Here is a 53,064-nt window from a genome sequence, read left to right on the forward strand (position 1 = left end):
AACTCCTGATTAAGATCTGGCTCATAAATAAATGAAACCTGCTTTTGTTGATTTGAGATATTTCTTCAGCATTCTTACAACTTTACAAGCAGTGTGGTTTTAAGGGGTAGCATATTTTTCTTCTGTATCTCCTTAGGGTTCTGGTCAAAACTCAACTGAAGTGAACGGTCCTCTCTCGGAGGCCTGTTCTGTATGTGCAGGACAATCTTTGCTTAACAACAGCCAAGTATCGCTACCGCCGGTGCTGGAGAAACTTATGCTTGTACTCAGTAATACAAAGTGATGCGCAAAATACGACTCCAAACACGATGAACCGAACTATTGATAAATTTATTTCATTTCTTTACAGCTCTTGCTCACAAATTTGCAAGAACTTCCATTGGCAAAGTGTACATGTATCATGTATGTCTAAAGAATGATCTTTTCTCCTCCTACTCTGATACCGATAAAACATATGTTAATATGTTATACGTCCGAATACAATGAAAAGAAGCATACGTGACTTGAGCACCACTAAGATGACCTCCTACGCTGGCTGCTGCTTCGTATCTGCTTCTCTTGACTTCTATATCAGAGAATACAACCTTGAATTTCTGTAGAAGAGTCGCGCTTTCTGTACATGGGTAAAATGAACCAGATCGTTAACACTGCAGATGATCGATACCCATGAGAATCGTGTAGACTCGCTGATCGTGGGAAATCAAAGTTTGTCCTTTGTCTTTCACAAAAGCAACCTTAGGTTTTCGTTTCCCACTTCACGTTTAAATGCATACACGAATGAACTCTTACTACAGCTTCTCGGTCATTCCAGGAGTGGCATCTGATACGTGTGGCAATGTTTTTCAAACATCGTTATCACTGCTTGCTGCTCACGTTTCAGTTGAAAAAGTATGGAGATTCCAGAACCTCTTGCAAGTCGAAGTCACCTCTTTCTGGGAGGGGAGGGAATGTCAACGCTGGATATGATGCTTGGAAGCTTTCTAGCAACTGGGAACAGGCAGAGTTATTATGAAGTCAATGGAAATAAACATGCAATTTAATTCAGGATGGGCTGCTGAGAGGAAAGTTTCTACTTACATTTTCAAGTATCGGCATGCTATAGAGCTCTATAAACTTTTCCCGAAGTATCTCGTTCATTTGGTCTACGTCACATGCATGAGTCCAGAAGGAGTCATGTACCCCTACAAACATTTTTTTAACATGCATGTGAGAACTTAAACATATTTCAACATGTGAGTGAGAAGTAAACCAGTAGAGTTAAAGACCAGACTACTGAGACAAACCTGCAAAACGCAGGCCCGCGTCCCTGCAGGCAAGTGCAGTCATCATCATGTGTGAACCGTCAAGTGAGTGAACAAAATTTGGAGGAAATGCAGTCCTTTGTTTTCTAACATCTATCTGTAATAGACAAATGTTAACTCTGCAACAATTCATATAACATATAAGGAAAGAGAACATTGAGTAAGCAGCGCTTACCAAGTTACTCTCCCGCTGCAAGGCTAAAACCTGAAGGGATGTTCTTATCTGCAACTCCAAGGAGGGATTAGTTACTAAATTATCACTACAAAATTAATAAATTAAAACTTTAGCCCCATCAGTAGCAACATGGAAAGAAGAAATGATGCATGAATGCAATAGTAGATGCAATCATGCAACATATCCTGACATTCTGTACTAAACAATTTCATCTGAAATGGAATTTTTCCAGATAATGGTTTGCGGTGTTTGCCTGTTGATGTAAATTTAATATTTAACTAAGCTGCCAAACTTACAAGATGTCGTTCATTTTTACAGTAGGGTTGCACAACAGGAAGACCTAGAGGAGTAGTCCAACGCACAGGTTGATTTTCTGAAGCAATCACCTGCAAAAGTTTGATAACACAACTTATCTACCAGGCCTATCATTTAGCGTCCAGAACATGACCCAAGAAAAAAAGTAACCGCACCTTGGCACAATCACCGAGCCAGCCCATTATACCACGTGCAGCTTGGAATATCTCGCCAAGGGCAGCCAAAGTAACCTGTGGAAAATATGAAAAATTAGAAGGTATGATCTAGATACAAAAGTTAATGTTTTTCTTTATAAGAAAGCAGCTTATGTTTTTCTTTAGAACCTAAACTGGCCAAGGAGAATAACATGAGGTAATCATCTTTAAATCTAACATACATATTAAATCGGCAAACCATGCATTGCATTTGCATGTTAATTATCAATTAATTATCCAAATGAGGAAATCAAAGAAACGTATACGGTTAAATCTTGATCCACAAATATTTGGTCGCAGGTACACTAAGGTGGCTATTTGCTTACTTTAGCAGCATAGCAAGCTGCAGTGAAAAGTAGTCTATCGTCTGTAATAAGACCCTTCTCCTCTAATCTTCTTTTTATTTGTTCGCGTGCCCCAACGTAAGTAACTCCATACACTGAAGTCATGACAGTCTGTTTCACCAATTTCCGGTCAATCTGAAAGATTCCAAAACCATAGATTGTTAATTTCATAAATATGCAATTATGCATAGACTTTTATAATCTATAAGCACTATATACATTCTCGCATGCAGAATTACATAACTAAAGAAATCCACATTTAATAAGTAGAAAAACTCATTTAGACAGCATATTGCAACTTTGAACTCCAGAAGAAGCAAGGAAGATCAACCTGATTAACTAAGACTCGGGCTAATAAAGCATTTGGGCTTGTAGTCGGATCCTTATTGCTGTCTCTTTCCATAATCTCATGTACCCTGACAACATATAGATATAGAAGATAAGTGTTAGTCATGTTACCTCTTCATCTAATATTTTTTTCACCTTGTGGCACTATTCTCTCGTATTTTTATGCTTGTCGCACATCTAAAAGGAAGCAAAACCTAATGAGTAAAATGTGGAAATTTAATATACCTTGCAGCAATTTCTGAGTAAACATCGGCAGGTTTCTCTCCAGCGACTAAGTTGACTGCAGCTGCTTCCAACTGAGAATATCACAGCAATTCAAATCAACAACAAAGCAAAACTTTAACATAAAAGTAAGAAAATAAGTTCCTATATTATATTATATATAACAGAACACTGAATATTTCGACCCCAGAACAAATAGTAAATGAGGAAAACTTAAGAAAATCTGCATGTAAAAAGCCCTTTACAATCAAATTTTCTAGATAATGACGACTATAGTTCATTTACTACAAAAGTAGAATAAATAAGCAGAACATATAATGGAGTACAAGAAAATTAGAGTGCAGTAACATGAAGATGTAAACAGAAAACTTATATCAATGAGGATAAAGCCAACTTACACTATCTCTTCCCAAGGCTGCATAGTGCTGTAAGCCATTGCATGAACCATCCTAGAAAATTGAAAGCTCATCAATGAAATATAAATGGAAAAATTAAAAATAAATTATCATTTGACCCACACAAATAAGTTAAAAAATTCTTATCATTTGCATAAACTTTTGAAAATATATGGTTTTGAGTATTAGATAATCCTAAACAAACTTGCATAAACTATGGTATCTCTTTTTGCCACTCTAACGACTAAGAAAGCAATTTACCTGATGGATGGGCAAATGAGAAATGACAGTATGTGGTGATGGGCTATTTAACGCTTCTGACAGATTGATACAAGCCGCTAGGCACTGTAAAGGATCTTCAGCTGTTAACCACCATCGGTTTCCATTTACAGGGTTTGTTGCTGAATCAAATATATCATCAATGTGATGATCCACAAATGCATGCCGTTCCTCATACGAAAGCTTTTCAACACCGCCCGCATAAAGGTTTGCTAAATGAATCTTCAGCCAACGTAAACCAGACTTCCCTAATGGTCGTCCTTCAGCAAATTCAAGGACTCCTCGACAGAGATCAGAACTCAAATGATTTAAATGTGGATGCATTGGGTAAGCTCGGCCTCGAAAATCAAGATTGTGAGGATAATAAAAGCCTTCCTCATCCTTCATCTTGCGAGCAACCTATTTCAGAATCAATTTACTCAATATTATTTCTCACAAAGTGAAATCTAAAGGTGGTGACCATATAAAATAGGAAAATAACACAATAAAATATCATAAACATTTTATCAATAAATAAAATACTATCTAATCAGATGGGGACCTTACAGAGAGCTTAAGTTCTGTGTCACATCGCAGAGAATGCCTTTCTTGGTTAATCTTCTTTGCTTTTCTTACACTCCATTTCCATTCCTGAATTTCTGTTAAACCCTCAAGCGGTGGTTTATCTGGCACTGGAACCTACAATCCCATAAGGATATTTAAGCCAGATGAAATTTAAAAGCAAAATCCAAACAAAATGATGTCAACAAACCCAAAATATGTTGCTATAACGAAAATCCACCAACAAAACCAAGTAAACTCTACTGACAAGGGAAGTAACTACATTATTCTAACTCTAGTTTCTTTCTTTTTCTTGGATCATTGTAGCTCGAGGCAGATATATCAGGACTAATTTGTTATTTGACAGAAATTTATACATCATCCAATTAAGTTACACTAAAATTTTCACAAAAGAGAAACAAGAGCTATCCCACATTGGGGTCCTGGCACCGTATAGGTGCTCATACTTTATACTAATGCTATGGCCGTTAGATTCATAGGTTTATCTCTGGACAACATAGTAACACAAAGGTAGAATACAAACAAGTTCTTAATAAATTCAAGAGATCATTATGTGCTCACATCTTCACGATCAACCAGGCCTGCAATGTTGCCACCTCTAGCCCAGATGCTCTCCACCACGTTAAGTACTTTTTTATTCACCCTCCATTTGGTACTTCCAAGCATATCTAGGGCCTGCACATGCCATCAAAAGTGAATATCATTTTCACATGTGTAAGAGAAAGTACATGTTAAAGAACTAGAATAGATCAAGGTTTGCCTATATGCACAGGGAAAGTTCAGTTCATGATCTATTGTTCCATCACAGATAACTACTAATGGTTGCACCCAGTATTCTCGGTCACTAATCCATCAGAAAGGGGCAGTGACAGGAACAATGAGAATGGAACTCTAATTTAGCATCTCACCAAGTCTTAACTAGATAACTGAGCAAAAGCTCTGGTCTTGACCTATTATACAAGGGAAACATAGAATGGAACTCTAATTTATGTACCTCGAATACTTTCTGCATCTGCTTTCCAGAAATATTCCTCATTGTATCTACCTGCTTCCTAGATCCATGAGTACGCATGACATAAGAAGGTAGGAACAAGTGACCACCCTTATCATACCTGCAAAGATTTAGATTTTATGGGCATCTGAGTGCAGGCTTCTGATTTGTTTGACATTTTACTAGCCAAAAGTCAACTTGAATAAGATTTCGATTATTTCTTAACCGCATTCTTGCTAAAGAAACAAAACGAGAACATGCTAAATGAATTTCATTTACTGTATCTCATACCCTTTCCACTTTCTGGGAGGCACCAACATTGGCACATAAGGAATCAACATATGTTTAGCCTGTAAAGAAACAAAGGCATAAAATAACAGTAAATAGCTGGAGCGCACAGATATGTCCAATGTAAAAATGTAAAGAAACAAGTTGCAAACTGATTTCAAGTGTACGGAACAAGTAAACAGAAACAAAGGAAATATATCTCAACTTACAGTTTTATCAAGCCCAGTAAGAACTAGGGGATCACATTCTATAACTCCATAATTCTTCACAAGTTTCTGCCTATAAGGACCAAAAGAAGTTACATTATAACAAAGGAATAGTGGTAGAGTTTAAGGTATATGAATGGTTATCCTTTATGAAAATACATAGGTGTCCATATCACCATAAAAGTTCTTCATATTCGGATACTTCAACTAGTTGCAGAGGCAAATACCATGATAAAGTCTTACCCTGGAGTTTTTGCTGCAGCCTTAAATCTGTGCCTAAAGGCCGGTCTAACATCAGGTGGACCATCAGCCAACTGGTTAAGTGGAGGTTGTACGTAAGCTGTTTCTGTTAATAATTCTATCAGACGACTTCCCAGCTGCAAAATCACATTGCATAAAAAACCCAAAAATAAAAATGGGCACCCACAATATATTATGTAATCTAAAATATAAAAAACGCTTCCTCAGCCATACTGAGAAAAAAAAATTCTGAAAGCAACAAACCTTAGCCTGTGTATCACGACCCCAGGGTTTAAATTCTTCTTTTACCAAGAGTTTTTGCACCTCTCTGAGTCTTTTTCTTTTAATTAAAACATTAATACGTTTCCGCAGTATCTCCTTCTCCTTAATCAGACTGTCTTCATCAGCACCAGCAGTCTTCTTTCTCTGGAAATTTTTGGTTTTCTCCAAGAAACTGTGAATCCTAACCTGAATTGTACGGTAACAATATATGATATTTCAACTTCAATTCCGTGATATCGTTGACACTGAGTACAAACAAGGAAATTTTGATGAAAAGCTATTGCATGAAATTTGCAAAAGGTTCCCTTTCTCTTAACTGAAGTTCCTCAATGACAAGTCTTAATAAAACAGCCGAGCAAAGTCACTTTCTTTTCAAAACAAATCAATAAATGAGCTAATCAGTATGCTTAATTCCAAAACTTGTCCATACATAAACAAGAAATCCCGATTATCATGGCAACATTTCATGAGTGTAATATCCTTAATGTTTAAACCTTTAGCTTTTATAGTGCACATCATCTCGCATTAACTTAGGGTGCATTTGAAAACCAATACATATCATATCATCATCGAAAATTCGAAACACACACAAAAGATTAGGAATTAGAACTCACCTCCTGCTCAATGGCCATCCCAATATGAACAGCAGCTTGAACAACCTGCACACACCCATCTTGATTCCCCACCATAACCAAGCCCATCATCTTATGCATAACAATCAGCGCCATCTTATCCGGCGGGAGCAAATCAATGTGCGGCGCAAAAGCCGCCTTGTGCTTCTTCGTTTGCTGCACCTGCTGCTCCCTCGCAATCGCCTCCCTCAGCGGCTCAAACCACCCCAAAAACAAGGTCTTCACGTACGGCAAGCTCGGAGCCAGCTTCTTCTCCCGCATTACTCGCTCCAAATCCTTGTACTCCTCCACCATTCTCTCCCACGCCTCCGTCTCCGCCTTTATCTGCCGCCGCCGAAGCAAATTATACTTCCGCCGGTCGATTTCCTTCGACTCCAATTTCAACTCCTGGTTGGCCTTCTTGTACATGCCTTTCAGAAAGAGCGCGGCAATCCACGGAGGGTCCTGGATAAAAATCCTGGGCGCCGATTCCTCGGGCTTAATTAGGTGAAATTCTCTGATGGGTAGCTGTAAATTCATCGAATTTTCAACGAGATTGTCTTGGACGGAGTCTCGGACCAGGTGGGAGAGGACCGGTTCGGGAGGGGGCTTGAGGCTGAGGGGGAAAGGAGTGGAGGAAGAAAGCGAGGGCTTGAAGAAGAGGCGGTTGGAGGCTGAGCTGAAGAGGAACTTGTGGCTCAGCTTCGGCGGTTTCCGCCATGTGGAGCTGTACGTTTGAGCTTGCGGGCTTGGAGAGAAGGAGGCTGTGGAAGCCATTTTTTGAGAGAGAGAGTGAGAGTGAGACGCTGCTCTGGAAGAAGATGAAACCTCGCTTAAACCTTTCTGTTGTCCATTTCGAGATATTTACCCAACAAAACCAAAGTACTTAATATTTTTGGTGGCAAAAAAAAAACAAGAGGGCCCGCCGATACGTTTAGAAGCCCAACAGGCCCAAATACCGCTACTTTGAAAGCTCAAAAGGCCCATATTCCATGCATTAAGGACATGTTTGAGAATTGAAATTACTTATTATTTTTTTTATCAAAGAATTGATATTACTTTAAAAAAACTAAAAGCGTTTTCTGCCACACTACCTGATTAGTGTAGAAGTATTCTAATTAAAACATTTATAACCAAATTACTTATAAGTGTTTTGACAAAACAGTCCCAAGGGTACCTTTGCTTTTTAGTGGTATGGTAGTGGTAAAAGCGACATTATATATTTTCACTATTTGGCCTCGAATATTTGATCAATTTATTCTGAAGTCCCTTGTATTAGATGTCGTCACGTGTAACAGAAAAAACATAAATTTCGGTAAAAACTTATGAAATTTCCCTCGGCCGCCAACCTGACTTTTGGTTGCCGATGTCTCCTCCTAGTTCGATTTTTTCTTGATTAATGTAATTAGTCTTGTTCTCCTCCTGTAGTTTCTGATTGAGTTTTTTTATGGGGTTTGGGAAGCAGTTCATACATTTGTTACTTTTTCCTTAAAGCAGATTAGTTCGAAGTTTCCCACGATTATGGAATACCCTACTTAACCATCTGTACAAAGATTAGTTGAGTAATTAACGTCTTAATCAAATCTGGCTTTGTCTAAAACCAGACCTAACTCCATTAACCAACTTGCTTGTGTGCCAACCACCGAGACAGATTTGATGGTCGTTGCTACTTTGCGATCGGGTAAAGTTTGGAACTCGGGGTACTTGAGTTTCAACCTTGTCTAAAACCTCATACTACAAATGCTTCAAAGAATGTCTTTGATCACTCATAAAATCAGTAGGTCTAGCGACACTCTTCTTCACTTGGTTTGAAGTACAAGATTCGGCTCACATGAATGCAAGGACAATACATACATTAAGTTAGATATTAAGTTGTGGCTTGTTGTGGTTGAATTTTATAAGTACATATCTTTGTATATATTTTGACACAAGAAGAGAGAGATATATATAGACATATTTTTTTTTTTATAAATTTTCAACAAAAAATAAAAAAAAATCACCAAAAAGACATTAGTTAACACAGGTTTTTATTGGCCGTTAAGTGGCGTTTTAGTCAAAATTGGTTAAGGTTGTTTGGACACGTAAATCGAAGACCTACACATGTTTTAGTTAGAAAATGTGATTATGAGACAGAGGTTAAGGCAAAACGGGTAGAGAAAAACCTAGAAAGACTTAAAAAGAGACTTTAAGAAAAAACATAGAATTCTTGGAGCTAACAGAAGATGTGTTGCAAAATCGAACGTGATGGCGTTCTAGGATTCATACAATCGACACCACTTAATGAGAAAAAGCTTGTTGTTGTTGTTGTACTAAAGTTCTGTGGTTCTATCTCTGTATTAATATCATATACCCTTTGATGTCGTCGAACCAAGTGAAAATATGCTTAAACAGGTAATCAGGCGATACTAAATTGTAGATGTAGTTTGTGTACGGCTTCTTGTCTGTTTAGTCTAGTTACCAGGCTGGTTGCATATTTGTAGAAACTTTTGAGTTGTTTATTTGTGTTGGTGGCATCCTGCTGCCTGCGTGTTAAATATGCTGTATAAATACATCGCCCAAACACGTACTTAACACATCAGCTTCCCTTGAGCGTGCTCATTAACCAATATTATCTTCCCCCCACAGCACACAATCCACTAATCCAACAACATAATATATAATTAGTAGACAATTACCTGACCAAATTAAGCATAAAATAATATGGTTAGGCCTACTGCTGCTGACATGGGCTGCATTACTGCTCTAAGCGCGGCTTTAACGTTGCTTACTTGTCACGTTACACGCACGGCATTTGTATGAACGCGATTGGTGGGATCGAAAGTCAAAGATCGCCGGCGCCAAACGTACGTCCACGCCTTCAACGGCAGTTAGGCACAAGGTATTTCAAATTTCCTGGCATTTGCAAATTGCTTACTTATTGGCATTGGACGTGTCCAAGCTTTTACATTATCTTGTTCTTAAGTTCATGCAGCTTGTGCATGCTTCTCTTGATTTGCTCTCTCTGTACTTTCTGATCACTTTGTTTTCGCCAATTTCTTCGAAACTTTTAGCTCGAAGAAGATTGACGTGATCATGATATGTTTTCAAAGATTTTCCGTGTTTAATCTTCTCTGTTTGATCATTTTGTTGGAAGCGGTTTTATCCCAAGAAAATGCTCAAACAATGAGGGACAAGGCATCCTTGCTTTCTTTCAGGGAAGGGATTGTTTCAGACCCCCACCGCACTTTGGAGGACTGGAATTCTTGGGGTGTTCATGTTTGTAATTGGTCAGGCATCAAGTGTAACAAAGCTAGAGACCGCGTCGTGGAGCTTGATCTTAGTGGAAAGGCACTCGGAGGCACCATTTCCCCGTCTCTCGCTAATCTTTCTTCCTTGCACATTCTTGATTTGTCAAGCAACTTTTTTGAAGGTCGCATCCCACCCGAGTTAGGCTCTCTTTCTCTACTTGAACAACTCAGCTTATCTTCTAACCTTCTCGAAGGAAGAATTGCTGCTGAACTTGGTTTTCTTCGCAAAATAGTATATCTTGATTTGGGAAGCAACCGGCTCACTGGTGAAATCCCAATGCCGCTTTTCTGCAATCATTCTTCGTCCTCTCTGCAGTACATAGACCTCTCTAACAATTCTTTAAGCGGCGAAATTCCTTTGAAAGAGGGATGTGAGCTTAAACAGCTGAGGTTTCTTCTGTTGTGGTCCAACCGTCTAGTTGGACAGGTTCCTGCAGCCATGTCGAACTCCTCAAAACTTAAATGGATCGATTTGGAATCTAACATGCTGAGTGGGGAGTTGCCATCAGAGATTATACGAAAACTGCCAAAACTGCAATACCTCTACTTGTCTTACAATCGCTTTATGAGCCATGACGGTAACACTAACCTCGAACCTTTTTTCTCCTCTTTGGTTAATGCCTCTAACTTTCAAGAGCTTGAATTAGCTGGAAATAATCTTGGAGGAGATTTACCTCCTATTATTGGTAATCTTTCTACCAATCTTGTACAGCTCCACTTAGATGCTAATCGCATTTATGGTTCAATTCCTCCTCACATTTCAAATCTTGTCAACCTCACCCTGTTGAATTTGTCTAGTAACCTTCTAAATGGAACCATCCCGCCCAAACTGTGCCGAATGACAATGCTAGAGAGGGTGTTTTTGTCAAACAATTCACTCTCGGGTGAGATTCCATCCGCCTTTGGTGACATTCCCCATCTAGGCCTTCTAGATTTATCGAAAAATAAGCTTTCCGGTTCCATTCCAGATAGTTTTGCAAATCTTTTCCAGTTAAGGAGGCTCTTGCTTTATGAAAACCAACTCTCGGGGACTATACCACCGAGCCTAGGGAAGTGCATCAATTTAGAGATTCTAGACCTTTCTCACAACCAAATTTCTGGAGTGATTCCGAGCGAAGTTGCAGGGCTGAGGAGCTTGAAGTTGTACTTGAACCTGTCTAGCAATCACTTGCATGGATTGTTACCGATGGAGCTGAGCAAAATGGACATGGTGCTAGCAGTGGACCTATCTTCCAACAATCTTTCCGGCACAATCCCATCACAACTTGGGAGCTGCATTGCCCTTGAATACCTCAACCTTTCTGCGAATTCCTTAGAAGGCTCTCTACCGGATTCAATAGGAAAGTTGCCTTATCTTCAAAGTCTTGATGTATCCTCGAACCAACTAAATGGAGAAATACCAGAATCTCTGCAGGAATCATTAACTCTGAAGAAACTCAACTTCTCTTTCAACAACTTCTCTGGGAATGTATCAAGCAATGGGGCCTTTTCTTCGCTGACTATAGACTCTTTCCTCGGAAATCCTGGTCTCTGTGGATCAATAAAGGGCATGTCACACTGCCGGAAGAAGCGTGCTCATCATTTGGCTATTCTGTCAATTATCTTGTCATTACTTATCACCCCCATATTTTGTGTATTCGGGTACCCCCTCATGCATAGGTCGAAATTCCAAAGGCACCAGGCAGTTTTCGATCAAGAGGAATTGGGGGATGATGAAGAAGAAGGGAAGAAAGAACACAAGTACCCGAGAATCTCTTACGAGCAGCTCATTGAAGCCACTGGCGGTTTCAGCCCTTCGAGCCTGATTGGTTCAGGCCGGTTTGGGCATGTCTATAAGGGTGTCCTCCAAGACAACTCAGTAATTGCTGTGAAGGTATTGGATTTGAAAACGGATGAAGAGATCTTAGGAAGCTTCAAAAGGGAATGCAGAGTTCTGAAGAGAACTAGGCACAGAAATTTGATCAGAATCATCACGGCATGTAGTAGGCCGGACTTTAAGGCTCTTGTTCTGCCATTGATGTCAAATGGGAGCCTCGAGAGGCATCTATACTCAAACCATGGACTGAGCGTTCGGTTGAATTTGATTCAGTTGGTAAGCATCTGCAGTGATGTAGCTGAAGGCATGTCCTATTTACATCACCATTCTCCTGTTAGAGTTGTGCACTGTGATCTCAAACCGAGCAACATTCTACTAGATGAGGACATGACGGCGTTGGTAACTGATTTTGGAATTGCGAGATTGGTGAAGGGCGATGATGGGAATGTTCCAACGAATGATTCAGCATCCTTCAGTTCAGCAGATGGCTTGTTATGCGGATCCATTGGCTACATTGCTCCTGGTACGTATTTTCTAATATGTACAAATTTGAAAGTGATTTCCGCACACCTTTTTTAATACGTACTAATTTCCTTCATTTACTTGATGAAATGCAGAGTATGCATTGGGAAAAACCATTTCTACCGAGGGAGACGTGTTCAGCTTCGGGGTCCTTTTGCTAGAAATCGTTACAGGAAGGCGACCAACGGATGTCCTTGCTCACGAAGGTTCAACTCTTCATGAATGGGTGAAAAGGCAGTACCTGCACAGGCTCGATCCAATAGTTCAACAAGCGCTCGATAGGTGCGCTGCTGATTCGATGCCTAAACAGTACAACAAAGTCTGGAGGGATGTTGTTTTGGAACTGATTGAGCTTGGTCTGATGTGCACTCGGTACACTCCTTCATTGAGACCTAATATGCAGGACGTAGCTCACGAAATCGGTCGGTTGAAGGATTACATCTCCAATCCTTCATCGTTTCTGATTGAAGAAATTGATCTTAAAGTTGAAGCACCCTAGTTTTGATCTTTCATCATATGTGATTATTGAAGTCATTTGTTTAAATTTTTTTGGTAAAACGCAGGCGGCAAACGGCAAAAAGATGTGTGCAGAAATCACTTCCTTATTATGAAACAAGCTCTTCTTAGGGGGAATCCCTTTTAACTGAAACGCTCCAGCTATATTTCTTGATATTATTCTCGTTAGAGTAGAGTGGAATTCATATATTTGCAATGTATTAACAACGTATCAACGGCTATATGAATGACATATGTATAGTTGATATATTTTTATATTTTTATTTTGTTCTGAATATGTTGTCGATATGAATCCCGCTCCAAGTGGTGTCATGAGAGTTAGGGTTTAGGCGGAATCCCTTCAACTGAAGCGCTCCAGCTATAGTTGTCAATACAATTCTTGTTAGAGTGGAGTGGAATTCATATGTCAGCAATGTATCATCAACATATCAATATATATATTTTTACAGTTTTGTTTCGTTCTAAATATATTGTCGATATGACTTTCGCTCTAAGCGATGTCATGAGAGTCAGCAAAAAGTAACAATCCGCTAAAGCAAAGCTTCTTTTCACTAGTGAACAAATTAATGATGAGCATCCTAGCTACCTTTTTATTGATGGCTAATCTCTGAAGTGAGAACCAACCAAAGACAGCCTTTGTCGCTTATCACTTTAATGGAGTTTAGTTCATCAAATCAATAATTATGATTGCGTATCATGGATCATAATTCTTTTTTTTTTTTTTTCAAAATATAATCTTCTTCTTGTGGCAACCAACGCAGACAGATTTTGATATCCACAGTCCAAAAAGGCATATCCTTCTCTTTCTCCCTACCCTTCGTATGCAATTTGCCCACTTAACACAAGAGTTTTACTATTTAAACACGGAATTTCATTTATGTTTACCCCGTTACTTGGGAACCACATTTAGAGATGGAGCCATGAAGGGACTATGGTTTCAAGCTCACCTGACATTTTTTCACGCATAAAAGTTTAGTGTTATTCTTATGATGTTCAAGGTTTTTTCTTAAGCTCATGGTTCTAATCTGACGTTTTTAGTTTAATTTCTTTCATCGAGTTTGATTTGAGGTTAGTGGCTCTTATAGAGTTCGAGCGAGTAAGAGAATCAGAGAGGCTTGGGGTTTAGGTTTAAAGAAGAGGATGATGAGGATGACATTAAAGCAGACTCAAACTATAGTGGTCGGTTGCTCATCACACGGCAAAGTAATTTTTGTAAGATTATAAGAGTTTCAAATTGAGACTTTTGGGCTTCTTCTAGCCTAAAATTCTAGCTCCGCCACTGACCACAGCCCGCATGGTAATATTACAATCGGCAACTTCTTGCCGAACAAAAGTTATTAAATCAACCAAACAGGGCCGAATGATTAATTATATTTATCAGTAGCGTTTTCGTTGCTGCATTTTGTCCCTCGAAATGTTACTGATAAAACTATGAACTGATCAGTTATTAATTGAAAACTCAAGATTAACAGCGTTGCATCGAGCATCATCTTGTTCGAGAATTGACCACTCTGCGTTTTCCTTCGATGATCTTCCCCGTCCCAATCGAGAAAAGTTTAGGTAACAGTCCATGAGAGAGCCTACATCATACTCTCATCATCACTTCAAAATATTTCATATATAAAACTTTGCTGGGTCTGAGTCGATATGCACTTCATTTGTGCTCTATTCAATTGTATCACGTACTCTGCGGCACAATTTCTACATAAAATGTACCAGGTAAGGACTTCAATCGTTTTCCTTCGATCAGAACTGCACTAACTTTTCACCTGATTACAGATACTGTTGCGGAAAGCAAGAACTTCAGTCGCTTTCTTTTCGCTAGCTACTCTTTTGGTCGATTTTCGCTAACTAGTTAATAGCTCTATATATTCAAAAGAAGCTTTAGGGGGTAGGGACAAAGGATGATAAAACACAGTGCTCGTTCCACTTGCAATAAAGAATTAAAAGAGGAAGGGCATCAGTATGGTGCTCCAAGATTATGACTTCCATAGCCAAAACCTTACTTCAAGTATCGCTCTGTTTTCGTGTGACATCCAAAGATACCTACCCTCACTATCTGCAAGTGAAACTCCTGTCTATCTTTTAATAACTTAACTCTGCAGTCGCTATAACACTGTTACATTAGAAGTTAAAAATGCATTTTGGACTTAAATATGCAATACGTAATCTAGTACATTGGAACTTAGCGATCGTTCTCTGAAAGAATCGATGTTGCAAAAGAATGTGGAATTCGGACTACCAGTTCTTAATCAAATGATGTAATCTTCAATAAACAAGAACGTGAAATTCTGCACTTATTAGCAAAACTGTGAATCAATATAATGCCAGAGTATGCGTCTTATTCTTCTTTTGACTACTCGTAAACTCGAAAACTCTGCTCCAGAATCCATCTTCCCTAATGTATATACTGCTTCAAACAATAGGAAGTTACGGAGTACTAACTAGTAACTACTATATTAGCAAAGAATTTACATGATATGCCATGCTGCGAGGAGCTATTTCGAATCTTTGCCACGTGATATAATTTAAGGGAAGCCCCTCCCAATTATTAGCAAGAGACCGAATTTAAGGACCCCAAAAATCATGAAATTCAACTTCTAAATCAAATCGTTCTTTGAGATGCTTAACGATTCACGGAGGAACAAGATAACAGACTGGAGTAACCTTTTTCCCTGAGTTCTTGGTCCTCGTGAGAAAGCACCTCCTGCATTAGATTTCTCCAAATATAGTAGATTTAAATACCTTTCGGTCATATTCTTCCACTGTGGATGGGAAATGTCATAAGGTTTATGATAATACAGAAGTTTAATGTAGTTATGCTCAAAATTTTAAAATGTCATATACTTTTCTATATGGACGGAAAATGTAGAACACTGTATGTTTAGAAAGTACTCCTTCCGTATGTATATCACTTACAACCGGCATCTCAATTTCAAAATTATAAATGTACACGAAAGCATTCCGCTTACAATCCTACTAAGATGACAGTTTTTTTTCTTTTTTTGGGTGGTGGGGGGACAAGCTTAACCTTAATGTACAGATTGAAAACTTTACGTTGTGTAAGTTATATGTACTTATGTCAAATCTAAGAATCTATCCACACAAACCACTGGAGAGTCAAGATACCCTTACGGAACAAGTTCATCAGCGTCACTGGATTGCTTGATCAAAGCCAAAAGTGCAGCATTGCCTGTTCAATGAATTTGAGAAATGGAAACAAGTCATCAATCTCTGCAATCAAGGTGAAACAAGGTTCATGCCGAAAGGAAAATGCAAGAAAATCATACCTCCATAACATTGTGCAAGGGCTCATCATCCTGTGGAGAGAGTTTCTTAGGCTTCCAACTACGCATGTCAGACTGTATTAAATTAAGATGCTCATGTATCTCCCGGAACAGCTTCAACTCCTGTTCTCCCGCATGACTAATTTCTTGCCTTATATTATTCCTCTCTCCCTCCAGACGCTCTATCCTCCTCCACAACTGTTGAAATTTTGCTTGCTGAGATTCAGTAACGCCACCACTCACCCCTCTCTCTCTCAGATTCGAGTCAACACTACTTATCCCATCTCTTGGTGTAGGTATTTTGTTCTCCTGCTTCTTGATATGCAACATTTTCTTTACCCTATCTGTTTCATCTCTAACATATGCTTCACTCTTCTCATCCATCACCAGATGCGGCTTACCAAGCCTGTTCTCGACTTCCAGAGTCAATGTATTAAGTTCTTTCTTCTCTCCTTCACCGGCTTTATGATTCTCATAACTTTGTGGGACTTCGAAAACATCATGGACTCTTGAGGAGCATGAAGGGCCATCCCTTCCCGGTAGATTCTCACTCTGCTTAAGTTGATCCAAACTAGCAATCATTTCTTCACTGGCTGGCTCATTTTTTGGGCTTATGCTTATCTTCGGAATTGGAGGCAATGAACAAGTCCTGGATGGAGGACCCTTCCAGAGTGCAGATTTGCCATAATCCTTACAATCGGATATCTCCTTCACTCGTGCGTCTAACTTCTTAATCTGCTCCCAGATAGTATTCATGTTCCCGCCTGCATAATTTGGTGATTTCTTCTCAACATCTACGCTCTGGACATTGACTTCCTGATCCACCTTCTTCTCCTGTTTTTTTGTTGCAGGTTCGGGTTTGGGGATCATTGGTCTGTCTCTTTCTCGTTCTCTTTCTTTATCTCTGTCTTTATCTCTATCTCTTTCCACAGTGCTTTTGAGCAATTCCTTGAGCTCAAGTGGAGGTAGAGAGTTGATTCTTCTAATAGCCTCGCTAACACCCGTTTCCCCATTGCCAAAATCACCTCGAGAGTTGATTCTTCTAATCGTCCCACTAACACCCACTTCCGCACTTCCGAAATCATTTCTTTGAAACAACAAATTCTCCGGATATACATTTTCACCAGCTCCTAGCTCCGTGCTGCAGCCCATGCTTAAAAGCTTGTACCTATAAGCCTGAAGTTGGAACTCAAGCGAAGCAGTTTCCATTTCTTTCTGATAAATGAGGTCTTCGAAAATGGCAAGAGCTTCCTCGGCATGGCAGATCTTTTCCTCCGCCAATCTCTTGTATTGATTTGCTTCCATCTTCATAGCGGACTTTTCTCCTTGCAAACGCAGTATCATGGATAGAGCTTCATCAGCTGCAGTAGATGATGCTTCTCTTTCCTTATCCAGATCAGAGTAAAGCTTTTGCAGTAGTTGTTGTTGCGCTCTAAGCGCTTCGGTTAGCGTTATCATATCAGTTTCAGGCATTCCACAAGGCACACCACCCTCCGCCATCTCGGTTATATGGCAAAATTCGGACTTCTAGAAAGAACAGAGCTATGCAAAATTATCAGTATTTACTTCAAATTCACATATGCAGTAACAAACTTAAACTCCACTTGATATTCCTAATCTAAGAACTTGAAAACCGCAGAAACAACACACACAAAGGAACCAAGAAGCAAAGACGGATTACCTGATGCTGCGCAAAAGGCGAAAACTTGATCTTCACAAAACCCAGTTGAGAAAAATCACTGCGGAAAGATTCAACCATGTCAGAATTTCTTCTTTTACAACGTCAAAAAAGGAAAATAAATAAATAAAATCAAATTAAAACTTACAAGAAACCTGTTTCTGCAGAACAACGAATTAAAATGAAGCCAGAAACGAAGAATTCTCTATGGTTTGACGAAATGACATGAAACCTATCCGCGCTTTTCGTTAAGGAACAAGCGCAGAAACAAATCCACCTTCTTTTACTCTGCAATCAAGGAGAAAACGCGGAACATCAACAAAACGCCGCGAGTGATTAATTCGAATCTTCCCAAGTTCAATTAGGTTCTTCATTCGTCCAGACTAGAAGCATGTACGCGTTTAGGATTGAATGCAAGCACAAAAAAATGGCTAACGTAAAAAAACACCTACCAAAAATCGAATCTTTGTTATTTTCCTTCCTTATAAAGCAGGAGCATCAGCAGCTGAAGCATTCTTTTGGACGTGTTCTGAAACAGAAAGCATTGATTAAGGTTAAACAAAACTGTCGTTACCTTTGTTTCCACGAAGGGTGAATCGTACGACAACATCGGCAAACACAAAATCTATATCCTTTCCTACCAACCAAATAGATCAAACCAGAAACGATGTCGTCTTACCTTCTCTCCCGGCGATTAGAGCTTCCCACCAATTTCGATCACTGTCTCAAAAGACTAGTAATCTAAATCTTAATCCAAATTAATTTCTTCTTAATCATTACGAAGTGGGGCCGCTTCTCTTCCTTTTCTCCCGCTACCGTTATTGAAGGGTCCTTCAATATTTCAAAAGTCGTTAGTAACTGGTTCAACGGCTATAAATTATACAAGATGGCAGCAGGGTCCTAGATATTGCCAGACACACCGACCACCTGAAATATTTATATAGCAACTCGGGACGGGAATTGGGAATCCGGATCCTCGTCGGATCCTCTTTGTGAGGATTCAAGAATCAGATATCATATATGTTCATCGTACATCGTGCAGTCAGAAATCATATTAAATATTTTTATTTAAAATTAAACACAAACAGTACTTGATAAAAAATGACCACACGATGTACGATGAACGAACACGATTCACGAATTCTCATGATCCTCGTTAAAATGATCCGGAAATGATTATGTTGGGGAAATTGGGACGTCAAGGTGGCAGTATCCAAGCCAAGCTGGCTTGTTAACTCTATTTCTTCTTTTTTCCCCTTTTGGCTAATTCCTTATCCTTGTGGATGGGTCAACCATACTGATATACTATTTTAGCAATCATGATTTATGAAGAATCCAATGGGCATGATGATAGTAAACCCAGCCTGGAACACACCCCGGAATTTTAGTACACATTACATTTAATAAATCTTCAGTGTTTTTTAGAGAAATGACTTACATGTAATCGATCACAATGACATTCAAAATATAATAAAATAACTTCATAGCATGAAATTGTGCGAAAATTTCCGCTGAGTGCATGTAAGTCTCTTTTCCGGTTTGCATTTGGTTTAAAATCATTGAAAGGGAAATTAATGATATAAGAAAAAGCTAGCAGGTGGTCCATTTATTTGCTTGTGATTTTGAATTTGTTAGTTATCCACATGATACATCACCTCCTTATTAAAGATGGCAGGATGGGATCATAAAGAGAGAAAAGGATGCACGAGCAGAAATAATTAAGAATAGAGTAAATTGTAGCAATAGTCCCTCAGCTTTAATTAAATTGGAGCAATGGTCCCTCAACTAAAAATTCATTACCATTGGTCCCTCAACTTATCAAAATGTGTAGCTATAGTCATTTTCATCAATTTCGTCAAAATTTTGTCAAAATAAGTTGTGTTGGAATAACCATTTATATAATTAGGATCCTTCAACTCATCAAAGTGTGTAATTATGGTCATTTTCGTCAACTAAGTCAAATTTTTTGTCAAAACGAGTTATGTTAGAAGGACCATTGCAACAATTGGGTTAAAGTTAAAGGATTATTTCTCCAGTTGAATTAAAGTTGAGAGACCAATGTTAATAAATTTTTAATTGATGGACCATAGCTGCACATTTTGATGAGTTGAGGGACCAATGATAATGAATTTTTAGTTGAGGGACCATTGCTTCAATTGAGTTAAAGTTATGGGACCATAGCTACAATTTACTCTTAAGAACAATAACATCTGAAAGGACACTTGAACTAATGTCAAACACAAATGAAAATAGCTTTTTAGCCAAAATAGTATTTGAGATTGGCATAACTCCTCATTTTGATCCATAACAATGAAAATCTATAGAAGTGGTTGTCCGCTGGAAATTATTTTGGTCATTTTGTGAAAATTTTGTCAATATCCTTGTTAAGTGGAAGGGTTTGTTTGACAACAATACCCTTAAAAGTTGGACACTCATCGTTCAATTGACATTTAACGAGGATATTGACATTATTTTCATGAAAGGACCAAAGTGATTTAAAGTGGTCAAACTCATGGCCCAACTTCTATCAATTGTCATTGTCAGGGACCAAAGTAAAGTTATGTCAATCTTAATGACCATTTTAGATAAAAAGCCAACGAAAATTGATGAAAGAAGACGAAGAATATAAGCATGGTTAGCTAGTTATAATGAAGGGTGGACATGGATGATGGATTTGAATACCGGTGCCATGCAAGATGCATCTGGAAAAAGATAACACACAGATACGATCATTAGCCCTGGTATTCTCAGACACTCACAAGAACCAAATACTCCAATGGTGAAGTTGATAACATTCGTATATGAAGCGAAGCTGTCTATAAATTACGTTATTCAACAAGCAGAAGGCTCAAAGCCATGTAATAGATAACTTCTAAGAAATACATTGTGCTACTGTTCAACAAATCAGTTGGCAAAATGAGCAATGCCACTCCGCTTAGACACTACTTACAAGGAAACAAAGAGCGTGTTGTGCCTCTGCTTTTGGCCCCGAGAAACCTAGCTCTGAGATCCATCAATGTCATTTCAATCCACAGGAACCTCGACCTCCATCTTCAATTCAGAGTTGCCAAGAGTCTGTACACAACGCGGAACAAAGTTTGACATCATTTTCTTATTTTCGGCATTCATATTATGCTTTCTACAAATTTTATTGCTTAAACTGAATTTCAATGCACGTAATGTTTGCGAAAGTATTAACTATTCTGATTAGAGAAGAACCAGGAACGAATGGACAATTAATTTACTTTACACTCTTCGGTATGTCCCAGAGTATAGGAGTATCAAGAAGAATACAACGTGTTCAAAGAAAAGCAAACCAGAATGAAAACAAAACATCTCAACTTCTTGAGATATTAAACCTTCAAGCCATTCTATCACAGCGCTAACCTTTATCACATGTATGCTGGACCCAACAAAAGTGTGATTTTTAGTGAAGATAACTTACGAACTTGGGAAAAAATTCTGGGGGCATCCATCCCCATGAGGAAAATGAAGCTATGGTTACATGAAAATAGTAAAATATTGTTTCCAAAAGGCAAACAAAATCATACTAACCAGACCAGTTTTATATCTATAATAATGTGCACCAACTACAACAGAGAACTCATTATGTTGCGGTACCTTCACAAAGTCCGATATGCTTAACAATGAATCCTTTGTATAGCCTGATTCCTCTAGGACATGCGTCAATACTTGCTGTAGAAAAATAAACCGAATAAGCACAATATCGAACACACAAATACTCACAGTTCCAGAACAGATAATTCCATTAATCTTGTACAAAGAAAAGCTGAAGTCGAGTTTTCAATCAAAAGTCCTCTTTTTTAATAAGAAAACCAATACATGGTCATTTGAAAAACTAGGTCTCAAAGAACATACTTTCATGAAGGTAATACAAAGAGCACATTCCGATTTATGATTATAAGCATTTTTCCCCTTTTTTTGCCTACAAACCAAGTGTCACGTCCGTTTGAAATGAGAAATCCTAGATTAAAACCCAGATTATGTTTTAATTGGTAACTTTAAAACAGATGGTGAATGGCTCTATACCAGGTTACTGAACATAGTCGAGATAAACATATCTGTGATGGGAAAATCTTGTTTGAGACGCTTCACAAAGATAATTTTTTGAACATGAACTAAAGTGCCCCAAGCCTCATTCCAAAGCCCGAAGGAAAGCATTCCAGAGTTTACAAAGAAAGGTTTATAATGTTGCATAATGCACTTTTGAGAAATGTGCTTAAGCACCCGTGCAATTACCAAGAACTCAATGTAAACATGAATAGTGAAAAGTTAGTAATTTTCCATTCAAAGGTTCTAACTTTAACATGGATTGTGAGAGAACCAACCTCCCTCTGTTGCTCAGATATGAACTGCCCCGTCAAATCCCGCAAAACATCCAACATGTCGCTGAATGCGACTTTCCCATTACCGTCTGAATCATATACCTTAAAAATAACTGCAAAACAGATATACACCCCAAACTGCAACTCAGAAATAAGACAACAAATCAAGCAAGCTCATAGCAGCCAATATACTCCTAATACCGAAATTACTAATGAAGAAATTATTACACTCGATTTTTTGCTGCAAGCTTGCACGAGAACTGAATGCTGATAAGAACAATACGAACTCCTTAAAGTTCAATCCATCCAATATCTTCAGCAATCTCTGAAATATGAATTTTAATAAATTTACATTAAAAAATGTGAAAAGAAAGCTTCAATCTTAGAGGGAGAGAGAGAGAAAGAGAGATTACCTGAGAGAGAGGATTGACGGCGAATTCGGGAACGGACAAGAACTCATCGGCGGAGATAAAACCTCCCCCGCTGCGATCGAGCTGACAGAACCGCTGGTACAGAGAAACTATCTCCTGCTGGGAAACTTGAAACACGAGACGCACAAATCGAATCGAATCAAAACGAATCAAATCAAACCAAACAGCTCACAAACATAAAAGAGTTAAGAAACGTTTACATGTGTTGTTACAGTGCTCCTGGACTTCTTCGATGTCGTACTGCGTGAGCATCGAGGATGTGTTGCCCATGTCGGCGGTGGCGAGGACGAGACGAGATCAGGTGGGGTATTGTCTACGGGAAACTGAGGAAAGAAAGCCCTAACGAGCAGCGGAGATAACAAGGCGCTTGTAAAGCCGCCGCCTTTGCAGGGAGGGACAGGCTACAAAGGTTGTTGGAGCTAACTCTTCGCTCGCACGCAGCGTGTTTGAATAAGATGTAGTTAAATATGACGACACGGGAGAAACTGAAAAGTTATAAAAGTTAAGGGGAAAATTGATTAAAATAAAGTTTGTAGGGGCCAAGTCGCCAATTCGTTACAAGTTCGGCGGCAAATCGCGGAATATATTTTGTTTTGCGGTCAAGAAAGGAACCGGATCCCTCCGGACCAAAGGAACTGAGCCACCGGATTAAATGATTCGGACCATTGAAATTTGATCTAACAGTTACAAATAAAGAATCATTCTAAAAGTTATAATAATTGTAACAATTTAATTAAATTTCAATAGTTCGGATCATTTGATTCTTGAGCTCTGTTCTTTGGATCTGGAGGGGATCCGGTTTCGTCAACGAATATTTGTTGAGAGTTTTAACGAAAAACTACATTTTTATACTAAAAAATCAAATATACTACTATTCACTTTACCCTCAATCTTATTATCTTATCGTTAAAATTCAAGATTTTTATTAGCGTTCTTACTTTGTTTTCTCCAGCCCGTGAGCTAGCACCTGCCGCTACCACTCCCTCATAACTCAGCCGCTCTCAACCCGAGAATCGCCCTGAACGGCGGATAAGTCTGAGCCAGCATCCAAACACACAAAACAGTCGCCAGACGTTGTAGCAGGACCTGATTCGCGAGCAGGGACGGCGGAAGAAAGAGGCTCAGGTTGATTTCCGCGCGCAGATTTTGGCCGGCAAATCAACTCACCGCTCCCAGGTGGCTTATATCTGAATTGCAAACAATTCATAGGTTAAATCTCATGTTCATAGTAAATGCAGATGCCCAGATTAATTTTTCGATAAATAAAAAAGAAAACTTTGGTGTTTGTGTAGCCTGTTGGGTAAAATTAAATGCTGCCCAGTTTCGAATTTTCTGGAAAACAAGTAGGATTCAATTGCAATTGAAGAATTATGAAATAAAGTAGCTACCTTTGTTGTTGAATTGTTCAATTTGTGATTGATGCATATGGATTTTCTAGCATGTACACCGGAGCATGGTAGAATTTTCCCGATGCTAACATCGACATATCATATATTTAACTGGATTTTTTGGGCAGGTTAGTAACGAGAGAAATACTGATTCCTGCGTGTGTTCGGTTCGGAGTTGAAGAATGGTGTGTACATACATGATCCACTCTGTCTCCTTTTTATCATTACATTGTAATTGTTGGCATATATGGATGAGAACATTAAGTTAACGAAGGAATGAATAAATCCTGCAAACATAATCGCTATATTGTAAGGAGATCGTGGTTAAAGGAAACTCAGGGGTTCGTTTTGATCATCTAGTCGAAATTCATTTGGTTATTATCATATCAATATAGGTTGGAACAATGACAATTTGCAAAAGAACCTGTGACCATGACTCCTCCGAGTGGAGGAAGCAAAAGTAGGCGACTTATGGAACATGATATAGTGTGTCCTCCTTTAAGTAGTTTCTTGTGTAAAGCCATGTCATGTTGTCGGGTGCTCGTTGCACATATGAACTTCTTGAAACTGCCTTGGGTGTATATTGAAGCTTCCGTTTCATAAATGACCAAATTGAGAACATAATCTGAGGTTTTAGGACACAATTCGGATTATGACTGCCAAAACTGTAAGTGTGTATATCTGAAACCTTGAAGCCTTTGAGATATGGGTTCGATGCTAAGTTGCGTTTTGGTCATATTTGTGCACGGAGATTCAACCTATCTATTGTGATTTCTTTGATCAAAGTGCATCTAGAACTTGAAAAAAAGGGATTGTTGAAATTGTGTGTGGCCTTTATATGGTGTTCATTTTAGCTGTTACATAGGTTTGATATTAAGAAATTTGTATGGAATACAAGACTAAGAAATGCGCTATTTGTTTGTTTGTGTTTCAGGCCATGTATATTCGTGTTAAGCGTAGTAAGACAACTTACTTTATCCAGTGTGAACCAACTGAAACAAGTTTAGATATAAAGCAGAAATTACATGATCTTATTGATCGACCGGTAAATGACCAGCGCTTGATCTTAGTCAGTACTGGGGAAGTATTGGAGGATTCAAAGGCGTTGGCGGATCAGAAGGTATGAAACAAAAATTATTGCAGTTCTCTCCCTTTTACTTGAACATAGAGATTACTACAATTAATTTCATCAGATAGATACTGATCCGTTGAGCTACAATTATGTTGATATCTGCAATTATGTTTTCATGTCTGTTCAGGTTGAAAATGACGCCGTTGTTGCACTGGCTTTCAGAAAAGGCGAGTCTCTTATCCTGTTGTTTTTCAGTTCTCACCTTACGTTTAAGCTTATATTTGGCATTTCTATTTTGTTCGCGGGGTTGTTAGCAGTTGATATGGATTTATCTTACGCTTGCTTTGGGCCAGCCTGATAAAAAAAATTCTTCGATTTCCTCCAGATGACAATGAGTTTGAAGAGGTCAACATTGTTCGGCCAGACGACTTCTATCCGTCTCGTGATGCAGATGCAGGCAGTTGGTGAAGCCGGAAGTTTTGCTCCAGAAAAGCTAACCAGCTGCAATCCAGCCTGCAACATTTCGAGTGTAGGTCTAGCTATCGACATCAATGGAGGCCGAAGTCCATCTGCTTCGATCGTTTCCTACTCGTGCTCAGATCTTTAGGACAATAATATTTAGGGGTACTTTGATCTAGGTCCAAAAATTCGATTTGTTATTGGATTTAGTCCAGTGTTCTATTTTTCTACTTTAATTAAACTTCTTGATTTATCCATCTCTATTCGCATTTTTAATTTGAATATTTAAATATAAAAGATTTAACTGCTTTATGAAAAATAGTTAAAAGTCTTTACGTCTTTCATATGTGATACTTACACCATAGATTGAATAAATACATTCAACATGTGATGGAGATAGAATATACAAAAATAAATAAAATTTAAGGAAAACTAAAGAAAAAGATTTGAAAACTTTAAGTTTAAACGATAAGGGCAAAATAAAGGGTAAAGTAAATAATACCATGATTGACATTTTAGTGTAAAAATCTGGTTTTTCGTTAAAATAAACAGTGTCGAGAGTTTTTCGTTAAAATTTCCTAAAATTAATCTGCCTGCCGTCCATGAAAATTGGTCCAAAAAAATTTAGTCTTCATACATTTATAAATCCTTATATTTAATTCAAAATTAAGTTAAAGATTATTCTATAAATAAGAGTTAATTTTCATCAACGACTTTTTTGGGCTTGGCCCTTTTTCCCATTGGGCCCTGAGACAAAGATTTGCGACCCAAACGGCATGTCGCATCACGGGAAATTTGCCTCCTTATCCCAAACCAGAAGCTCGCTCACTGGTCAGGAAGCGCGAAACACTCCGGCCTCCACAGCTGAGTCGAAAAGCCATGTCCCTCCTTCCCTCCACCTCCAAGCTTTGCTCTTTCCACCCTCCAAACTCTATCCCTACCCGCGTACTCCCTTATCCTCGTCCCCAAACACTCCGAATCCTCGGCGCCAAGAGGGCCGGCAAGCGGAGGTACCCGTCGGAGAAGAAGGAGCTGAAACTGAAGCATAAGGAAATCGCAGGGGACGTCAAGAACAAGTACGAGGGCATCTGGAGGCTGTCCAAGCTCGGCGTCTCCGTCGACAAGGACCCGGGAAAGGACTTTCTCGGCGTCTCCGATGGCTTGCTCGAACAGATTGCCAAAGTACTCGAATTTCCGGTAATTTTATCCGGCGGCACTTTATGTCAAGCATTTTTGTTCAAGTTTTCACATTTTTTTAATCTTCGTCTCTTGTTTTTCGTTTCAGGTTCCTTCGATGCTGCCGACGGAGGCGTTCACGGTGGTTCGGAAATCTTTTGATGCAAGGAAGGTATGTTATGTTGTTTTGAATTTTGGTTTATCGTTGAAAGTTCGAGTCTTGGAAAAATGGCGATTCGCATCGCGTCTGTTCCATCTGTGAAATTGTTTCAAATGGTTATGGAAGAGTTGGGATCATTTCGATTTTGTTGCCGAGCAAGTAATCTGATTTTTTTGTTTATGTTCCCCCTGATTAATTTTTGTGTAGAGGCTGAAAGAACCGAAATTCGTATACATTGTGGAAATGGATGTCGACAAACTTCTGAGTCTCGAGCCTCGTGCTTGGGACTTCATTTCTGAGTTGGAGCCGAAAGTTGGGCTAGTAGAACACATGCCTGAAGCTAGAAAATCTGGAGATTTGATCAATATAATACAGGACTTTAAGAAAGTCCATCAAGGTATAGTTTCAAGAGGAAGTGGCAATAACAGGAGCAATGGGTCTGAAGGATCACACACGCATCCCACAGCTAAAAAACCAAAAATTGCGGTGGTGGGTAGTGGACCATCAGGGCTGTTTGCCGCCCTTGTTCTTGCAGAATTTGGTGCAGATGTTACGTTACTAGAAAGAGGTCAGCCCGTTGAACAGAGGGGCCGCGACATTGGCGCTCTGGTTGTCCGCCGGATGTTACAAACAGAAAGCAATTTTTGCTTTGGGGAGGTTATACTTATAACTTGATTCACATTGTTTTCCTGCTCGATAACTGCATGTGCCATTATGTTTTAAACACACACACCTCCCTCTGTATATATACGTCTATGTTTTACCATTGAGCCATTTATCGAGGACTTATTCATGGCAGGGTGGTGCAGGTACCTGGAGTGATGGAAAGCTGGTGACAAGGATTGGAAGAAACAGTGGCAGTGTTTTGGCGGTCAGAACCATTCTCTATCCTTTTGTTTGTCTTCTCTTTGTGTAATTTGGACAATGAAATACTGAGCTGTCACGGCATAAATAATAGACTACGTAGCATCTCTTTTCTTTTCTTCTAGGTGATTAGTATCATTTAAGCTATTACCTGACCTTATGTGAGTTGATTCAGATTTATTTACTTTTCAGGTTATGGAAACGTTAGTTCATTTTGGGGCTCCCGAAGGAATCTTGGTTGACGGAAAGCCTCATCTGGGAACAGATAGATTGGTTCCATTACTTCGCAATTTTCGGCAACATCTGCAACAGCTGGGTGTGAGTCACACATCTATTTTCTAGCTAAATCAAATGCATATTATTACATTTATGTTGCTTACCACTTCCATTTTGTATGTTCTTAGTAATTCTTTTTTTGGCATGTTCAGGTTACCATAAAGTTTGGGACTAGGGTAGACGATCTCCTTGTAGATAACGCACAAGTTGTAGGTGTCAGAGTTTCTGATTCGGCTGACAATAGTCAGAAATGGGGATATGATGCTGTTGTTCTAGCTGTTGGGCATTCTGCACGCGATTTTTATCAAACACTTCTATCTCATAACATAGACTTGATCCCGAAAGATTTTGCTGTGAGTTACTTTTCCTCCTCTTTCATATGGATCAATGGAACTTTGTTGTCCAGCTCTGTACGTATATATGGAGGCATAAATCCTCCGCATCAACGGGCCACTGTAGCCTTCTTACCCACATCATTTCCAATACTTTACCTTCCAGATTTCTGGCACTATTACCGTATGTAAAGATCACAGGAGATAAGCATGTGCACAGAAATAGTTTATATCATTAAATATTGTGTAGTTGGAGACTTGGGAGCAGCCTCTCCATAAAATGGGGGTAAGGCTAGCCGACATTCACCTCTCCCAGACCCTGCGTAAAGCGGGAGCCTTGTGCACTGGGTACGACCTTTTTATTAAATATTGTGTAGTTGGAGGAGTTACGTTCCTTGTTGCCAGAAGAATGTATCCATCTTTCCATATTTGTTTTCGAAATTATGTATGTCGTCTTTTTGGGTGAATAAAATGGCATGAATTACTGTGAAGCCACATTCCTTGGTATTAGTTGTAGTGCTAGAATCAATTCTTTGGTAGCTTGATAAAAACTTAACTTGGCTAACAGGTTGGCTTGCGTATTGAGCATCCTCAAGAAGTAGTAAACAGCTTACAGGTTAGTTACTTCTTAGCGTCATTTAAAAAAAAAAATTGGACGTGTTGTTATTAGGTTAAGTAAATTCTTTTATCACTCTTTATACCTATTTATTTTTTTATTTTTTTCCTTATTACAAAAATGTAGTATTCTGGATTGGCAACTGAGGTTCGCAGAGGACGTGGTAAAGTGCCAGTGGCAGATTACAAGGTTGCCAAATATGTTAGTGGAAAGGATGGGGAAGAACCTTCAGGGGCAACAAGTCGTAGTTGCTATTCCTTTTGTATGTGTCCTGGTGGTCAGGTGCGTATTCTGTTTTCAAATTTCTTGATTTTTATTTCACCTGACTGAAAGTATTAGCTTCTTAGTGCACCAAGGGTGCAAAGTTTCGTATGTTTATTATCAACCAACAATTGGCTTCTTCTGGGTGGGGAATTATATAAACTTCAGAACCATGTTTGAATTTTAAATACCTAGTGAAGAATGATTGTCTATATTAGACTTAGAATCGCTAAAATGGTATTTTTCAGGTTGTTCTCACTAGTACAAATCCATCTGAAATCTGTATCAATGGCATGTCATTTTCTAAACGTGCGTCGAAGTGGGCAAATGCTGCACTTGTTGTAACAGTCTCAGCGAAAGATTTTGATGTTTTGAATCTCTGTGGACCTCTTGCTGGGGTTGAGTTTCAGGTAACTTTTTCTTTTGATTATATCTAGTGTTCCTTTTTCTGCAGTATCATATTTCTTTATTTACCTACCAACTGAATACAACTTTAAGATCGGCAATAGGATTCTCTAAGATAAAATACTAAAGCATTGTCGGACCAAAAAAATCCAAAAATCAGCTTATGATGTTATAATATTTTAGAGGGAATTTGAGCAAAGAGCAGCTAGAATGGGCGGGGGGAATTTTGTGGTGCCAGTGCAGACAGTTACGGATTTTATGGACAATAAGTTGTCAGGTAGAATTGTTATGCCATTTCTGGATTAGTTTTGCAATCATATGTTCAGCAAGCTAAGGTTTTGATTGTTTCTTCACTAGTGACTTCTGTGCCACCATCAAGTTATCGATTAGGAGTGAAGGCAGCAAATCTCCATGAGATTTTCCCCATTCATATAACAGAGACGTTGCAGCATTCACTCTCTGTGTTTGACAAAGAGGTGTTGCTTTTCTACTCTTGTTGTAACTTACCTTTATATTTATGATTAATGACAAACAATTACTGATCACAATTACTTGTCTCGGACTTTGGAGCTTTCAGTTACCAGGTTTTATATCCAAGGAGGCCCTTCTTCACGGAGTGGAGGTAATCCCAGTATTTAATATTTGTTTTAACTTTTAGTTTCTTTTTATATTAACTGGATATTGATCGTGTTACATAACAAATAATCTGGTTGTATCTCAATTCGGTATAGGTTGATCATATATCTATACAACCACCAAAGTTCTTTATGTTATTGATGTCAGTATCTTATCAATTGTTGTAAAATTGCTTCCAGACTAGGACTAGTTCACCCATCCAGATTCCCCGCGACAATGATACTTATGAGAGCACATCGTTGAAAGGTCTCTACCCTGTTGGTGAAGGAGCAGGTTATGCTGGAGGGATTGTGAGTGCAGCTGTGGATGGCATGTACGCTGGTTTTGCAGTGGCAAAGAATTTTGGTTTGTGTAATGAAGGCATCGAGTCAATTTTGGGCAAGGCTCGGAGTGCTGGATTTTTGGAGTACTAGAAGCATGGTTGATGTTTCTTAAAGTTGGTTCGGAGTGCCCAACAACACAAGCTCAATCATCCACATTGGAGGGCTGAGGTTAGATAATAACTAATTGGTTTCACATCCACCAACTCAAACTTCAATGAAATAATTAGTACGTTATCGACGATCAGTTTTAAGATTTGCTCCTGTTCTTATGCTTATGCAGCTCGATAAGATTTCCTGTTCCGTCGATGATTCAAACTCCGCAGTAGAGTAATCCAGTTGATGGGTTTGGATGAAGATTGTTGGAAGAACGCAGTTTTGACATTTGCATCCCATCAGAGACTGGTTTATATATGATTTAATTTGGATATATTGCTAACTTGACATTAACATAGCTCGATCTCTAGCCACGAGGCACATTTCAATCAAGCAACATGAACTCGGGAAGATTCCTGTAAGATTTTGTAGATCTGAGTATATCAGATTACTTGATCAGAAAGCTAACTATTTGTTGTTTATCATGCTATACATTGTTTGCACACCCCCAGCAAAGTTTTAGTGTGGACTGTGGAGTTTGTTTTCTTGTTTTTTTTACTTTCAGTATGAACTGAACTTTAAGAGTATCTCCAGTGGAAGATGCAAAATGCCTTGAAATGGGGCATTTTGCATATTTTGTTGGGCGGACAACTCTCCAATGGGAGAGATGTAAAACACCCATCTTGGCCGGGAGATGTAAATGAAAATGTAAATTTACATATTCTTTTACATCTTTTAAAGATGGATCCCGCCAGTTAAAAGAGAGAGAAAAAATGGTATCTCAAATTTGCCTCTCTCTCGAAAATATAAAATAAAATGTAAATTTGGCTCTTACGTGTCATATTTGTATCTTTCCGTTTACCTACTGTACTGTTTCTAAAAGGATTCCTAACGGAACCTTACGAGAGTTCGTTCCACTAAATGCAGAGGCTCGGGATCACGTATTAAACTTGTACAGTAATGTGAGAAAGGCAATAGCATGAACGAAGTAACTTTTATTTGTGTATTTCTGTTAGTTCCCTTTTACGTACGATTCATGCCCTATCAAATTGGTATCAGAAGCCTCTCGACCCTACGAGCAAAAAGGATCCAGGCGCCGCTCGCTGAGGCCAACCGTTTCTGACGAACCACCGATCGCCTCCATCAGCGTTTGCAATGACTCCCTTCAATCCAACTTCAACGACATTCACTGAATTCAGCCAAATTTTCACGTCCAGTTTCGTTTCTGGCGAACCTCGGATCCTCATTTTTCAAGTGGATTAATTAGAGCATGTGCATGCGCAGTATACTACAATTGCTTAGTGGATTAATTAGAGCATTGGACAAGCTCAACCAATCTCCACCAATCATCTTAGTTACTTGTATATACATGCATGCGGGCGGGGGTCTCTTTATTCTATATAAACAGCGTTATATATACACACACACATATATATATATATATATATATATATATATGTATATAAAATACATACCTAGCTTCGCATAATCTACGTACGGTTCATCAAAGTATAGTACGTACGTGCTAGTATATACACACACACACACACACACACAGCTACAGCTCCTTAAGCTGCTTGTTTGCATGGTGACGTACGGCTATGGTGGTGGCTGGTGCGGCCGTGGCGGCGGCAGAGCCAAAAGGCTTGCGGCCAAACATGGACCCCATCTTTGGAAGTGGGGGCGTTGACTCAAGCTTGCCGCAATGGGAGGTCAAAGACCATTTACAAAGACGCTGGGAGTTAGAGACTACAGTTGACCGTCGAAATTAAGGGTTGCGGATTAAAAGATTATTTGCTATCGTTAATTAATGGTTTGTTTGGAAGTGTTTTTAAAATGATTGAAAGCGTTTTTAGTAAAATTATTTTTTAAACTAATCCTTAATCAAAATGCAAGCGAATCCTAAAAACATTTAAAGTGCTTTTGAAACTCATAAATATTTAAAGTGCTTTTAATCATTTTAAAATTACTTTTAAACGAGTTCTAAACTAAATAAAAATAAACGGATAGAACAAGTCAGTCTAAACCCTAAAATAAAACAAGCTAGCCGGTCAGAATTTGACCCCATTATACATGGCATGAACATGTTGGAGAGAAAACATATGAATATATTAATTAATACAAGCTGAAAATACAAATACCATGTACTCAGACACGAGAGCATTTCGGTGAAGATCATATCAAATTATAATATGAACACGACAAACACGTAAATTTTAATTATTTATATTCCCAAAATAATAAACCTTTGTGTCTCATATTAATTAATTATTGAACTAACTAATAAAATAAAAGCTACTACCCACATGGGAGCACAAAAGTGACAATTAAGTTTGTCTATTTAGAAGATTTTTCTTTTTCCAATAAGTGGCCTTGACGGTATAAATCTTAGAACATAATTGTGTACGATTTTGCATAAAGTTTTATGTTAAATTCAAGTACTACATATTTTTTTTAAAATATCTTTTTAATATCTCTACTTTTTTTTACGCTAAGCATCTGTCTCATTATCTTATCTTCCAACTAGAGTATCTAGTTAGAAGAAAGAAAGTGGCGAGGACATAAAAAAACCATGTGTTGGAATTGCACTAGTAGCCAGGACATGGAAAAAGTAGCATGCCATTGGCATATGCATCATGGGTTTTGATGATTCTCCGTGATTTTATACTTTGCTATTATAAATTTATAATTCCATCACATGAGCACCCATCATTTGGTCTTTTGTCTGCTTTAATTCATGAATAAAATTTGTGTAGGCCATTTAGTACTACGGTTTAGTGGTATTCTTTTTTACTTGTAATTGAGAGGTTTTAGGTTTGATTCTCACCAAAGGCGAATTTGAACCATATTATTGCTAGCTCATTGTAAATCTAAGCTCACCCTCATTTCCTTTAGTATAAATAATATTGTTTGTTCAAAAAAAATATCGGTGTAGTGCATTCTACACTTCAACTATCTGAATTATGGAAGGATAATCTAACTTAGGAAGATAGGATGACTACAGTGCTTTGGCCAACTTGATTTTTGTAAAATCTCACATGAATTAATATCAATCATTGATGACTAGTTGTGTAAGCATGTAGATTAACAAATAATGATCACTAAATTGAAAAAGTAATTCAATCTCATCAATAAAAACAAAAGGATAATTAATTTGGGAGAAATTAGGTTCACGTCATTCTTTTTGCTACTCCATTAATTAAAATCATATTCATTTTCAATTTTTGATCAAAGTTCTTGGGTATTAATAACATCATTAATTATTTGAATAATAAAATATTTTCATTTTTAAATATATTCCTTTAATGTTAAAAATGTTACAATTAGTATATTTATATTTATGGCTCAATTTTTTATCATATATTTTTATTTTTAGTTTGTACCAATTTTTTTTTTCATTTTATATTTGTACCCATATATTAGTTTTTTTTGTTCCCATATTTTTTAAAGTTTTATTTGTGTTTGTACCCATGTGTATACCATCACGTGAAATTGTATATTTAATCAATGATAGAAAAATTACAACATTTTTAAAAATTTGTAGAATTTTCTTTTAAGTTTTGTTTTGTACCCATGTATTAATTTCTTTTAGCATCTATATTTTTTAAAAATTCATTTGTTCTCATAATTTTTTAATCTTTTATTTGTACCCTAATTTATTTATAATGTACCAATTCTTCTTTATTAATGTACCACTTTGTTATATGTGAAATGTACTGACTTTTTTTGTAAAATGTACCAATTTTTTTTAACACTGTGGACACATTCTTTTGCCATTTATTATTTCTTATTTTTACATAGTTTTTATCCATTTATTCAATCAAAATGTTTGAATTTTTTTATTGTAACCATTTCTAATAGTATTATAATGAGGGATTTTAAATTTATAGGATTATAAATCTCATAAAATATCAAACAATTAATGTCAAAACTATAAAAATATAAATATTAATTGTAATATAATAAGGTGTACAAAGTTAAGGGACTTTGATCAAACTTTGAATACCATTAAGGTTTTAGTCAAAGAATGTTAAAGATTAGAGACCGCATCCAAAATATCCCATTAATTTGATTGCTTCTGAATTCATGACAAACAATAATAAGATTGCATATTCTCTGCAGCTGCATGATAAGAAATTATTGTCTTGTATGCATCCTCTAAGCATTGTTTCTGACCAACTGTTCCAATTTGCAGGTGAAAAGAAAAAAAAAGAATAATATTAATTAAAGTCAGAAAACCCGAAGCAATATGAACCAAGACAGACAACAAGGGAAGAAAACTGTAGGCCCTGAAAGATATGGGACAAAGGTTAGGGTTTTCAAACTTTTTAGCAGACATGTTATTTCATATCATATTATGTGTCCACATCTCCACACGTCGCAGCTATTAGAAGAAAACTCTTCAAAGAAAAAGCAAAAGATTGCATCAAACCTCATAATTTTCAAGTTTGTTTTTTTTTTTTTTTTTTTTAAAGAATCGAGATCTTCTCTGGATCTTTGTGTTCGAAACTTAAGGACTCGGAGGCTAGAGATCCATGCCATTGAAGAGTGAGAGAGAGATTCAGACTCTTGGTTTGTGTGAAGTAGATCAGTGAAATTGGCTAATGAGACTGTAAAATTGAAAATAAGTAGACCGGATCTTCGGGTTCGTCTACTTCATATACAAAAATCCAAAAATGATCTTAATTCTCTTTTCCGGATTATTGCACCTAATTGCAGATTAAATGATTAGTCTTTTTCAAGATCTGGTGATTATATGCAGGGCAATTTGGCTCCCACTGCTTTCGAGAGAGACTTAACCTTATACCCACGCCACCTCGGCATTTTGCTCTAAGAACAAATGGCACCGCGTTATTTAGTCTAGAATGTCACTGTGGTGTACACAGTTATAGATAAGTCTCTCTTTAACGCTTGAAATGATTAATGTGTGACCAACTTTTACTTTTCCTGGGTTCTTCCAAGCTGTAAATGGGCCTTCCAGCTTTCGGCCAAAAGCAACTTATGCTGCCAATGCCATATATGTAATAATATAATATACTGGCAAGCTGTTTAAGTGGTTCATTAGTGTCTAGCTTATGGTTAAAACAATATCATAAGGATAGTTTGTATTATTAATTATCTTGCTGCTGTCATGGCCCTTGTAGACTGGTAGTTGCCTAACAAAGACTCAAAGAGGGAAAAAATATTGGTGGCAAACATGAGGAATTAGGGAAGAATTAGCAAACAAGAAGGGATTAATTAACAATAGAGTAAAAAATATGGAAAAAGGAAGAGCAAGGAGAAGTTGCTTTGGGATGATTACTATGCGAGTTTGTTATTATTTTTATATAAGTGATATAGGGGAGGATGATTCAAACTCAAAACTTCAAGTACACATGTAAATACTCGTAATGAATTGAGCTATAAATTTTAACATTAATTAATTATGCAGATTTAATATAAAATTTTGAAGTGGAGGGAGAGGGAAAATAAAGATGAGGGTAGTTTGTGATCATCGCCCTTCTTTGTTTTCCTTTTTCTTTTACTTTTCTTCATGCATTTTTTAATAATATAATAAAACTTAGAACTCACACATGCATTGCTGATGATTATATTGCTAGCAATTTGGTAAAAACGTTACTTTTGGTCTGCTTACATGTGATATATATATACACACACACAATTTTTTTCTTTGTAATGCACTTGATCCTATTGGGTCCAATCATATTAATAAAATAACAAATATATATATATATATATATTTCATTTAGAAGTGTTTTTAAAAGAATTAAAAGAATTTTTAGAATCAATATTTAATAAAAATGTAAGTGCATTTTGGAAAAACATTTGAAGTGTTTTCTGCACGAAGCATGTGTTTTTTTTTTTTGCATAAAGCATTTTGAGTGCTTTTGAAAGCAAAAATACTTTCATAAAAAATATATTCAATCATTTTAAAATTATTTGCAAACAAACTCGTAGAATAAAAGTAATTGTAAGATCCTTTCAGTCTGGATCATCTAGCAGCCTGTTTTGGCTTGTCGATTCTATTTTTAAAGTGATGAAAGAGTAAAACTCTTTCTGAACGATGGTGATTTTTACCATTAAACTAACCACATTGAAGTATAAAAAATTCAACAAAATTTAGTGGGTGTGGATTTCAACATTGTCAAGATCCAAATTAATCCTAAATAATTACAGTTTCAAGCATATATGTTTCTTTGAGAGTAATCAACCATGCATCAATGCTTCATTTATAGATGAAACATCTTAATCCCAACTAATTACAACTAATCTTATATTTCACTTATTTTGTTGGTTTAACATTCTTTCTTTTTCAAGAAAAAAAAGGATAAACCTCAAAGTTGGTATTGCATCAATTTCCATCCTCGTACACTATTGTTTAATTGACACTTGAACTGCATCTATCAAGTTAGAATCAGCAGACTCAAAAAACAAATAGCTGTGCAGAGAAAATAAATATGCGGATATTATTTTTTGTAACAAATTAGTATGCAGATTTGAGCGAAACGAAGTTGATTAAAACAATATACTCTGAAGTACACTCTCGTAATTTAGGTTGAATTAAAATATTGGTCTTGAAAAAAATGTAAACTAGTTTGACATTTTTCTTAGTATATATATATATATATATATATATATATATAACTATAAAAGCATCAATGGAAAACAAGTTTGACATTTTTTTCTCAGTAAATGCAATTTAATACATTGATTTGGATCATGATGTTCTACTGCATGGAACTGGACGCAGGAGATAGGGGCCCATATTTAACTTTGTCAAAGGACTTATCAAGTAGGTGGCGCGAAATCAACGTCATCTCGGAGTGCCTCCCTCCAAATTGTAACCGTTTCTTCGCAATTTATATATTTAAAAAAATTCCAAAAACCCTTTTTTCAAATTAAAATACCCAGAAAATAATATTAAATTATTTCCTCAAATATATACCTTTTCCTTTCTCCATTTCCATCTCGGCACCTCTCCTTCAAACTCCGCCTCCCGCCGGAAATCTTTGACTTCCCGCCGGGAATACTTGACTCTCCGATCACCGCGAGGCGAATCCCCTCCGTTTCCGGCGACGCCTCCCAGCCACCGTCGCGTGACCTCCTGATTCGAATTCTCAAAGAGATTAAAGCAACTTCCTTCCGTTTTCGGTGAGTCTCAAATATCTCTTGGGATGCGAGTTTAGGGTTTTGATGATATGAGGAATTCTTGCAACGTTTTTTTTTTTTTTTTAATTTTATATTATTTGTTGTTAACTTTCGAGATAAACCGTAGTTACCAACGGTTAAATTATTTCCTTTTAAGTTGCAGGAAATTAATTGATTTATCATATGTTTTATTTTTTTTGGGAATTCTCGAGAGTTCTATTGAGATTCAATGAACTCTCTCTCTCTACAAAGACTGAAGCTTTGGCGTTTAGAGAGAGAAATTGCATGAGCAGTGAAGCAGTAAACGTGTCTTGGATTTGAGGGACACTGCCCTGTCGGCTGCAGACATATGTCATGGATCCCTCGTTGGGAATCCTTTTCATTTTTCTCTTCCGAATTTTTAACAAATGTTTCGACTTCGGTTCCTAAATCTGTGAAACAAAAACAAATGAACAACGATGGTCAAAACAAAAAGAACCACCTTATTTTTATCGACTTTCCGATTAACGATGTGTTTGCATTGCTTAATTTTATGTGTGTACGATTCTAACTGCTGTCCCAAAAATTCATGGGGATGGACAATGATCCTTCGTCCACGTGGACCTCCATGTCTTTTTCTCATTTGCCAAAGAACATTAGCACCTGCAAGTTTCAACCTTGGAATAATTGGAGATTTTAATATTGTGGATACAGACAAAACACCGCAGAAGCAAACCCTTAAGCATCATTTTAGTAAAGTAAGTAAATTTCTGGCAGTTGATCCCAGGTTTAGTCTGTATATTAGTTGGAAAAAAGTTAGAGAGAGAGGGGGTAGAGAGAGAAAGCTAAAAGCTTTGGATTGTTTTTGCAAGTTTTGTGATCGCTTTCATTGAATTCCCTTTCAGACAAAGAGTTGTGAGAGAAGGGAAAGCTGGGCACAGAGAGAGAGAGAGAGAGAGAGAGAGAGAGAGAGAGAGAGAGAGTGTGTGTGTGTGTGTAGGTGGTTTTTCTGAGTGAGAGTTGAGTTGAGTTGACCCATTGTCCAGCCCAACCGACCATGGCACTCCCGTGAGAGGGACCAGAGCAAAATTAAAGGCAGGGCGCTTATCCAGCACATACAGTACAACCCTTCAGTTTCTCTTATCCTGCACCCTCACCACTGTCCACTCCCTCTTCCCAGTCTCCCCAATGTTCCTAGGGTACCCTACCAGGCTGCCCTTGCATTCAGTTTTGTGGGTTATCAAAACCAACCTCTAACCATAACCGTCTTTGGCACCAGATGTTGTTTCCCCCCCTGCATAATTTCACTGCCGTGGCCTAATCTGATTGGATTTGCGGTTGTTTCTGTGAAAACAAATTACCCTTTTGAGATTATTTGCTGTAATTCTCAGATTGATTCTCAATTGGATCTGAGTCTCTGTAAAGATGTATGCTTTTTTGGGTTTTCAATGTTCCTTTTTCTTTTTCTTTTTTTTTATGGGTTGTTTATTCTTTGCTTTGCTTAGCCCCTCACTCTGCTGCTGTCTCTTACTTTTGATTTGTGCGTTTTGTGGCAGATTTATTGCAGAGAAAAGTATCTTCTTTTCAAGCAACAGGTTGTGTTATTCCATTGAGTGTTGGTATATGAATGTGGTGGGATTATATGAAATGCAAAGGCTGTCAAATATGTAAATTTGGTTCGATGAAGTGAAAGAACCAAATTCCATCTATGTGGTCTGAATTGGATTTGGATAGTGTGGATGGATGTGCGTGAATCAGCTCTAGCAGCGCTGAAGAAGAAAACAGCCGTGGAGACCCCAAGACCGCCGTTGGTTCCGGCGGAGAGGAACAACAATGCAGTCACCACCCGCCGCCCTCGAACGAGGGAAGTTAGTTCTAGGTACAAGTCTCACACTCCATCCTCAACAACTCCCTCATCACCTTCTGGTGCTCGGCGTTGCCCATCTCCAACCCTTACTAGCACCTCACGTCCAACATCGCCATTGGTGTCCAAGAGATCCCAATCTGTTGACAGAAGGCGACCTTCGACGCCCACTTCCCCGCCAAGTCCATCAACACCGGTCCGCGATGCAGATGTGCAATTTTCGTTCAGAAGACTAGCAAATGGTCGAATGCCAGAGGGTTTATGGCCTTCCACTATGAGAAGTTTGAGTGTTTCCTTTCAGTCTGATAGCATTTCAATTCCTGTTAGTAAGAAGGAAAAACCAGTGTCGAGTGCTCTGTCTGACCGCACTTTGAGGTCATCTTCGAATGTGGCTCATAGGCAGGCCGAAACACCTGCTGCTCCAAGAAAGCTTACAACGGAGAGAAAAAGGAGCCCTCTTAAAGGCAAAACTGCTCCTGATCAATCAGAGAATTCTAAGCCGGTTGATGGCTTGCATTCCCGATTGATAGATCAGCATCGATGGCCAAGTAGAATAAGTGGGAAAGTATCTTCGAATTCATTAAATAGAAGTGTGGATCTTGGTGCTAAAATTGTCAGGCTTGCTGCGCCAACTCCCGGAGTTGGGTTGTCTACGCTGAGGAGAACGCCACCATCTGATTCTTTGGGCAAATCTTTACAAAAATCCGCCAGTGATACTGCTGCATTATTACCGCTTCATCAAAGCTGTAAAGCAGGACTAGGAGCGAATTCAGTTGATGGTAATTCCCTGCAGGTATCCAGACCTCACAAGCTTGCCTCCACAAGTTTATCGGACAGGTTGTCATTAACATCTCATTCACTGAAATCTCAATCTTCGCTTAGTACTCCATCACAATCACGACCATCCTCGCCTAGTAAGAGCTCAATGTTTTCATCTTCTGTTACAAGAGGTTTAAGCCCGTCTCGATCAAGACCATCTACTCCTCCTTCTAGAGGAGTTAGTCCATCTAAGGCAAGGCCGTCCAGTACTTCTAGTCAATCAAGCAGTTCAACATCTGTGCTTAGTTTCATTGCAGATTTTAAGGGGAAAAAGGGTGCAAGTTACATTGAAGATGCTCATCAGTTGCGTTTACTTTACAATAGATGTTTGCAATGGCGATTTGCTAATGCAAGGGCAGAGGTTGTACTTTATGTTCAGAAAGTAAATGCAGAGGTGGGTGTTTGTTCTCTTTGAACTAGAAAACTTTTAGGCATATTTCTTTGCTCTACTAATTTCTTAATTATTTCCTACTATTATTTATCATGTCCCGTCTTACTAACTTCCTAGTGCTGAATAGTTTGTTCAATGATATTGATTTGTTGTATGGTCAGGGTTGTGCAAACTTATTCTAAGTGACGAATATTATGTCAACTTACATCGGAATTTAATTGATCTTGCAGAGAACTTTATTGAATGTGTGGAACAGTACAATAAGCTTGTGGGATTCAGTAATCAAGAAACGAATCGATCTCCAGCAGTTGAAGCTTGAACTTAAGCTGAAGTCAGTATTGAATGATCAAGTAATGCATCTTTTCCACGACAGTGATGTCATGTTATCTGCAATGTTTTCAGTGATTGCATTAATCCTTTAAGGATTCCTGTAAGTCAAAGACTAGGTTATGATGCAGAAAATATGTGAAACTTTAGTGTGGTCCTCAAATTATTCTGCACCGAGCAGTTAGGATGCATTCTAAGATTTCATCCGTGTGAACCTTTGGAAATGCTTGGAATAGCTTATAACCGGCCTTGTTATCAAGGAATAGGAACTATATAGTAGAAGAGAGTTGATGATGAAGGCAAAAGTTCATCATGTTCTGTTTGTAATCAAATTCAGTTTGAAAACCCAAGCAAATTAGTGCCAAGAGTGACATTTGTTGGAAATAATAAATCATGTTAGGCATGTCTTAGTTCAGAGGCTTTCCTGTTAAATTTTGGTCCCATATTGTATCTTACTCGTACCCTTTCTAATGATTGGTCAGATGGCCTACCTTGACGACTGGGGTTTACTTGAAACCGAGCATATTGCTGCATTCTCTGGGGCTATGGAAGATTTGGAGGCAAGCACTCTACGTCTTCCAGTGACTGGAGGGGCAAGGGTATGTTAAGTTGTAAAAGATCATTAATTTGATTTGTGGAAAGAGACTTTTTCTCCTCACTATACTTACACTTTTACAGGCGGATTTGGATTCTTTGAAGGTAGCTATCTGCTCAGCGGTTGATGTGATGCAGGCAATGGCATCCTCCATATGCTGTTTGCTCTCACAGGTGAGATTCATGCATCCATAGTTTACGTTGACCATGTTGTGATAGCTTTCAACCTCCGTCCTTTTACTACATTCTTTATGACATACACCGGGTAGCACTAACGATCAATGATGTAGAGGTTGCGTATATTGTGCACACAAAGTTTGTGTTTGGAGGATTTATCTTTCAGAAAAGACAGACGTAATAACACAGAACTTTACATTCATGTGATGTAGGTGGAGGGCGTGAACAGTTTGGCTTCTGAACTTGCTGTTGTAGCAGCACAGGAGAAAGCCATGCTTGATGAGTGCGAGGTGCTGTTGGCTTCAGCAGCAGCTATGCAGGTAAAACAATGAGACCATTTATTTTTAATGAACAGAATGTAATTAGGAAAAGCAAATCCTCGTGTATGTTTGGGGAGGTCGGGGGCTTTCTGTCACATTTGTTCTGTCGTGGTATTGAATATTCTTCAGTTTGATGAACACTGATTTCTGTTCAGCCGAGCGTGTCTTCAGTTTGATAAATCATGTTGCAACATTAACTGCTTATAAACATTGTACTTAATTAACTTTTGATTACTGGCTGCTCAAAACAGGTAGAGGAATACAGCCTGAGGACCCATCTCATGCAAACGAAACAAGACTTTGGAAAAGCGAGCGCCCAATTTTGGCAACCAAGACTTGTTCTTGATCCTGACTAGCTTCAAAGCCAACAATATAAACTCGCGTTGTCAATTCCGAAGGGATAAATACATACCGGGGCAGAGATAAATGTCTCCGTCGGTTCTCCGTGAATGTAAATTGATTTTTCTTTTTTCCTTGGAATGTCATCTTGCTTTTTTCGAAAATTTTCCTTTTTTTTTCTGAGCAGAGGGCCGTCGGCTCCATGCTTTCCGGTGTAATTTTTGGTGCTACGCAGATGAAAAGGAAATGCAAAGGAAGCAAAGGATTGGAATTCAGTGTAGAAGCAAAAGTTTCAAAGGAAATGAAATAGGAAATCGTCGTAATTACCAATGTTCTATTTATGCTGCCTTGGATTTGAGTTTTACTTGTTTTATGGCTCGTTTGAAACTGTTTTTAAAATGACTGAAAGCGTTTTTAAGCTCCTTCACCATTGTTTTATGTCTTTACTGCTGAACAAGTGTATGTTATTGGTCTAACAACCGTTAGGCCTCAACTAGCCGGTCTGTGTATACCCGACCTGTTAATCTGGCCCAACCTACCCGTTGATCCGTCGAGTTTCACCTCAAGTCCGAAAGACTCTTAGGCTGACTGCTTGACCCCATCACCTGTTCGACACACCACATTCAAAGATCTTCCAACGTTTATCTTAGTTCTCATGCAAAATATTTTCTAAAACTAAATTTTTTTAATTTTTTCACAAAAACTGTGAGTAATAACCACCATTTTCAAATCAATTTTGGCAATTTTTACAAGATTAATTATAAGCCAAAATTCGAGTCATTTTCGTCGCACTACATGTTTCCTAAAATCAATTTAGAAAATTTCGAATATTTTGGAAAATTTTGGGGGCCTACTATTAGTTTATATTATTTTTTTTTTCAACTTTAAATTTGGGACCTAATAACTAGTATGATCACATTCAAAAGTCTTGCAACATTTTCGTAGCGCCGACGCAATATATTTCCTAAAACCAAAAATTTTAATTTCTTTTACAAAATTGTGAGTTACAACCCACATTTCAAATGGATTTTGGGAATTTTTACCGTATACAATATAAGCAAAATTTCGAATCATTCTCATCGCACCACATGTTTCTAAAATTAATTTAAGACATTCTAAAGACTTTTGACACATAAAAAAAATTTGGTGGCCCACTATTAGTTTATATATACTTTTTCTATTTTGCATCGTTAAAAATAAATAAATAATAGTTTCGGGAGCTAATAAATGGTTGGATCACATCGAAAGATCTTGCAACATTTCCCTTAGCTCCCACTCAAAATATTTCATAAAACTAAAATTTTCAATTTTTTTACAAAAACTGTGAGTTATAACTCATGTTTTCATATCGATTTTGGAAATTTTTACAATACACATTATAAGCCAAAATTCGATCCATTTTCATCGCTACGCATGTTTGTTAAATTTAACTTATGACATTCTAAAGATTTTCAACCCATAACAAAATATTTAGTTTTTTCCAATTTACCCTAATTGATTTTGTTTATCAAGAGAGAAACAGGAATTCCCGCCAAAATAAAAAAACATCCTCAAACGCTCCGTAGAGACACAAAACAAAACACAAACACATGATTAGCAGGAACATAAGCAGCTGCCGCGCGCCACAACTTGATCGGAACTTCTTCCTCGGACTCCTCAACAAGGCGACCTGTCTCTCTCACCTGACCCAGACCCACGCGCAGATCATCCTCAATGGCTACCAAAACGACCTCGCCACCGTCACCAAGCTCACCCACAAGTTCTCCGACCTCAAGGCCATGCGCCACGCACGTGACCTCTTCCTCTCCATCGCAAGACCCGACCTTTTCCTCTTCAACGTCGTCATCCGAGGCTTCGCCGCCAACGCCGCACCTTTCTCTGCGATTTCTCTCTACACCCATTTGCGGAAGAACACTAATCTTAAACCCGACAAGTTCACTTACGCTTTCGCCGTGTCGGCCGCTTCGGGCTTTAAGGACGAGAAATATGGGGTTTTGCTGCACGCGCACTCGATTGTTGATGGGTTAGGATTGAATTTGTATGTTGGGTCGATTGTTGTTGACTTTTACTTCAAGTTTTCCCGGGTTGAGTTAGCACAGAAGGTGTTTGATGGATTGCCCGAGAAGGACACGGTTTTGTGGAATACGATGATATCTGGGTTGGTGAGGAATTGTTATTACTCTGATTCGATGCGGGTTTTTGGAGATATGGTTGTGGGTGGGATGGGTTTTGATTCGACGACATTGGCAACCGTGCTTCCTGCAGTGGCAGAGTTGCAGGAGTTGAAAGCAGGGATGGGAGTTCATTGTTTGGCTCTGAAGGCTGGATATCATTCAGATGTTCATGTGCTTACCGGCTTGGTTTCGTTGTATTCAAAATGTAAGGAGCTAGAGACGGCAAGGTTGTTATTTGGGCACATTAGTCGAACCGATTTGATATGTTATAATGCAATGATTGCCGGATACACTTGCAACAATGAAACTGAATCATCGGTTAGTCTTTTCAGGGATTTGCTTGCTTCTGGGGAGAAAGTCAATTCGAGTACAATTGTTGGGTTGATTCCTGTGTCTTCTCCTTTCGGTCATCTGCATCTCACTGGCTCTCTTCAAACTTTCTGTGTGAAATCTGGTATTGTTTCTCATCCTTCAGTTTCGACTGCATTTGTTACAGTTTATTGTAGACTGAATGAGATTGAATCGGCAAGACAGCTTTTTGATCAGTCTAAGGAGAAAACTTTGGCATCTTGGAATGCCATGATCTCGGGATATACCCAAAATGGGCTGACGGAGACTGCAATATCTCTTTTCCGTGAAATGATGTCTGAATTCAGTCCAAACCCTGTTACAGTTACAAGTATTCTTTCGGCATGTGCTCAGCTCGGAGCTATAAGTCTTGGGAAATGGGTCCATGGTTTGATTAAGAGCAAAAATCTTGAGTCTAACATCTATGTATTGACTTCTCTAGTTGACATGTATGCAAAGTGTGGGAGCATTGTGGAAGCTCGGAAGTTATTCGACTCGATGACAGAGAAAAATGTGGTCACTTGGAATGCCATGATATCTGCTTATGGTCTTCATGGTGATGGGCACGAAGCACTAAAACTCTTTACCGAGATGTTGCATTCTGGGATTTCCCCAAGCGCGGTTACTTTTCTATCCATCTTGTATGCTTGTAGCCATGCTGGCTTGGTGAGAGAAGGTGAAGAAATCTTCGATCATATGGTTCACAACCATGGCTTTGAGCCCTTGCCCGAGCATTATGCCTGCATGGTTGACATCCTTGGCAGAGCTGGAAAGTTAGAGAAGGCGTTGGAATTTATAAAGGAACTGCCAGGTGAGCCAGGTCCTCCCGTTTGGGGTGCATTGCTTGGTGCTTGCATGATTCACAAGAACACCGAACTGGCGCGTGTGGCTTCCGAAAGGCTATTTGAATTGGACCCAGATAATACAGGATATTATGTCTTGCTCTCCAATGTGTACTCAGCTGACAGGAACTTTCCGAAGGCTGCTTCGGTACGACAGGTAGTTAAGAATAGAAATTTGGCAAAGACTCCGGGATGCACTCTCGTTGAGATTGGTGAGACCCCACATGTTTTTACATGTGGTGATCGATCTCATCCTCAAGCAAAGGCAATCTATAGGATGCTGGATAAGTTAATGGGAAAAATGGCTGAGGCTGGATTTCAGACTGAAACTGTGACTGCTTTGCATGACGTTGAGGAGGAAGAGAAGGAGTTAATGATGAAGGTTCATAGTGAGAAGCTGGCCATTGCTTTTGCCCTGATTGAAACTGCACCAGGGACAGAAATTAGAATCTTTAAGAATCTCCGGGTTTGTTTGGATTGCCATAATGCAACTAAATTTATATCCAAGATCACAGAAAGAGTTATCGTAGTCAGGGATGCTAATAGATTCCATCATTTCAAAGACGGCGTTTGTTCTTGTGGAGACTATTGGTGACAAAAAGTTTTCTGCACCAGTATGCAAGCATCTACTTCTGCAGTTTCACATTGCTTCCATGGTAAAAAGTGGACAGTCACTTCATCAGTAACTTTCACATCTTAACAAGGACACTGAGCATTTTTCACCGGAAATAGATGAAGCTGAACCCCGTCCAGTACTCTGGCATGGAATGACAATTGTTTCGACGCTCTCTTTCTGGTATACTCCCGGCAAGCACTTATAGCATATATCCTGTTTGCATTGTATTCTGATTCATCTGGCTATTCAAATACAAGCCTCAGACGATTTTCGAAATTCCAGTAGGAAATCATCTTTGTAATTTATTTGGTTTTAACATTTTTAACCTCAAAATAGAAGAAATTGTTCAAATAAGCACATCAAACTGCTTCGATTCTTCGATGCTTATGTTTCATGCACCCTTCTTCAATAATTTTTCTGAGAATTTTTTTCTTTCTTCTGTGCTAAACCCTAAATCAGGAGAAAAACTAGTGGTGCACCTGGTGCATCCGACATCCCTCACATTTGCAACATCATCTGAGCAGCACGTAACTATAAGCGTGAGATAGATGTGTTGAAAAACCCGCACACCTAACAAGATGTATGTAAGTTTTTCTTGTAAATCAGACATAAGGTAGATGTGATGGCACAACATAAGAACAGAATAATAAACTGAGACTCCATTGAGCTCCCTTGTGAGGTAGTGCCAAAGGCATTACAAACAACACTTTTCCAATTCACTTACAAAACTTGGTACATTGATTGCACTTCAAAGCTACACAAAAATTCTTAATCTACCTTTATTCGTTCTTGTGCTGCATATATATCTTCAGCATGCACATTTCAGAAAAGGATGAAAGGAATGCAAGTATTTTCAGCAGTTGATTCCGCATTGCTTCGTGTTGGGTCCCTTGGTTTTCATCACAAATGGATCGATTCGGACCCAGAGTAAAGAGAAGATGGAAGCCAGGAGAATTGACCAAATGACAACAATGGTCGGCGTCCGGTTCTGCCTCCCCATGAGACCTTTAAGGAAGGGATAGAGATGGACAATCACCCAAAATGCAAAGAAGAGCTTCCCAAACAGAGGCCCCCATGATTGGTACCCGTTGTTTATGGCGTCCGAAACCCCAGCAACGACTCCAACAAGGTTGATGACTAAGATTGTGGTTGGAGGGATAAGGAGGGTTGTCCATTTAAACGCGTATAATTCCCCGAAATCCTCATCGTCTGATGACTTGGCTGTGACTGTGAAGTTGGTGTCAATGCCGGCTAAAACCTTGAGAAGACCTTGCACAACGGCGAAGAGGTGAGCTGAGACACCACCAATCACCCAGAACTGCTCGTTTCTCCACCATTCTTCAATGCTCACTCCGCTCCACCTCAGCTCAAGAATGCCGGTTCCAAAGATTGAGAGAAACAGCGCAATGAAGAAGAGACTTGCAAAAGTGCTTATCTGCAATTTAAAAAAGAAAACACAAAAAAGTACAACTTTGATAAAAATGGACGCTTTCATTTGTTATTTATCAACTCCTATGATTCAATGTAATGCAAACCTGTGGCATGATGAATTTATCGGTGAGCAAGCAGACGGCAGGGAGGATACAATAGGCAAGAAGAGGGAGGGAGGTGAAAGGGTAGACAGTAGTGTTGACATAAGCAAAACGCTCTAGCCACTTGAGTTTCCCTCCCTTGTAGCCATACCAGAGTGGACTGTGGCGACTGAAAAAGATCTCAATCGAACCAAGTGCCCAACGAAGAACCTGGTTGAGTCGATCTGACAAGTTGATGGGAGCTGTGCCCTTGAATGCAGGTCTATCCGGCATGCAGTAAATTGATCTCCAACCACGGCAATGCATCTTGAATCCCGTTAGGATATCCTCTGTGATAGATCCGTAAATCCAACCTAGCTGCATATATCCAAAAGTAGCAACATATTCCACAATGAATCAACAAAATCTGCACTAACTTGACTCATAAGGTACCGAATTTAACAGCGGATAACTGAAGAAAATTGTTGAAAATTTTACCTCTAAACCCCATTCGGTTTTGTCTTCATAACCGCAACTGATCACATGAATGGCTTCTTTAAGCATCGCTGCTGGGCTTGAGGAAGGAGGGACACCGCCTTGTTCCATCAGAGTTGAAGTCACGAAAATTGCAGACTGTCCGAATTTCTTTTCAAAATTCATATGGGACATCAGTAGCTCTTTGTCATCATCCCTTCCTGTTCAATATTATGTAACTTTAAGTTTTACTTGAGCCAGAATAAAAAAAGTATCATTGAAAATGATTGCTTTTGATAAATCACCTTGTAGGTTTGTACCATCTCCATTTGCATCATGCTTGGAGTACTTTGGAAGCTTCTTGCGGCGTCCAAAACACGGGCAGCAGTCACAGCTTATCATCTTCGGGCGCTTAGGAGCCTTCGGAGGATCATAGCCGTATAAAGCTTGCCTTCTGAACACACATCCTGTTCCCACATACACAGGACCTTGAATTCCATCCAGACCTTTCATGTTTATCTGAAAATCAATGAGAATAAAATTGTCATTTCGGTTCATTTTATTAGCACATCTTAAGAAACAACTGATCTCCGTGTTTCCTGTGATGATCACTTACATCGAAGAAGACTGTATTTCTGTTCGCATAACGATCATTTCTGTCAATGCCATCGAATCTTTGAGGGAACTGGACATAGCAAACCTTCCTTCCGATTTGGGGGTCCATCAAGAAACACATTGCCTCTCTTGCAGCCTTGCTGTTGTTTACGTAATGGTCACAATCCAAGTTGAGCATGAAAGGAGCATTTGTAAGTACTCCGGAGACACGAACCTGATCATATACATATATATGAGTAGAATTTGTTACTTGGTAATCAAGAAAAAGAAGAAAAGGAATATGTTTGAATTGATAGTTTTGTTTAGTTACCAGGGCATTCATGGCACCGGCCTTCTTGTGATGTTGAAATCCCGGTCTCTTCTCACGAGACACGTAGACAAGACGGGGAAGCTCATTTCCTTCAGTATCAAGACCTCCGCTGTGACCAAGAAAGACTTGAATCATGCCGGGGTGATCCTTGGTGTTGTTTCCGGGCCACGGTGTCCCATCTTGCATAATCCACCCTTCTGGCGGAACCTTTGTGGCTTTTGCAACAAGCGCATTTATCCTAACCTTGAATTCCTCATACTCTCTCTGCATGTCATCCGTACACAAAAATTACGGTCAGTCAGCCTTCATCTTAATCAAGCAGGTTCTAGTACTGATATGAATGTGATTATATACGCACACATACCTTCATAGCTCGGCGTTCCTTGACAAATGTTGGCTGCACTTTGTCCTTGAGATAATCAATCTTCTCGCAGAAGTAGAACTCGGGCGCTCGAGGCTCAATCGCAAACTTCTTGCAGAAAGGTACCCATTTGCGCGCAAACTCTGCAGTTTCTGACAAGGCTTCGAAGGTCAGCATGGAAGCTCCATCATCAGAGATGTAGCATGAGATCTTATCGACAGGGTAATCCATGGACAAAATTGAAAGAACTGTGTTGGCTGTATTAAGTGGAGGTTCCTTCATGGGATCCACAGTACTCACAAACACATCTACCGGACAAAGCATGTTCGGTTCACCTTCCCTCTCATACCTGCATCAGTTGATAGCATCGTATTAACTTACTAACTAGTTATCGCTCGGGTGCTACTGTACTCATATTTCACAAATGTGTGTGTGTGTATGTATATACCTGAGGGAAAGGCGATCGAGGTAGGTCTCGCGATCAATGGGGTACCACTTTGGGAACTGATCAAGGATCCATGAAACTGCAAACCATATTTCACATGTGACAGACACTAACCAGAGACCGAATGCGTCAGTGACCGGATTCAAAAGCCTGTATCGAAGGAAGAAGGCCAAAATGAAAAGCCGAGCCACAATGATCATCCGATAAGGGTTGATCTTGCTTGAAGCAATTGGTACTTTCCTTGAGAGTGGCTGCCTAGCTTCATCTATCCTGCATTATGCAGTACAAATACACAACATATATATGTTGGTAAATGAAATTAAGGACTTAATTACTGGGTTGAATTGAGTTAATTAGCTTAAAGATCATATATGTACATGGCCATGTCGGCATCATTCAAATCATCGGGTTGATCATTGCCACCGAGGTTGCCTTGCTGCATTTTCCAGTCGTCCATTCTTTCTTTCCATCCACCTCCCTCTCTCTTCTCAGCGTCCCACCTTTCACTTCCTGTATGAATGCAAGGCGCGCGTATATGTAAAAGAAAGTTTGGATAGATAGATAGGAGAACAAGTGAATGAACGAAGTATACCAGTCTCAGAAGCCGGATACGGATGCACTCGTTTATGCAACGAAGATGATAACATCTGTGGATCTCCGTGAGCGTGCGATGAGTATGTGAGCTCACCGCTTACCTGCACGAAATTAAGAATGCACGTATGTGCATGAATGAAAAATAGTACTAGAGTGATCCTTATGCATGGATCACAATTTATCGAGAGAGCTACTATTGGTACTCCAAAAAAGTCATTTTGCACTCAGCCTTACAGGGCGGGATCTGCCTCCGGCGATTACAGGTGGTGGGAAATGTGACTCCTGATCAGGATCATCGGGGCCTCTTCCGTAGCTCATCTTTCCATGGAGCATGGCTTCAGCCATCTGCTCATTATTAGGCTTGTAATACGGCGATCTGGCAGCAGCGTTGCTGATAGTTTGATCATGGTCATCTTCCGGATGATCGTGATTCATGTTGAATTCGTGTTCAATGTCATCAAGGTCCTCTTCGTCATCGTCTCCTTCGACACGGGGGCTGCCTTTGAGACGCTTGTATCGGGTTTTGCACTGAGGGCAGTTCTGGGAGCCTTCCCTGCGCTCGTACTCGTAGCATGGCCTGCACACTGGGAAGCCACACTCGTTGCACGCCACGAACAAGTCTCCGTCCACCGTCAACCCCACGTCGTCGCCGCATATCTCGCAGACCTGTCCGTCCAAGTTCCTTAATGGCTTGTGCTGCACCCATTAAAAACAAAAAATATAACTTCAACTATTCACAAAACAAACTGAAAGCAAAGCGTAGTTGCTCAAGAACACAAAAATCCCATATTACACGAGGGTTTTGCGACAAAATTACTCCATACATGACATATTGTGCAGATGAAGATGCAAGTGTGAGGAAAAATATAAGATCGGCGTGATTAGTAGTAAGTTTTTGACCTAGTGTACATATAGTCACACATACCAACATGCAAAGTCATAGGACATACTAGTCGTTTTTTTTCAAATGGCAGAATTAGGGCTCGTTTGAATATGCTTTTAAAATGACTGAAAGTATTTTTGATGAAATTGATTTTGAGTTCTAAAAGCACTTTTAAGTGCTTTTTGGAAGAAGCACCAGATATGCGTTTTTTGCAGGAAACATTTGAAAAGTGTTTTTTCAAGATTCACTTAGATTTTTGCTAAGAATTGGTTTCAAAAACATTTTCACCAAAAACGGTTTCAGTCATTTTAAAAGCACATCCAAACGAGCCCTTAATCGAGATAAGCTCTTTGGTACTGGTCAAAGGCATAAGGTGCCTTGATCAACATCGACCATCCCCTATTTGTATTAAACCAAACCCCGCAGAGAAAGAGAACCAACTAAAGAAAATCCAACACCATCAAAACAAACATGGTGATGAATGTATTAGCTACCTCTTCATGGCCACGAATGACGACGAGTTCATTGCGGTTGTGAGACCCGGCAACAAGTCCGGCGCTGGCTTCCATGTCGGCAGCCTGTGTCGATTCGAGGTTCGATAGCGATCAATAATGCTGATGGTCAAATACGGTGAGGGTTCTATTTTATGATGAAGGATGGAAGAAGTAGTTCGTAGCTAGGTGGGGAGGGTAGCTTGGGAGAGGTCTTTCTCTTACCTAATGTGAGAGAGAGAGAGAGAGAGAGAGAGAGAGAGAGAGAGAGAGAGAGAGAGAGAGAGAGGGAGGGAGGGAGGGAGTCCACGTAACCATCGAGGTGGCTGATGGTGGTTGTTAGTTGCAGGGTCTCCGTTGCCTTGAAGCTAAGCTTTCCTTCCATTCTTCAAATATACTCCACAACCGTCCTTCTCGTTTTTGCGCTGTCGCTCTTCATATTTTTGTTGTTGTAAGTTGTAACTATTAAATTGTTGGTGCCTCTAGCTACAAATTTTAGTGCTCAATACACGAAAAAATATTTAGTTTTAATATACGTCAATCATACAACCCCACATACAAATTTTTCTTTACGTATTATTATATAATTGATACGCGACGTTGAAATTCCACTTTCATTTGGCAGAGAGTGCTGTTAGAGATGCATGGTGGAAATCCAAAGTTCCTCTTTTCGAAATGTCGTCACAAATTTTATTTTTTTATTTTTCATTCTTAATTTGACTTATTTTTGGTAAGGATAAGTGTG

At 38.8% G+C, this 53,064-nt stretch overlaps 9 protein-coding genes across 16 annotated transcripts; 5 read left to right on the forward strand and 4 right to left on the reverse strand.

Annotated features, from left to right (window-relative positions):
* Positions 1–309: 309 nt before the first annotated feature.
* On the reverse strand, positions 310–7,597 carry LOC126589778 (DNA-directed RNA polymerase 3, chloroplastic-like). Its single transcript, XM_050255176.1, has 19 exons — positions 6,756–7,597; positions 6,124–6,327; positions 5,863–5,996; positions 5,623–5,692; positions 5,417–5,475; positions 5,129–5,246; positions 4,696–4,809; positions 4,120–4,251; positions 3,556–3,972; positions 3,298–3,348; positions 2,903–2,973; positions 2,661–2,745; positions 2,312–2,464; positions 1,947–2,021; positions 1,773–1,862; positions 1,477–1,524; positions 1,284–1,398; positions 1,078–1,181; positions 310–987 (listed from the first exon to the last, which is right to left on the reverse strand). The coding sequence occupies exons 1-19, from the start codon at positions 7,527–7,529 to the stop codon at positions 877–879; spliced, it is 2,925 nt and encodes a 974-aa protein (XP_050111133.1). The 5' UTR covers positions 7,530–7,597; the 3' UTR covers positions 310–876.
* A 2,128-nt stretch (positions 7,598–9,725) lies between these two features.
* On the forward strand, positions 9,726–13,010 carry LOC126589770 (putative leucine-rich repeat receptor-like serine/threonine-protein kinase At2g24130). The gene is made up of 2 exons (XM_050255166.1): positions 9,726–12,378; positions 12,473–13,010. Exons 1-2 carry the CDS (start codon positions 9,825–9,827, stop codon positions 12,874–12,876), a joined length of 2,958 nt encoding a protein of 985 aa, XP_050111123.1. The 5' UTR covers positions 9,726–9,824; the 3' UTR covers positions 12,877–13,010.
* A 2,700-nt stretch (positions 13,011–15,710) lies between these two features.
* On the reverse strand, positions 15,711–18,720 carry LOC126589787 (uncharacterized). Of its 3 annotated transcripts, none has more exons than XM_050255202.1 (6): positions 18,538–18,720; positions 18,311–18,387; positions 18,014–18,146; positions 17,862–17,919; positions 16,184–17,707; positions 15,711–16,086 (listed from the first exon to the last, which is right to left on the reverse strand). In XM_050255202.1, the coding sequence occupies exons 5-6, from the start codon at positions 17,678–17,680 to the stop codon at positions 16,063–16,065; spliced, it is 1,521 nt and encodes a 506-aa protein (XP_050111159.1). In that variant the 5' UTR covers positions 17,681–17,707; positions 17,862–17,919; positions 18,014–18,146; positions 18,311–18,387; positions 18,538–18,720; the 3' UTR covers positions 15,711–16,062. The 3 variants fall into 3 exon arrangements, with proteins under 3 accessions (XP_050111159.1, XP_050111144.1, XP_050111152.1); XM_050255187.1 differs by having other exon boundaries at positions 18,007–18,146; XM_050255195.1 differs by having other exon boundaries at positions 16,184–17,722; positions 18,007–18,146.
* A 1,918-nt stretch (positions 18,721–20,638) lies between these two features.
* Positions 20,639–23,086, reverse strand: LOC126610951 (uncharacterized). The gene is made up of 6 exons (XM_050279126.1): positions 22,836–23,086; positions 22,618–22,742; positions 22,433–22,529; positions 22,208–22,317; positions 21,480–21,554; positions 20,639–20,933 (listed from the first exon to the last, which is right to left on the reverse strand). Exons 1-6 carry the CDS (start codon positions 22,903–22,905, stop codon positions 20,883–20,885), a joined length of 528 nt encoding a protein of 175 aa, XP_050135083.1. The 5' UTR covers positions 22,906–23,086; the 3' UTR covers positions 20,639–20,882.
* A 480-nt stretch (positions 23,087–23,566) lies between these two features.
* On the forward strand, positions 23,567–25,811 carry LOC126610957 (uncharacterized). 4 transcript variants are annotated; one of them, XM_050279161.1, is made up of 5 exons: positions 23,567–23,844; positions 24,152–24,208; positions 24,958–25,143; positions 25,283–25,322; positions 25,481–25,811. In XM_050279161.1, the coding sequence occupies exons 2-5, from the start codon at positions 24,206–24,208 to the stop codon at positions 25,561–25,563; spliced, it is 312 nt and encodes a 103-aa protein (XP_050135118.1). In that variant the 5' UTR covers positions 23,567–23,844; positions 24,152–24,205; the 3' UTR covers positions 25,564–25,811. The 4 variants fall into 4 exon arrangements, with proteins under 4 accessions (XP_050135118.1, XP_050135109.1, XP_050135103.1 ...); XM_050279152.1 differs by having other exon boundaries at positions 24,157–24,208; XM_050279146.1 differs by having other exon boundaries at positions 23,567–23,811; positions 24,157–24,208.
* A 560-nt stretch (positions 25,812–26,371) lies between these two features.
* Positions 26,372–31,186, forward strand: LOC126614085 (uncharacterized). The gene is made up of 14 exons (XM_050281713.1): positions 26,372–26,751; positions 26,840–26,902; positions 27,098–27,547; positions 27,690–27,761; positions 27,947–28,072; positions 28,183–28,383; positions 28,931–28,978; positions 29,105–29,260; positions 29,488–29,649; positions 29,828–29,921; positions 30,002–30,120; positions 30,222–30,266; positions 30,460–30,771; positions 30,884–31,186. The coding sequence occupies exons 1-13, from the start codon at positions 26,434–26,436 to the stop codon at positions 30,691–30,693; spliced, it is 2,088 nt and encodes a 695-aa protein (XP_050137670.1). The 5' UTR covers positions 26,372–26,433; the 3' UTR covers positions 30,694–30,771; positions 30,884–31,186.
* Positions 31,187–37,597: 6,411 nt separating this feature from the next.
* On the forward strand, positions 37,598–42,978 carry LOC126611577 (AUGMIN subunit 8-like). Of its 2 annotated transcripts, none has more exons than XM_050279886.1 (7): positions 37,598–37,848; positions 39,381–40,901; positions 41,129–41,248; positions 41,708–41,824; positions 41,904–41,993; positions 42,209–42,316; positions 42,568–42,978. In XM_050279886.1, the coding sequence occupies exons 2-7, from the start codon at positions 39,564–39,566 to the stop codon at positions 42,670–42,672; spliced, it is 1,878 nt and encodes a 625-aa protein (XP_050135843.1). In that variant the 5' UTR covers positions 37,598–37,848; positions 39,381–39,563; the 3' UTR covers positions 42,673–42,978. The 2 variants fall into 2 exon arrangements, with proteins under 2 accessions (XP_050135843.1, XP_050135835.1); XM_050279878.1 differs by lacking the exon at positions 37,598–37,848 and adding an exon at positions 38,564–39,251.
* A 1,204-nt stretch (positions 42,979–44,182) lies between these two features.
* Positions 44,183–46,913, forward strand: LOC126591894 (pentatricopeptide repeat-containing protein At4g30700). 2 transcript variants are annotated; one of them, XM_050257615.1, is made up of 2 exons: positions 44,183–45,056; positions 45,162–46,913. In XM_050257615.1, exons 1-2 carry the CDS (start codon positions 44,245–44,247, stop codon positions 46,612–46,614), a joined length of 2,265 nt encoding a protein of 754 aa, XP_050113572.1. In that variant the 5' UTR covers positions 44,183–44,244; the 3' UTR covers positions 46,615–46,913. The 2 variants fall into 2 exon arrangements, with proteins under 2 accessions (XP_050113572.1, XP_050113564.1); XM_050257607.1 differs by having other exon boundaries at positions 44,183–46,913.
* Positions 46,914–47,276: 363 nt separating this feature from the next.
* Positions 47,277–52,479, reverse strand: LOC126591852 (cellulose synthase A catalytic subunit 7 [UDP-forming]-like). The gene is made up of 12 exons (XM_050257562.1): positions 52,323–52,479; positions 51,180–51,641; positions 50,944–51,046; positions 50,729–50,861; positions 50,355–50,621; positions 49,910–50,255; positions 49,546–49,809; positions 49,237–49,449; positions 48,926–49,139; positions 48,645–48,841; positions 48,171–48,524; positions 47,277–48,070 (listed from the first exon to the last, which is right to left on the reverse strand). The coding sequence occupies exons 1-12, from the start codon at positions 52,395–52,397 to the stop codon at positions 47,489–47,491; spliced, it is 3,210 nt and encodes a 1,069-aa protein (XP_050113519.1). The 5' UTR covers positions 52,398–52,479; the 3' UTR covers positions 47,277–47,488.
* Between the last annotated feature and the right edge of the window lie 585 nt (positions 52,480–53,064).

The sequence above is a fragment of the Malus sylvestris genome, chromosome 2 (assembly GCF_916048215.2).
Source record: "Malus sylvestris chromosome 2, drMalSylv7.2, whole genome shotgun sequence".
NCBI lineage: Eukaryota > Viridiplantae > Streptophyta > Magnoliopsida > Rosales > Rosaceae > Malus > Malus sylvestris.

What these genes read in the sequence shown, in the direction of transcription:
- LOC126591894 (XM_050257607.1), top strand. Translation starts at nt 44,245, where the DNA reads ATGATTAGCAGGAACATAAGCAGCTGCCGCGCGCCACAACTTGATCGG.
- LOC126610951 (XM_050279126.1), bottom strand. Translation starts at nt 22,905, where the DNA reads ATGGGCAACACATCCTCGATGCTCACGCAGTACGACATCGAAGAAGTC. An exon ending in CCGTCAATCCTCTCTCTCAG is followed by an intron (nt 22,530 to 22,617) that starts GTAATCTCTCTT and finishes TTCATATTTCAG; the next exon opens with AGATTGCTGAAGATATTGGA. An exon ending in CTTGCAGCAAAAAATCGAGT is followed by an intron (nt 22,318 to 22,432) that starts GTAATAATTTCT and finishes TCTGTTTTGCAG; the next exon opens with TTATTTTTAAGGTATATGAT.
- LOC126589770 (XM_050255166.1), top strand. Translation starts at nt 9,825, where the DNA reads ATGATATGTTTTCAAAGATTTTCCGTGTTTAATCTTCTCTGTTTGATC. An exon ending in CATTGGCTACATTGCTCCTG is followed by an intron (nt 12,379 to 12,472) that starts GTACGTATTTTC and finishes GATGAAATGCAG; the next exon opens with AGTATGCATTGGGAAAAACC.
- LOC126589778 (XM_050255176.1), bottom strand. Translation starts at nt 7,529, where the DNA reads ATGGCTTCCACAGCCTCCTTCTCTCCAAGCCCGCAAGCTCAAACGTAC. An exon ending in GCCTGGTTGATCGTGAAGAT is followed by an intron (nt 4,252 to 4,695) that starts GTGAGCACATAA and finishes ATGGGATTGTAG; the next exon opens with GTTCCAGTGCCAGATAAACC. An exon ending in GGCTCGGTGATTGTGCCAAG is followed by an intron (nt 1,863 to 1,946) that starts GTGCGGTTACTT and finishes AAACTTTTGCAG; the next exon opens with GTGATTGCTTCAGAAAATCA.
- LOC126610957 (XM_050279161.1), top strand. An exon ending in AGGCGTTGGCGGATCAGAAG is followed by an intron (nt 25,144 to 25,282) that starts GTATGAAACAAA and finishes ATGTCTGTTCAG; the next exon opens with GTTGAAAATGACGCCGTTGT. An exon ending in TGCACTGGCTTTCAGAAAAG is followed by an intron (nt 25,323 to 25,480) that starts GCGAGTCTCTTA and finishes GATTTCCTCCAG; the next exon opens with ATGACAATGAGTTTGAAGAG.
- LOC126589787 (XM_050255202.1), bottom strand. Translation starts at nt 17,680, where the DNA reads ATGGCGGAGGGTGGTGTGCCTTGTGGAATGCCTGAAACTGATATGATA. An exon ending in CCTTGCACAATGTTATGGAG is followed by an intron (nt 16,087 to 16,183) that starts GTATGATTTTCT and finishes TTCATTGAACAG; the next exon opens with GCAATGCTGCACTTTTGGCT.
- LOC126614085 (XM_050281713.1), top strand. Translation starts at nt 26,434, where the DNA reads ATGTCCCTCCTTCCCTCCACCTCCAAGCTTTGCTCTTTCCACCCTCCA. An exon ending in CCAAAGTACTCGAATTTCCG is followed by an intron (nt 26,752 to 26,839) that starts GTAATTTTATCC and finishes TTTTCGTTTCAG; the next exon opens with GTTCCTTCGATGCTGCCGAC. An exon ending in TTGCTGGGGTTGAGTTTCAG is followed by an intron (nt 29,650 to 29,827) that starts GTAACTTTTTCT and finishes ATAATATTTTAG; the next exon opens with AGGGAATTTGAGCAAAGAGC.
- LOC126611577 (XM_050279886.1), top strand. Translation starts at nt 39,564, where the DNA reads ATGGATGTGCGTGAATCAGCTCTAGCAGCGCTGAAGAAGAAAACAGCC. An exon ending in TTCAGAAAGTAAATGCAGAG is followed by an intron (nt 40,902 to 41,128) that starts GTGGGTGTTTGT and finishes TTGATCTTGCAG; the next exon opens with AGAACTTTATTGAATGTGTG. An exon ending in CTTCAGCAGCAGCTATGCAG is followed by an intron (nt 42,317 to 42,567) that starts GTAAAACAATGA and finishes TGCTCAAAACAG; the next exon opens with GTAGAGGAATACAGCCTGAG.
- LOC126591852 (XM_050257562.1), bottom strand. Translation starts at nt 52,397, where the DNA reads ATGGAAGCCAGCGCCGGACTTGTTGCCGGGTCTCACAACCGCAATGAA. An exon ending in AATGATGCCGACATGGCCAT is followed by an intron (nt 50,622 to 50,728) that starts GTACATATATGA and finishes TGCATAATGCAG; the next exon opens with GATAGATGAAGCTAGGCAGC. An exon ending in GAAATACAGTCTTCTTCGAT is followed by an intron (nt 49,140 to 49,236) that starts GTAAGTGATCAT and finishes ATTGATTTTCAG; the next exon opens with ATAAACATGAAAGGTCTGGA.